This window comes from Rhinoderma darwinii, chromosome 5 (genome assembly GCF_050947455.1).
Source record: "Rhinoderma darwinii isolate aRhiDar2 chromosome 5, aRhiDar2.hap1, whole genome shotgun sequence".
Lineage (NCBI taxonomy): Eukaryota > Metazoa > Chordata > Amphibia > Anura > Rhinodermatidae > Rhinoderma > Rhinoderma darwinii.
The window spans coordinates 147,141,486-147,213,574 of record NC_134691.1 but is presented as its reverse complement, the minus strand read 5'-3'; the positions used below and the strand labels follow the sequence as shown (position 1 = coordinate 147,213,574).

The 72,089-nt window shown below is 44.1% G+C and overlaps 1 protein-coding gene across 3 annotated transcripts; it reads left to right on the top strand.

The window, feature by feature from the left end:
• Positions 1 to 21,275: 21,275 nt before the first annotated feature.
• Positions 21,276 to 54,676, top strand: SIRT5 (sirtuin 5). Of its 3 annotated transcripts, none has more exons than XM_075828421.1 (9): positions 21,276 to 21,339; positions 25,994 to 26,123; positions 27,663 to 27,796; positions 42,184 to 42,409; positions 45,375 to 45,462; positions 45,706 to 45,759; positions 52,332 to 52,455; positions 53,683 to 53,798; positions 54,160 to 54,676. In XM_075828421.1, exons 2-9 carry the CDS (start codon positions 26,012 to 26,014, stop codon positions 54,233 to 54,235), a joined length of 930 nt encoding a protein of 309 aa, XP_075684536.1. In that variant the 5' UTR covers positions 21,276 to 21,339; positions 25,994 to 26,011; the 3' UTR covers positions 54,236 to 54,676. The 3 variants fall into 3 exon arrangements, with proteins under 3 accessions (XP_075684536.1, XP_075684537.1, XP_075684538.1); XM_075828422.1 differs by lacking the exon at positions 21,276 to 21,339 and adding an exon at positions 21,345 to 21,417; XM_075828423.1 differs by lacking the exon at positions 21,276 to 21,339 and adding an exon at positions 21,499 to 21,520.
• Positions 54,677 to 72,089: the final 17,413 nt, after the last annotated feature.

Genomic DNA, 72,089 nt, shown 5'->3' with positions numbered 1-72,089 from the left:
TGTCTCGCTACTGCCTACGATTGCCTCAGATACCCTCGCTGAACTAATTGAACCGTATACTTACCTGTTTGGCCAGCTGCCATCCCGCTACGCGGTACGGCCCAGTGGGTCCACACCTCACATCGTGACAGTACGCTTTGGCCATGGACCCCGCTGGTCAATTCAAGGGCTTGGCACCCTTCCAAGCCATGCAGGCGGATCTGCTGGATCTCCGAGCTAGGCAGGATCAGCTCCTCGTGGCCGTGGACTCTATGGCGCAGCAGCTAGGGACGCTAGTTGCTTCCTCTCCTGCTTATATGCAAGTTCTTCAAGCCAACCCTCCTGTTACTCCTCCTGGCAGTTCAGGTACGGATCCTCGGTTCTCGCTGCCGTTGCCCTCTCGGTTCGATGGAGACGCCAGTGCTTGTCGGGGGTTTCTGAACCAATGCCACATTCATTTTACCCTGCACTCTCGAGCATTTCCGTCAGATGGAGCCATTCATCATCTCCCTCCTGACCAGCAAAGCCCTGGCATGGGCTAATCCTATCTGGGAACGTCAGGGACCCGAGACTTCCAGGAGTTCGCGCAAATATTCCGAACCGTTTTTGAGGAGCCTGGGCGAGTCTCATCGGCAGCCACTGCCATCTTCAACCTTCGCCAAGAGGACACCTCCGTGGGCGAGTATACTATCCAGTTCCGGACTCTGGCAGGAGAGCTATCCTGGAACAATGAGGCCTTCGTGGCATCCTATTGGCATGGCCTGTCGTCCGAGATCAAGGATGAACTGGCTGCTCGAGACCTGCCTTCTGCCTTGGACGACTTGATTCTGCTTGCCACTCGGGTAGACATAAGGCTGAGGGAAAGATGTCACGAGGTTCGTTAGGAGCGTCGGTACCCTAGACTGGCGCCCAACTTTCAGCAACTCCTCTTGCCTGCTTCTATTGCTTTGCCCGAGGTCCCGATGCAAGTAGACCGACTAAAATTATCGGTCCAGGAGACACAGCGCAGGCGCACCTCTGGACTTTGCTTATATTGCGGCCTCGATGGCCATGTCGTGCGTCTGTGCCCTCACAAGCCAAAAAACCCCAGCGCCTAGGTTTGGTTGGAGAGACAACCCTGGGCGTCAACACATTGAATCAAGAACTCTCTTCCAAACTATTCATTCCTATAACCATCCTTGCTGGCGAGAGGTCCCATCTGGTCTCCGCATATCTGGACTCCAACTCTGCAGCCAACTTCGTCTGCCAGGATCTTGTGGATCTCCTACAGTTGCCTACTATCCCACTTGAGAGGCCGCTGATCGTTGCCTCGGTGGATGGACTGCCGTTGCCGGACCCTGTTGTGTCCGTAACCAAAGTCTTGAAACCTTGAAGTGGGAGCTCTTCATGCTGAATTCATCTCCCTGTTCGTCCTGTCCAAGGCCGTCAACCCCGTGCTGCTGGGTTTTCCTTGGCTTCGTCTGCACGCCCCTGTCCTGGATTGGAACTCTGGAGAGGTTCTCCAGTGGGGCCCAAAGTGTCTTGACCGCTGTCTGGGTCATATCCAGTCGCCACAGCCTGCTCCTCTTCAGTCTCTGACAGGTTTGCCTCCCTGTTTCTCCATGTTCGGCGATGTCTTCAATAAAAAGGAGGCCGAGACCTTGCTGCCACACCGGGCATATGACTGCCCGATCGACCTGGTTCCGGAATCATCTCCTCCTCGTGGTAGAGTGTACCCTCTCTCCCTGCCAGAGACTCAGTCCATGTCGGCCTACATTAAGGAGAATCTGGAGAGGGGTTTTATTCGTAAATCCTCATCTCCGGCCGGAGCGGGGTTCTTCTTTGTTAAAAAGAAAGATGGATCGTTACGACCCTGCATTGACTACCGAGGCCTAAACCAGATCACGGTGAAGAACCCTCTGCCTTTGATTTCTGAACTGTTTCATCGCATACGGGGGACAAAATTTTTTTCTAAACTGGACCTGAGGGGGGCCTATAATCTGATTCGGATTCATCGAGGTGACGAATAGAAGACTGCCTTTAATACTCGTGATGGGCACTACGAATACTTAGTTATGCCCTTCGGCCTGTGTAACGCTCCCGCAGTATTTCAAGAATTTGTCAATTACATTTTTCATGATCTCCTTTATGTTTGTGTTGTGGTGTATCTCGATGACATTCTGATTTTTTCCCCAGATCCAGTAACTCATCAAAGTCATGTCCGCCAGGTGTTGCTCCGTCTAAGAGAGAATCGCCTTTACGCCAAGTTGGAGAAGTGTGTTTTTGAGAAGAAGTCTCTATCCTTCCTGGGCTATATTATCTCAGATCAGGGCCTCAAGATGGACCCCCAGAAGGTAAAGGCTGTCCTGGAGTGGCCACGCCCCCAAGGCTTAAGGGCCATACAACGCTTCCTAGGATTCGCCAACTTCTACCGACTCTTCATCCCCAACTTCTCATCTTTGACTGCTCCTATCTCCACCCTCACTAAGAAGGGTATGAATGCCAAGATGTGGACTCCGGAGGCTGAAGCCGCATTTGAATCCTTAAAGAAAGCCTTCACGTCTGCCTCCATTCTGCACCATCCGGATGTATCCCTACAGTTTTCGTTAGAGGTGGACGCTTCCTCGTTTGGTGCTGGTGCACTTTTTTCCCAGAAAAGATCGAAAGGCAAGGCTGTGGTATGTGGCTACTATTCCAAGCTGTTTTCTTCCGCAGAGCGCAACTACTCGATTGGGGACCGGGAGTTACTGGCCATCAAGCTGGCTCTGCAGGAGTTTAGACATCTACTGGAGGGCGCAGTTCATCCTATCCTGATCTTCACGGACCACAAGAATTTGACCTACCTACAGACGGCCCAGCGGTTGAATCCTCGTCAAGCCAGGTGGTCGTTGTTCTTTGCTCGGTTCCGGTTCGAACTCCACTACCGACCCGCCGACAAGAATGTGAGGGCCGATGCCTTGTCTAGATCTTTTGAAACCGAGGACGCCATGGAATCTCCACAGAATGTTATTGGCCCATCCTGCATCTTCTCTGTGAATCCCCTGCAAGTTAGAGACATTCCTCCGGGTAGGTCTTTTGTATGTCTGGCTGACCGAGGAAGAATTCTTCGCTGGGGTCACAGTTCTAAGCTGGCAGGTCACGCGGGTGCTCGTAAAACCCAAGATCTAATCACCCGTCAGTTCTGGTGGCCCACGCTACCCAAAGATGTTATGGACTTTGTCTCCTCTTGCACAGTATGTGCAGCAAATAAGGTTGCCCACTCCAGACCTGCTGGTCTGCTCGAACCGCTGCCTGTGCCCGTTGTCCCGTGGCAACATGTCGCTATGGACTTTGTCACGGATCGTCCTTCTTCTGCGAATTGCAGTGTGATCTGGGTGGTGGTGGATCGATTTTCCAAAATGGCTCACTTTATTCCATTGACCGCTTTGCCGTCTGCTACTCGACTGGCCGACCTCTTCATCCAACACATCTTCCGTCTGCATGGCTTGCCCCTGCATATTGTCTCGGACCGAGGTGTCCAGTTCACCTCGAAGTTTTGGAGAGCACTCTGCGGCCTCCTCGGTGTGAAATTGGACTTCTCTTCGGCCTATCATCCCCAGTCCAATGGGCAAGTCGAGAGAGTTAACCAGATTATGGAGAACTACCTACGTCACTTTGTTTCCCGGCGCCATGATGATTGGGTGCAGTTGCTTCCGTGGGCAGAGTTCTGCTATAACAACCACACCAGTGAGTCGACCACCTCCAGTCCGTTCTTCATCATCTACGGCCAACACCCTCGTATACCTCTTCCTGTTTCTACAATGTCCCAGGTGCCTGCAGCCGATTCTACCTTCAGGGACTTTCTACAGATATGGCAACAGACCCGATCTTCTATCCTGTTGGCGGTGGACCGCATGAAGAGAAAGGCAGATACAAGAAAACGGGTGCCTCCGCAGTTCCTTCCAGGGACTAAAGTCTGGCTGTCTTCTAGGAATATCCGGCTGAAGGTGCCATCGTGCAAATTTGCTCCTAGGTTCCTTGGCCTCTTCGAAATCCTGCTACAGATCAACCCGATATCCTACAAGCTGCGGCTCCCCCCTACCCTCAGGATTCCTAACTCCTTTCATGTCTCCCTGCTGAAACCCGTGGTCCTGGACCGCTACTCCAGGACTTCTAGCTCCACTGTGGCCCCTTGCGGCTCATCGGGGAACTTTCGAAGTAAAGGAGATTCTGGCTACCAAGAAAGTGGGAGGAAGGACATTTCATTTAGTGGACTGGAGGGGGTTCAGTCCAGAAGAGAGGTCTTGGGAGCCAGAGGAGAACATCGACGCTCCTGTCCTCATGAGGAAGTTTCTCTCCCGCTCTGGTCCCAAGAAGAGGGGGCGTAAGAGGGGGGATACTGTAACGTCTATGGCCACGGTCCGTCGTTCGTTCGTTCGTTCGTTCGTTCGTTCGTTAACCTCGACGGTCGTCGCCATGGACAGCTTATCGCAGTGCAGCGTCGTCCCCCTGTCAGGCGCCGGCACTCACTTCCGGATTAAAGGGCCAGTGCGCGCATTTTTTGCAGTAACTCTGCAATCTGGCCCAGGATGCCCTGGGCTATAAAAATGGCTCTGCCCCCTTGCACGTTGCCAGAGCGTTGTTCGTTACCCATTGTTTGTCGTGCTTATGGTCTCAATAAATTCACTGTAATGAACGATACATATGATTTGCGCTCCCACAAAATATGAAAAAATTGTAAATTCACTGAAGTGATATATGAGTAAAATATATAACTTTATTTCATAACTCTCTAAAAACAGGGGTACAATCACCACTGTGAAAAGCCCCCACCGTGTGTATTAAAAACGTATTAAACAATTACTCCAAGTCCTGATTCAGTTGCGAACCCTCTATGACTGGGTGTACTACAAAGATACCAATCTGGAATCAGCGTTTAAACATTGGTGTAACAGTGGTATAGACCCTCGAACACACCTGAGCCCGCGATAACCGCACCAAAAACTCCTAATGCTCAGGTACACAACAATGCCACTGTCCCCTACGCTAAAATTCCTCACTTGAAACCAACCCTTTTTACGCGTTTCTATACTTATCATCAGGGGTCTGTAGCTTGGTCACTCTGGCCAGGATGCCAGCGATATTACTTCAACAGCAGATATTCTGCTGTACACCACGGAAGCATGCTCGCATAGATATCAGCGGCATGCTTCACTACGGGACTCTGAGTTACTATAACACATAACTCCTCCCCCAGGCCTCGGCGGCGCACTCCGAACTAGCCAATCACACTCACCCACCAGATTCGTGACGCCTGACCATGTGACTCCCGGCTGTCATCTGACATACCCGGAAGCAACATAGACAACATCAGAACGAACGCGCAGGCGCAGTGGAGGCTGTAGGAACACCTCATTTCCGCACAGGAGCTCATTGTAATCGAGGATGGAGTATAACAATAATAATAAGTTTGGATAAATATTGCTGATCAGCCCAAAACCGCAACTGGACTACCATCGATAAAGCACCATCCCTGTAAATACATATTGTATGAATGATTGAGCGATACAATGTCTACCACGCTTTGGAATTTTGAATCACTTACTGAAACGAAGAACCATGCCTCTTAACATTAAATGGCATAATGCAAGCTGCTGTACAAGGACTTGGCACAACGGCCATAAATCTGCCTAGAAAACCCTCATGATATACAAACGATAAGGATGCATATTTAGATAAAACAGGCATAATTTGTCTGCTCGTTTAACCCTTCAGGCTGTACACATTCCAATCTATAAATCCATTGGGCTTCTTTACGCAGAATAAGGTTGTCCCAATCCCCTCCCCGCTTAGGAGGACGTATTAGTTCAATTGCCTGAAATTTTAAACATTCTGCTCTGCCCTGATGTTTAGCATGTACATGTTTGGATATAGGAGTATCTCTCGAGTTAACAACATCACCAACATGTTCTCTAATCCGGCGCCGAAACTGCCGCACCGTTTTACCCACATAATTCAGGGGGCATGGACATGTTATTAAGTAGACCACTCCTGCTGTTTTACAATTCACGAAGTCTCGAATATCATACTCCACCTTTGTAGTAACACTTCTGAATTTTTTCCCACTCTGGATAAAATCACAAGCTTTGCAACTGCCACATCTATGTGTGCCCGGTACCTGCCTGTCCAGCCAAGTTCCTTTTTGTGTAATGGGGTCAAAGCAACTCTGCATCACCCTGTCCCTAATGTTTTTACCTCTACGGAACGTTACTGAGGGCCATTGTGTGATCTGATCCGCCAAGTCCACATCAGCACTTAGGATCCGCCAATACCTTTTTAAAATTTGCATGATTTCAGATTGTTTGGAGTCATAAGTACCTATGAGTCTCGTGACTCTTTCCTCTTTATGTTGTCTAGGGACAAGAAGACTCTGCCTATCTGCATCCCTCGCTCCCTCATAGGCCTTTCTGATTACCCCCTTAGGGAAGCCTCTATCCTTCAATCTATTTGTGAGGTCCTGCGCCTGTATCTCAAAATCATCCATCGAGCTACAGTTCCGGCATACTCTCATAAACTGGCCTCTAGGGATCCCTCGTTTGAGGGGATAAGGGTGGCAACTATTCCATTGAAGGAAGCTGTTGGTCGCTGTTTCCTTACGATGTACTTTAGTACGTATTGTGCCTTCCTTAGTTTTGATGATCTTGAGATCTAAAAAAGATAATTCCCGATCACTGATTTCACAAGTAAACCTTAGCCCTAGATCGTTTACATTGAGGGCTGCCACAAAGGTATTGAATTCCTCCACTGTTGAATTCCAAAACAGCAACACGTCATCAATATATCTAATCCAGATCCCTATTGATGAAGTTCATTTAACAAATCTGTCCCCAAATACTACTGTCTCTTCCCACCAACCAAGAAATAAATTTGCATAGGTGGGAGCAGTCGGACTCCCCATTGCTGTACCACGTTGCTGGTGAAAAATGCGGTCTTCAAAGATAAATACATTTCTTTCTATCACAAAATGTAGCAATTGCAAAACAAGCTGGTTATGAGCCACATATTGTGTACCTCTAGATTTTAGGAAATATTCCACTGCTTCACAACCAAGTCTATGTGGAATAGAAGAATACAAAGCCTCTACGTCCAGGCTGGCCAAAAATGTATTATGTTCCAGTGTGATACCCTCAATTTGTTTTAAAACATCCATCGTATCACGTACATATGATGTAAGGCCCAATACAAACGGACGCAACACTTGGTCTATATATGTGCTCACATTCTGGGTTAGATTGTTGATGCCTGACACAATAGGTCTGCCACGTAAGGGAGGATACCCTTTGTGGATTTTGGGCAGGCTATAAAAACATGCCATGATGGGAAATTTTGGAAACAAAAAGTCAAATTCACTAGCACTGATCAGAGACCTGCTCTTTGCATCGCGCAAAATACCCAAAAGCTCCTTTTTGAACAGTGCTGTGGGATTAACTTTTAAAATGGTATAACAGTCAGGATTGAGTAAAATGTCCTCACACATTCTCTTATAGTCTTCTCTGCTCATGAACACGATGTTCCCACCCTTATCGGATGCTTTTAAAACGATATTTTGTCTTTTTTCCAAAGTGGTAAGAGCTACTCGTTCAGACCAAGACAGATTGTTGTCAATGCCCCTCATATCCTGACTCAAAGCCTTAATCTCATCTCCCACCATGTCAACAAACAAATCCACATTTGTAAAATCTCCCAATGGTGGCAACTTCCTACTTTTAGTTTTTAGATTGGTAAAAGGGCCTAGTCCTGGGGCTCTACTTGCTTCCTCAAGCAACCCTTCCAAGGCTTCTAGGCCTTCCAAATCAGATACTTCTAAACCCATTTCCATACATTTTTTGCGGTTGTGATGTTTTAAAAACTTAATCCATTTTAATTTACGAGCAAATAAATTTAAATCCTTGATCCAGGTAAATGAATCAAACTTCACTGTGGGGACAAATGAAAGCCCCTTCTCTAAAAGCATGATCTCAGATGCCCTCAGATTATATTCAGATAAATTAATAATTTGTAATTTATCCGTTCCTCTTCCCTTTCTTAATCCTTTTGTCCCCTCAGCATGTAACGGGAAATGGGGGGATTGTTGGATAAAAAATTACTGCCACTGTTGGAAGAAGCTCTAGCCCGGCCTCTACTCCTGCCTCTGGCACCACCCCTATATTTTTGTCTACCACCACCAGTCCCAAAGAAATGGCCCACTCTTTCAGAGTCTGTTGTTTCACTCTCAGATGTAGAGGGGTCAGATTCTCTTAAACCCCTATTTAACTGCTGGTGCTGTTGTTGTTGTTGTTGTTGATTAACAAAATCGTAAGCTTTTTTCTCCCTAAACTCCTGCAGATCTCTCTGGAACTGGAAGTGCTTACGCTCTTTTAGATGATTAGTAAACCTCTCCAAGGATTGTTGTAAGATTTTGTCTTTTTTATCAAAACCTGGGGTATCTACCAGAGTCTTGACCGTCTCAATTTCTTTTTTCAATTCAACACTGATATGATCAAACTGGATAATCTCTTCCTCAACCAAAATTTGCATTAATCTCAGTAAACTCCCTGTGATCTCCTGCTCCCACCTCTCTTTTATATTAGATGTCTTTAATCTGGAGGCTGGGGCAATAGGACCTCTCAGTCCTCTCGGTACTATTTTATTCTTGAGATAATTCTCCAGGCTCTGAATTTCCCACCAACTCCTTGTATAGTCCTTATGTAATCTAGTGAGGTTTTTAAAGGTGGATTTAAGGGACGCACCCTGCGTTGTATGCACAAGTTCACACTCAGAGAAGACGCTTTTAGCCTCACTCATCCATCCTTCTGTACTTAGATCAGAGAGTGCAAAGGCTGCCATACCCAGATATAATATACTATATAATGAACTGTATAAATTCGTATAAATTCACTGTAATGAACGATACATATGATTTGCGCTCCCACAAAATATGAAAAAATTGTAAATTCACTGAAGTGATATATGAGTAAAATATATAACTTTATTTCATAACTCTCTAAAAACAGGGGTACAATCACCACTGTGAAAAGCCCCCACCGTGTGTATTAAAAACGTATTAAACAATTACTCCAAGTCCTGATTCAGTTGCGAACCCTCTATGACTGGGTGTACTACAAAGATACTAATCTGGAATCAGCGTTTAAACATTGGTGTAACAGTGGTATAGACCCTCGAACACACCGGAGCCCGCGATAACCGCACCAAAAACTCCTAATGCTCAGGTACACAACGATGCCACTGTCCCCTACGCTAAAATTCCTCACTTGAAACCAACCCAACCCGTGCTTATGGTCTCCCAGTGTCTTCCAGCTTCCCAGTGTACCTTGCTCCTGTATCCCGTATCCTGTTTCCGTACTACCTAGTGCTATTGCCATGCTGTGCTATTTGCCGTACTGTGCTACAGCCTACGCTGATCTGCTACGGCTCACTTGACGACTTCCCGCCACCTGGTCCTGGACGTGCCTGCCTCGCTACTGCCTACGATTGCCTCAGGTACCATCGCTGAACGAATTGAACTGTATACTTACCTGTTTGGCCAGCTGTCATCCCGCTACGCGGTACGGCCCAGTGGGTCCAAACCTCGCATCGTGACAGTACGCTCTGGCCATGGACCCCGCTGGTCAATTCAAGGGCTTGTGGTCCGTAAAAATCAGGATGGGATGAGCTGCGCCCTCTAGTAGATGTCTCCACTCCTCCAGAGCCAATTTGATGGCCAGTAACTCCCGATCCCCAATCGAGTAGTTGCGTTCTGCGGAAGAGAAGAGCTTAGAAAAATATCCACATACCATAGACTTGCCCTTGGAGCCTCTCCTGAACAGGAGTGCACCAGCACCGACAGAGTATGCGTCCAGCTCCAACGAGAACTGTAGAGAAACATCTGGATGATGGAGGATAGAGGCTGAGGTGAAAGCACTCTTCAGGCTATTGAATGCGGACTCTGCCTCAGGAGTCCACACCTTGGCGTTCATGCCCTTCTTAGTGAGGTTATTGATAGGAGAAGTTTGGAATAAACTGTCTGTAGAAATTGGCAAATCCCAGAAAGCGCTGTATGGCCCTCAAGCCTTGAGGGCGTGGCCATTCCAGGACAGAATTTACCTTTTCAGGATCCATCTCGAGACCTCGATTCGAAATGATGCAGCCCAGGAAGTGCAGAGCATCTTTTTCAAACACGCACTTCTCCAACTTAGCGTACAGACGATTCTCCCTTAACCGCAGCAAAAGTTGAAGGAAAATGTCTCTAATGCGTCATAGGATCTGGAGAAAAAATCAAGATATCATCAAGATAGACTACTACACAAACATAGAGGAGGTCACGGAAAATGTCATCAACGAACTCCTGGAAGACCGCGGGAGCATTACACAGGCCGAAGGGCATAACTAGATATTCATAGTGTCCATCGCGGGTGTAAGGGTATGTTCACACGGCTTAGCAAAATACATCTGAAAATACGGAGCTGTTTTCAGGCGTAAACAGCTCCTGATTTTCAGACGTTTTTGTAACTACTTGCGTTTTCGCTGCGTATTTTACGGACATTATTGGAGCTGTTTTTCAATGGAGTCAATGAAAAACGGCTCCAAAAACGTCCCAAGAAGTGACATGCAATTCTTTTTCTCTGGCGTCTTCTTACGCACCATCTTTTGACAGCGACGCATAAAATAACACCTCGTGGGAACAGCACAGCGTAAAACCCATTGAAAGCAATGGGCAGATGTTTGTAGGCGTAATGGAGCCGTTTTTTCAGGCGTAATTCAAGGCGTAAAACGCCCGAATTACGTCTGAAAACAGTGCATGTGAACATACCCTTAAATGCAGTCTTCCATTTGTCACCCGAATCCGGACTAGGTTGTAAACCCCACGCAGGTCTAGTTTGGAAAAAACTTGGCACCACGTATACGATCAAACAGTTCTGAGATCAGTGGCAACGGATATTTATTTTTCACCGTGATCTGGTTGAGACCTCGGTATTCAATACAAGGACGGAGAGAACCATCCTTCTTTTTGACGAAGAAGAACCCGGCTCCTGCCGCGGAGGAAGACTTCCGTATGAAGCCCCTCTCCAAATTCTCTTTCACATAGGCGGACATGGACAGAGTCTCTGGCAAGGAGAGAGTATATACGCTACCACGGGGAAGGGATGCACCAGGAATCAGCTCGATAGGGCAGTCATACGCCCGTTGTGGAGGCAATGCCTCCGCCTCCCTCTTGCTGAAGACGTCCGAAAATGCAGCATAATGACCCGGCAATCCTGCCAATGACCGAGGCAGCGTAGGCTGAACCGAACGAATCTGCACCATGCATCGGCTTTGACACTCAGGGCCCCACTGGAGAACCTCTCCAGAATTCCAATCCAGGACTGGGGCATGTAGTCGGAGCCAAGGCAGGCCCAGCAATACAGGGTTAACAGCTTTGGATAGGACATAGAACGACAGAAGTTCGGAATGAAGAGCTCCCACTTGGAGCCTCAGCGCTTGGGTCACAACTATAACTGGCAGAGGTAGTCTATTTACAGATGCAACCGTCAATGGCCTCTCCAGGGGGGTGGTGGGTAATTGAAGAAGATCCACTAGGTCTCTACGGATGAAATTAGCAGCGGATCCAGAGTCCAGATACGCAGAGACCTGATGCGTTCTCTCGCCGGACACTATGGTCACTGGTATGGATAATTTAGACGGAAGTCCTTTCTTACCCAAGGTTGTCTCTCCTAGCAACCCTAGGCTTTGGGATTTTTGGGGACACAGATGCACAAGATGGCCACCGAGGCCGCAATATAGACAGAGTCCCGAAGTGCGTCTGCATTGTCTCTCCGGGGTAGATAGCTTACATTGATCCATCATCACAGACTGCTTAGGAGGATCGACATCTGAGGACAGCAGGGGTTGCTGCAAAGTAGGGGCCAGACTAGGAAGGCCTCCCTCCCGACGAACCTCTTGGAGGCGTTCTCGGATCCGCATATCAATCCGGACGGACAGAAGGATGAGGTCATCCAGGGTAGATCTCGAGCGGCAAGTTTGTCCTTGATTTTAGGAGAGAATCCATGCCAGAATGCAGCCACCAGGGCCTCATTTTGACATAACAGTTCTCCCGTCAGGGTGAGGAAGTGGATGGCGTACTCGCTCACGGCGTTGTCTCCTTTGCGTCGGTTAATCAAGGAATCCGCTGCAGATGAGACCCGTCCAGGCTCCTCAAACACCTTGCGAAAAGTCCGGAGGAAGCCCTGGAAGTCACGGGTCTCTGGTTCTTGTCTCTCCCAGATAGGGTCCGCCCATGCAAGGGCCTTGCCAGTGAGGAGAGAGATGATGAAAGCGACCATTGCGCCATCAGACGAAAATGTCCTAGTATACAGGCTAAAGTGGATCTGGCACTGGTTCAAAAATCCACGACAGGTACCTGCGTCTCGATCATAGCGGTCAGGAAGTGGCAAAGAAAAATGTGGGTCAACACTGCCAGGCGGTGTAGTCTGAGGATCAACACTGCCAGGAGGTGTAGTAGGAGGAACGACAGCTTGTGCCTCCTGCCGACGTGCGAGAATGTTCAACGCCTGGAGGAGTTGGTCCTGTCGAGACCGGAGGTCTAGCATATACGCCCGCATCTCCTGTGACGTCGTCATGGTCTAGAATCGACCAGTGGGGTCCATGGCCTGAGCGTACTGTCACGTTGGGTTCGTGAACCCTTTGGCTGTACTGCCTTGGTGGTATGGCAGCTGGCCCACAGGGCGCAGGTTAAAGTCTATAGTTCGTATAGGGTACCTGTGGCAGCTCGGACAGTAGCAAGGTAGGCTCGGCTGGGACTAGGCAGCAGGCAGAAGTCAGGCGCGGGGGAAGCAGGACAGGCATGGTATACAGCACAGCACGACTCTGGCTCAGCATGGCACACGACCAGGATAGCACGGGATACAGGGAACAGGAACACACTAGGAGAACATCGCATAGACAAACTTAGGGTACGACAACAACGCTCAGGCATAGAAGCAAGGGGCTGAACCCCTCTTATAGTCCAGGGCACTCATGGGCTGATACTTAATTAAAGTCTGATGCGCGAGCACGCTCGTGCCCGCTCTTAAAGGGGCAGCGCGCACCAGACCCTACGAGTTCTGGCCGAGGTGAGTGGAATTGAGCGCTGGCGTCTCCCGAGGAGGAGACTGGGACCAGCGCTCGCCGACCCATGTCTGCGGCCGTCAGGGGGAGAGTGAACCTGATGGCCCGCAGCCACGGACATGACAATATTCATAGCATTTTTCTGTTCTATTTATCATCTAGGCGGGCATCAGGCACTTTGTCACTAGTATAGTCAGGAGATATAAACTCAGAAACAGGTCAGTGATGCTACTCTGTACCAATGGCTTAAAAAGAGAGAGAAAAAGAGCGATAGTGACCAATATGAGGTATTAAACTGTGTTAGCATTATTATTATTGTGGTATTGAACTGCATTATTATTATTGTGGACGATCTTACTGCTGCAATGATATCTGTTGTGGGATGACTATGTTCAAAGATCAAATCATTGTTTCTGTTATTTCATTTAGGCCATGGGATTACTAATCATGCTTAAAATCTATTAATAAAAACAGCGAACACAGGCTGATTGATGGTATAAATTTGGCCACAGTCTTTATAAAAGTTTAACCTTATAAACTTTAACCCCTTCCCGCCACAGACATTTTTCGGATTTTCACTTTCATTTTTTCCTCCTCACCTTCCAAAAGTCATAATTTTTTTTTATTGTTTTATCAATATAGCCATATGAGGGGTTGTTTTTCATGGTACAAGTTGTAGATTTTCACTGCACCATTTAATGCAGTGGGAAACAGTAAAAAAATTATTTGTGGCGTGTAATAGGAAAAAAACAGGGATTCCTCAATCTTTTGGGGGTTTTAGTTTTTACGGCGTTCACCAATGCGGTAAAAACGGCATGTTAACTTTATTCTGTGGGTCAATACGATTAAGGCAATATCCAATGTATATAGCCTTTTTATGTTTTACTACTTTAAGGCTGCATTCACACGACAGTGAAAAAGGGCCATCTTTTTAACGGCCCGTGAATACGAGCCGTCAAATAATAAGACATGTCCTATGTTTGGCCATTAAGATGGCCTGACGGCTCCTTTAGAATTCAATGGATTCAATGGATCAGTCTTTAATGGCCGCTTGTCAGGAATCAATCCTTGTAACGGCCGATAAAAACTGCTCCTAGCCGAGGACTCCGTAGACACAGCACTACTTTAAGCGCTTAGCCCGCGGAAGCCCTTGACGTCACTGTCCACATATGGACAGTGACTTCAGGGGCTCCCTCTAGAAGCGGGGTCCCTGGCCAGAGCATCTGCAACGCTCTGGTCGGGGACTCCTCTCCTAGAGGGAGCCCCTAACGTCACTGTCCATATTTGAACAGTGATGTCAGAGGCTCCTCCTGGAGCGCAATCCCTGGCTAGAGCGTTGCCGATGCTCTGGCAGGGGATTCAGCTCTTAGATAGCATTACCACCCCCTGTAGATAGCACCCCCCTGTAGATAGCACCACCCCTGTAGATAGCACTCCCCCTGTAGATAGTGCCACCCCTCTGTAGATGGAGCCACTGTAGCTCCCTCTAGGAGCGGAATCCCCGGCCAGAGCATTGCCGACGCTCTGTCAGGGGATTCCGCTCTTAGATAGCACCACCACACCTCTGTAGATCGCACCACCACTCCCTGTAGATAGCGCAACCCCTCCCTGTAGATAGCACCACTGTATCTCCCTCTAGGAGCGGAATCCCCGTCCAGAGCGTTGCTGCCGCTCTGGCGGGGGATTTTGCTCTTAGAGGGAGCCCCTGACGTCACTGTCCATATATGGACAGTGATGTCAGAGGCTCCTCCTGGAGTGGAATCCCCTGCCAGAGCGTCAGGAACGCTCTGGCCGGGGACTCCGCTCCTAGGGGGAGTTACTGTCCATATAATCGATCACAGGGTGCCGATGCTTTTATGGGAAACTGGGGGCCTGACAAAGGCCCCCAGGTCTGCCTTTAGTGAATGCCTAGTTGTCAGGGGTTTGGACAGCACTAGGTAGTAATGGGTGCACGAGTAGGGACCCAATCCAATATGTTTAAAGAAGTACTCGGCACACCAGATTGGAGTGAAATTCTGAAGTCTTTTTTTATTATTTATATGCCAATATGCATGTGCGACGTTTCGGTCAAGTTATGACCTTCATCAAGCACTCGTTTGCAGATTGTGGCTAGAATGGGATCGTGGCGTGAAGGTATTGCGGCTGACCGCATTTAGGATGCAATTAAGAATTTCACTCCACTTTAGTGAATGCCAGGGTCATGGCCTAACAGATGCCTGTCGGTTTTACACTGACAGGCAATAATTGTGTATTATAAAATCAAAAGATCGCATAGTGAAGTCCCCTAGTGGGACTAAGGCCGGATTCAGACGAGCGTGTTCGTTTTGCGCACGCAAAAAAAGCGGCGTTTTGTGTGCGCAAAAGGCACTTAACAGCTCCGTGTGTCATCAGCGTATGATGCGCGGCTGCGTGCTTTTCGTGCAGCCGCCATCATTATGACACTCCGTTTGGATATTTGTAAATAGAAAAGCACATGGTGCTTTTCTGTTTACATTCAGAGTTTGACTGCATTGCACGAATCACGCTGTTCGCACGGAAGTGCTTCCGTGTGACATGCGTGGTTTTCACGCACCCATTGACTTCAATGGGTGCGTGATGCGCGAAAAACGCCTAAATATAGAACATGTCGTGAGTTTTACGCAGCGGACTAATGCTGCGCAAAACTCACGGACTGTCTGCACTGCCCCATAGACTTGTATAGGTCCGTGCGAGCCGCGTGAAGACCACGCGGGCTGCACGGACGCAAATCACGTTCGTCTGAATCCGGCCTAAAAAAGAAGTTAAAAAAAGTTTAAGGGCCAGTTCACACAGAGTTTTTTTTACACCTTTTTTGATGCAGAAACGGCGTCGGAAAATGCATCAAAAAACGGCCGAAAATGTCTCCCATTGATTTCAATGGGAGGCGGAAGCGTTTTTTTCCCGCGAGCGGAAAAACTGTCTCGCAGGAAGAAGACATGCCCTATCTTCGGGCGTTTACGTCTCTCACTTCTCATTGACATCAATGGGAGGCAGAGAAAGCGTATTTATCTGCCATTTTTTTGCCCGTTTTTTTTAAAGTGGTTTTGCACCACACGCGTTTTTTTACGTGTTTTTTGGCGCGTTTTTCTTACGTTTTTTCTAGCTATCTCTTTAACAGAAAGTTGGAATAACCGCAAGCGTTTTTTTGCCGGAAAACGCATTAAAAAAAAACGTTTATTTCCGTCTCCCATTGATTTCAATGGTGTTTTTGAGGCGGAAAACGCCTCAATATAGGGCATGTCGCTTCTTTTTTCTGCGAGCGTTTTTAAAAAAAAAATAATCAATGGGAGTCAATTTCAGCCATTTTTTACCACATTTTTTGCTGTAGTGTCCGTGTGAACAGGGCCTTACACAACTGTGACAAACAGAAACCATTTGCACCGGATCTGTCACCATTGAAATCAATGGTGATGCAAACGGAAATCTATGGTTTCCATTTGGATTCCGTTCATGGGTGCCCCTGACGAAGTCCGACGGAACCCATGAACGGAGTCCCGACGCAGATGTGAACGAAGCCTTACCTGGCAGTTAGGTTACTTCATACCTTATAATTTTCAGAAAAGGGCTGGACCTCAGTTGATAGAATGAAAGAGAATTATTCCAGAAAAACCTTAAATACTTGGATTTACTGTAAGGGTATGTTCAGACGCACTGTTTTCAGACGTAATTCGGGCGTTTTACGCCTCGAATTACCCCTGAAAAAACGGCTCCATTACGCCTACAAACATCTGCCCATTGCTTTCAATGGGTTTTACAGTGTTCTGTTCCCATGAGGTATTATTTTACATGCTGCTGTCAAAAGACGGTGCGTAAAAAGACGCCCGTGAAAAAGAAGTGCATGTCAATTCTTGGGACGTTTTTGGAGGCGTTTTTCATTTACTCCATTGAAAAACAGCTCCAATAACGTCCATAAAACACACCGCAAAAAACGCGAGTTGCTACAAAAACGTCTGAAAATCAGGAGCTGTTTTTAGGCGAAAACAGCGCCGTAATTTCAGTCGTATTTTGCTACTGCGTGTGAACATACCCTCATGGTATGTTCACACGCAGTGTTTTCAGGCGTATTTCATGGCGTTTACGCCTCGAAAAACGCCTGAAAAAACGGAAGCTGAACGCCAACAAACATGAAAAACATAAAAGTGGTTTTATTTTACAAAATCGTACAAAAAATGATTACACACATATGATATCACTGTGATCATAATGACCTGAACAATAAAGTTAGGCTATGTTCACACAGCGTTTTTTGCAGGTGGAAAATCTGCCTCAAATTTCCGTTTGGAATTTTTAGGCCGATTTTCTAGCCGTTTTTTGTGGCGTTTTTTGCCCACGGCCATTGAGCGCCGCAGGCATAAAATGCAGCGAAATACGCTTTATCTGCCTCCCATTGATGTCCATGGGAGGTCAGAAGCGTAAATGCCCGAAGATAGGGCATGTCCCTTCTTTTTCCCACGAGCCATTTTTTCCGCTCGCGGGAAATAAACGCCTCCGCCTCCCATTCAAATCAATGGGAGGCATTTTCGGCCATGTTTTGGCGCGGTTTTGCATCGAAAAACTCTGTGTGAACTCACCCTTAGGGTGGATTTACATATTTAGTGATATACGTCCGTGCAACGCGCGTGATTTTCACACGCCTCACACGAACCTATGTTAGTCTATGGGGCCGTTCAGACAGTTCGTGATTTTCACGCAGCGTATGTCCGCTGCATGAAACGCACGACATGTCCTATATTTGTGCGTTGTGCGCGCATCACGCACCCGTTGAAGTCAATGGGTGCGTGAAAATCACGCGCAGCACACGGAAAGCACTTCCGTGTGACGTGCGTGATTCGCACAACAGCAGTAAAAAGTATGAATGAAAACAGAAAAGCACCACGTGCTTTTCTGGTTACAAACATACAAACAGAGTCATAATGATGGCGGCTGCGCGAAAATCACGCATCGTATGGTGATGACACACGGAGCTGTTAAGTGCCTTATGCGCACGCAAAACGCACACGCTCATATAAATCCGGCCTTAGGCTATGTTCACACGGAATTAATCAATAAGTCCCATGTACCAATGAAAACGACATCTCCCCACGCAAAAAAAAAAAAGCTCTCGTATGGCTACATTGGCAGAAAAATAAGAAAGTTATGGAATGCGGTGATTCACAAACAAATTATTTTAGTTCAAACGTATTTTTATTGTGCAGTAGTCAAACATAAAAAACCTAACCACATGTGCTGTCGTCGTAATTGTGCCCACCCATAGAATAAAGGTAACGTCAAATTTAGAATTGCTGTTTTTTACTATTCTCCCCCCCCCAAAAAAAATTAATAAAAGTTCAGTAAAAAATTCTATGCACCCCAAAAATGGTGCATTTGTAAACTACAGTATCTGGAGCTACGGAAACAGCATAGTTCGCCGTGCTATGTTGTTTCCATAATTCCCATTCACTTCTATGGCAGTTACAGAAACAGCGTAGAGTTAGGGCATGTGCACACACACTAATTACGTCCGTAATTGACGGACGTATTTCGGCCGCAAGTACCGGACCGAACACAGTGCAGGGAGCCGGGCTCCTAGCATCATACTTATCTATGACGCTAGGAGTTCCTGCCTCTCCGTGGAACTACTGTCCCGTACTGAAAACATGATTACAGTACGGGACAGTTGTCCTGCAGCGAGGCAGGGACTCCTAGCATCGTACATAAGTATGATGCTAGGAGCCCGGCTCCCTGCACTGTGTTCGGTCCGGTACTTGCGGCCGAAATACGTCCGTCAATTACGGACGTAATTAGTGTGTGTGCACATACCCTTAGGGTATGTTCACACGCAGTGACCAAAAAGTCTGAAAATACGGAACTGTTTTCAGGCCAAAACAGCTCCTGATTTTCAGACATTTTTTTAACAACTCGCGTTTTTCGCGGCGTATGTTACGGACGTTTTTGGAGCTGATTTTCAATGGAGTCAATGAAAAACGCATCCAAAAACGTCCCAAAAAGTGCCCTGCACTTCTTTTGACGAGCCGTCATTTTACGCGCCGTATTTTGACAGCGACGCGTAAAATAAAGGCTCGTGGGAACAGAACATCTTAATTCCCATTGAAAGCAATGAGCAGATGTTTGTAGCCGTATTAGGAACGTTTTCTCAGGCATAATTCGAGGCGTAAAACGCCCGAATTACGTCTCAAACCACTGCGTGTGAACATACCCTTAGGGTATGTTCACACGCTTAGGGTATGTTCACACGGCCAAATTTCAGACGTATACGAGGTGTATTATGCCTCGTTTTACGTCTGAAAATAGGGCTCCAATACGTCGGCAAACATCTGCCCATTCATTTGAATGGGTTTGCCGACGTACTGTGCAGACGACCTGTTATTTACGCGTCGTCGTTTGACAGCTGTCAAACGACAACGCGTAAAAATACAGCCTCGTCAAAAGAAGTGCAGGACACTTCTTTGGACGTTTTTGGAGCTGTTTTCTCATAGACTCCAATGAAAACAGCTCCAAAAACGGACGTAAAAAACGCCGCGAAAACGGCGCAAAAAACGCCGCGAAAAATGCGAGTTGGTAAAAAAACATCTGAAAAGCAGGGTCTGTTTTCCCTTGAAAACAGCTCTGGATTTTCAGACGTTTTTGTTGACTACGTGTGAACATACCCTTAACAAAAAACATCTGAAAATACGGAGCTGTTTTCAAGAGAAAACAGCTCCTGATTTTCAGAAGTTTTTTGAGAAACTTGCGTTTTTCGCAGCGTTTTTTACAGCCGTTTTTGGAGCTGTTTTCAATAGAGTCTATGAAAAACGGCTCCAAATACGTCCCAAGAAGTGTCCTGCACTTCTTTTGACGAGCCGTCATTTTAAGCGCCGCATTTTGACAGCGACACGTAAAATTAAGCCTCGTGGGAACAGAACACAGTAAATCCCATTGCAAGCAATGGGCAGATGTTTGTAGGAGTATTAGGGGCGTTTTTTCAGGCGTAATTCGAGGCGTAAAACGCCCCAATTACGTCTGAAAACACTGCGTGTGAACATACCCTAAGGGTATGTTCACACGGCCTATTTACGGACGTAAATCGGGCGTTTTTGCCCCGAATTACGCCCGAAAATAGCGCCTCAATAGCGCTGACAAACATCTGCCCATTGAAAGCAATGGGCAGACGTTTGTCTGTTCACACGAGGCGTATATTTACGCGCCGCTGTCAAATGACGGCGCGTAAATAGACGCCCGCGTAGAAGAAGTGACCTGTCACTTCTTTGGCCGTAATTGGAGCCGCTATTCATTGACTCCAATGAATAGCAGCGCTAATTACGGCCGTAATTGACGCGGCGTTCAAGCGCCTGCACATGCCGGTACGGCTGAAATTACGGGGATGTTTTCAGGCTGAAACATCCCCGTAATTTCAGCCGTTACGGACCCCCGCCGTGTGAACATACCCTTAGGGTATGTGCACACACATTAATTACGTCCGTAATTGACGGACGTATTTCGGCCGCAAGTACCGGATCGAACACAGTGCAGGGAGCCGGGCTCCTAGCATCATACGATGCTAGGAGTCCCTGCATCGCTGCAGGACAACTGTCCCGTACTGTAATCATGTTTTCAGTACGGGACAGTTGTCCTGCAGCGAGGCAGGGACTCCTAGCATCGTACATAAGTATGATGCTAGGAGCCCGGCTCCCTGTACTGTGTTCGATCCGGGACTTGCGGCCGAAATACGTCCGTCAATTACGGACGTAATTAGTGTGTGCGCACATACCCTTACAGAAACCACCGGAAATGGCCGGGAGGCAGCTGGAGCAGAGAAGGGGAGAATGGGATTTAGGGGGCCCCGTTCTAGAGATAGGTGCGGGTGCCAGAGGTGGGACCCGCATCTATCTGACATTTATGGCATATCCTGTGGATATGCCATAAATGTCCAAGATGGAAAAAACCCTTCAAGGTCTAAAATAGCCTAGTCACTAAGGGGTTAAGGTTATTTTTCTAACCATTCCTTAGCTACTATTACTTGGCCATAGCCAACTGAGGAAAGTTTAAAAAAAGAAAAACCCTAGGGGAAACTAACGTTTTCTCTACATTTCAGCGCTGAATGACAGGCTTCCTACTGTAGGGACATTGTATATTTGTCTTCCATGATAGTTCCTGTTCCTCAGGACTATTTGGGTGCACTATTCCTACTCTACCGTAGGTGGCGCTGTGGGCTGCGTGTCACTGTTTGCTATAGAAGTTGCTGCAGGCCTGGCTGCCCGGCAGGTAATAGTGATTGTCTAGGCCGGGGCTTCCTGGTGTATGGGGCAGTATTACGGGGGAGTTGACATTGGATGTGGAAAGGTGGGGAAGAGTTCTCTGTCGTGTCCCCCTCTGTGCGCGCGAACAGCATTGAATGGAGATCCACATGTGTAGTCCGACCTTTCATGTGCGGGCATAGTGTTTTGTACGTGCTGCTCTGTACGTCCTGGCAACAGTCTCAGCACTGCTATGTTATTCCCACACTGTGGCACTTCCAGGGTTTATTCTGGCTACTGCGTCTTGTGCCTGTCCTGATTTGTATTACAATGGCACGTCTTCTCGCAGCACGATGTTTACATGTCTGTATAGGCAGCCATAAGGAAGTTTCTGCACTAAATGGGATATTTCTATCATTGAAGAGCTGTACTAATTTAAAGGGGAGTTCCATTCTTTGCTAGTAAAGGGTTCTATAATTGCTCTATGTACCTTTTTTAAAGCTTAGTGTGATTTAGCTCTCTAATCCATGCTAAGATTTTTTTTTTATGATGTAGCCACATCCCTGTCGTTTGGACTGAAAAAACACTGAATTTTAATTTTTTTGTCTCCGCATTTCAGCTGCTGTAACGTAGTTGTCTTCATTTACATGGCCTTATTTTATGCTGGAGAAATTGTGTGTGTGTGTGTGTGTGTGTATATATATATATATATATATATATATATTTTAAAAAAAATTGTTGCTGTTTGGGGGTGCTTATTACTGTGTAATTCGTATAATTTTTATTTGCATTACAGATATAGAAAATGGCAATATATTTAGTTTTTCTTTTTAATACTGTTAACTTTTCACATTAAACAACCTGTTATATTAAAGGGTTTGCCGGAATTTTTTTGTTGCTGGCCTAGCCTTATTATAGGCCATCCATAATTAGATCAATGGGGGTCCGACTACTGGCATCGCCACCGATCAGCTGACTGAAGGATTGCTGCAGCTCTGCTCCTATTCACTGGAATAGGTACAAGCTGCATGGCCGCTATACAGTGGTCCGAGCCTTTTGTGTAATCGGGACTGGCAATGTATATTGAATAATTTCCATTCCATGTCCTACCTAATGTTTATTTCTCTTTTTAAGATCATCCACACGGCATAACTGCACGCACAAACCCATTATGGTGGCACGTAGGGTCCCTACAGCCCCATGTGCATAAGGGCTTATTCACATGAATGTAGAATACGTCGGTGTGACGGCCGTTAAAACAACGGCCGTGTCAGACACATGTATTTCAATGGGGCCGTTTATGTCGCTGTTGTTTCAATGGACTGTGTGAAGGGTCGTCGTATTTTCTTCCGTTTTCATCCATAGACTTGAGGGGTCCTGCACGGGGGCACCTCGTATGTGAAAAACAAATACTCGTGTATTCCTGTTTGACATTTATGGCATATTTACGAGATATACCATAAATGTCTGATAGAAGTGGTTCCCAGATCTCGCCTGCAGAGATGGCCGCCGCTTCCAGTTGGGGACTCCATGGTAAGATAGCCTGGATTACGGAAACAACTGAGCTACGCTATTTCCGTAATTCCCATAGAAGTGATTGGGAGTTATGGAAAATTGGGCGTTGCGGAAACCGCGTAGTCACTGCCACTGAGTCTCCGTCAGCAGGCGCTTTACCAGATGGGTTTGGGGGTCTCCTGTTCTCGAGACAGAATCGCGTCCCTCAGTTGGGACCAGTGTTTATCAGGCATTTATGGCTTTTTTTTTTTTTTACTGAAATGCATGGATTTTTTTTGCTAAAAATCATTTTTGGAATTTTTTTTTTTTTCTTAAAAATGTTCAACCGTTTGGCTTCCGCAACTTCTTTGTATCACAGTACATAGCAGGTTGCGGAATGCCGTCCAGTCAAATTCCTGCCTTCCCCTGGGTGATCTATCTAAGCTCACCTTTGATCATAATTGAGCTCAGGTGATCGCTCAGGAGCTGCTGGAGACCAGTTGAAACCGCAAATTGTGTGAACACCGTTCTAGATGTTTGGTAAAAGCCTTACACGATGTTCATTCACGGAAGCTTGTCCTGCACATGGATCTAACTAGCACGGATACAGCCGACTCATAATTAGGGGTCCGCTGTATTTTTTTTGTTTGCTATTAGTCAAACGGCAGAATATTTTTTTGTGTGCCGTTTGAGCTCATAGTGCAGCGGACTTGTCCCCGCACTATACTGACCGCAGGGCAGCATAGTATGATGACAGATCCGCTTTTTTTTAATTTTTACTGTGTTTGGATATAGACATAAGTCTTGTATGCGGCCATTTTTGTATCCTTTGTTTATCCCATCATAGGTGCATAATATGAAACTTTAGCAAAATTTAGATTAGATAAAAATATAACTTCAAAGATTATTTGTAATATGAAACCTATATGGGACAAGGTGGTAACTAAATAATCAATTCTTCATACCATTCTGCTGTATGTCCCAGTATATATAGACATTCTGAGCTCCATACAGGCGGTGGAATAATTCCCCCTCCTCTTCATTCCAAGACTGTTGGTAACAGAGGGCCTGGCATTACTGAAGTTGGGTTTTTACCTGTTGAGATTAGTTTGATACCTCTTTACTACGGTAAGGGCTAGTCCACAAATTATCTGCAACGTATTTAGTTGCGTAATATCTGCTGAATAATACAGTAGCAGAGGAGTGGATGAGATTTCAAGAAATCTCATTCACGCTGCGTACGTGATATGCGGACATTCCGCGCACAAGTTTTCAAAGCCGCAGCGTGTCAATTGTGGTTGCGAAATCGCCGGTAATTTGTTGCAGGTTTTTCCCATTGAATTCAATGGGGATCTAAAACTTGCATCAAACAGTCAAGTGTCGCGACTATTGCGGCGGAATCGCAGTGCTTACACCGCAAAAATTTAAACTTAGAAAAAAAAACAAACATCTTATACTTACCTCTGACGGTCTGCAGGCCGGCCTCCTGGGATGATGTTTCATCCCATGTGACCGCTGCAGCCAATCACAGGCAGATATGCTGTGTACATCTACGCAGCGTATCCACCCTGTGTGAACATAGCCTAAGGGTGTATTCACACCCTGCAAATTTGTTGCAGAAATTTCTGCGGCTGAAAAACCGTTCCATACATCTGGATGGGGTTGTTTTTGCAGCAAGTTCATGGATTTCTGAAAGCCCCATTCAGATGCATGGGATAGTCGAAGAAATTTCTGTCATTGTCCGCAAAATGTGTAATGCCGTCCTCTGCTCTGCTCACGTAGCACTTTATAGAATGCGATGCCTGGAGTAGCGCGTCTCCTGCCTCACATCACAGATCCTCTTCAGATCAGTCCCACGTTCTTCAAGGCTCGGCTCTATACCGTGGTCTTTTATTGTATCCTGGTAAGACGCTGGGTCCATCTCCGCCGACTCTAGGAAGTCATTCTAGTTGAAAATGTGTTTTATTCACTGACCAGTGAGATTTTATGTACTTGTTTCCCATATTATTTCACGTTCTCTTTTATATATGTCGTACTACACATAAATATTTGTCACATAGTTTCATTGGATTTGTAATATTTTATATCTAAACTCACAAATATTGCATTTTTGGATTGCACATGTATGAAGACTATGGGGGAATTGTATGGATATAGATCTCATGTTATTGTAATGAGTTTGCTATGCAGATTTTGAGCGTAGACTGGGGGACGACTACTTATTGTATAATAAACGGTTATATTAATATGTCGGAGGTTCCATTATGATGCCAAATTGGCATGGCCACAGTAGGTTTAGTGTTGAGGCACAATATGCTAGGAAATTGAGAATAATTTTGATCCAATTGCTTACAAATCTGCCATTACTTATGAGCACCCAAAATCATTCCTTGTTATACGCATGTATTTGCCTGTTATACGTTTTGGCGTCAAGAAGCGTCTGCGCGTGTTTGATAGCGGGGCTCTTTCCAGGATGCTGAATGGAAGTTTATTTCCACCTGTACTAGGTCTGATCATTAGATTGCTTTATAAATGGTCCACTGCGACTGCCCCAGTACCCCCTGACAAAGCAATCTTTAAAACCGTAGACGCATACATTGTCCTCGTGTTTTTTGCGGAAACTGCTTTTGGTTTTTCAATAAGGATTTATAATATATATATATATATATATATATATATAAATTTGTACATTATGCTGTTATGAATTATGGGTTTCCTTTGGGATATTGTAGGTTGACCTTTCGTAAACTAGATCCCTGGTTAGTGTTAGGCCGGATTCACACGAGCACATTAACGTCCGTAATGGACGGAACGTATTTCGGCCGCAAGTCCCGAACCGAACACCGTGCAGGGAGCCCGGCTCCTAGCATCATAGTGATGTACGACGCTAGGAGTCCCTGCCTCTCCATGGAACTACTGTCCCGTACTGAAAACATGATTACAGTACGGGACAGGGACTCCTAGTACGGGACAGGGACTCCTAGCATCGTACATAACTATGTTGCTAGGAGCCCGGCTCCCTGCACTGTGTTCGGTCCGGGATTTGCGGCCGAAATATGTTCCATCCTTTACGGACCGAACATGCTCGTGTGAATCCAGCCTTCTAGTAATGTGGAGTATATTTGTGCTGTCTTATATTGCAATGATAACAATCTGACTGATCCATATCTTTATGCTTTGTTTTTCAGCTGTCATAGCTGCTCCTAATGATTTTTCTTCCGTTGCACGCCAAGAGGCTGGTGACCCAGGTTTATCATAGGTTGATACCTGGATCACGCCAGAAGGGTATAAATCTGGATATGGCACGTCCGAGCTCTAGTAAGTGTTGCAATGTGAGACAATTGATACCTACTTATTACCTTTTTGTCCATTTGTTTACATACTCTATTTATTTGTAATGATGTCCTATCTGTCGATCATCTATGTCCTTACCTACCTACTTATCTATCTCTCTTCTTTTAGGACTCTTTAGGATATTTTTGATTTAATTGTAGAAGCATTATACTGCACATGTGATGTCTGAACAGTGTTCTGGAGTATTTTGTGTAATGATGTATTTAGTTTTTCATAAAACTCTGTGAACCTAGACAAACCCAGACAGAATTCTCCATATTGCTGTCTGCAGCTCCCACAACAGCTTTAACAATATGACGATCGTTTTAAGAGGTGGTCTCAAGAAAACGATCGGTTTATTGTCAATTATAACCACATTCCCTACCTAAAAATAATATATTTATATATGTTAATGGAGAAGAAATAGGCAGCTATATCTCACGTGTACGGCCAGCTCATTGTCTGTGGACACTTTCCCTTAAAGGAGCACGTACGATCATCTATAAGATGAAACTGAAGCAGAATTGGGTTATGCAGAAAAACAATGAGCAAAAACATAAAAGGAAGTCTATATCTGAATGGCTAAGAAGACACAAAATAGAAGCTTTAGATTGGCTTAGCCAATAATATTAATAAATACAGTTATAATTTGCACATTACCACAACACTGAAGTCCCACCAGAACTTAACTGGTCTATCAGGGCCATTGGTGATCGGTATCGGCATTGCCCTCTATTTACCTCTTTGGTAGTCTCTATACATACTGCGTTTGCAGTGTGTTAGAAGCATGTGCCAGGAAATGTCCATATGGCCCCATTGAGCTGACCTATGCCAACGCAGTGTGAATAGAGCCTAATATATAGGTTTATTAGGGGGCACATGTAATTGATCTTTTTAAGTTCTAGGAGGAGTTTCATGATGATGGCGGCATGATATGTTTGTATTTATATGGTAATGGGAAGTTATACCTTTAGTAGGATAGCATAAGATGTCTTTGAATGCTGCTGACCTTATTACATTATTTTTACGTTATTATCATTATTTAATGCCTTTTATATGATCTAATTAGTATTTTTAGGAATGTGACTGATGCCTGTGTTTATGGGCCTGTTTTTTGCACTTACCTCGCGTCTATTTGAACCCATGTATTCACCTTTTTGTGAATTATTGTGCACTTACTATGTGTAATATTTACATTTGTCTTTGTTGCCTTGATACTATATTGATTGTACTGATTGTACTTTCTTTTATGCATGTAGCCTGAGGAAAGACCGTAATCATCCGAAATATTCTCTTTTTCTCCTGCAATGCATAAACAAATGTTTGAAATTTATAAGGATAAACCTATATTGAAAAATGAATATATGGAATATTGTGTGATGACTCCAGTGTGTCACTTGATAACTACAAGAATGGTTGTAGTATTGGTATTGTTTTAAATTGACTATATAATTGAAAGAATAATTCACTGTGTGATTGTGGCGAAGTATAAAGACATATAATATCATTTTCTCTATGTATCAGATTTGGCTGAATTTCGAGAAGCTTTCGCTAAGGCAAAACATATAGCGGTCATCACTGGAGCTGGTGTCAGTGCAGAGAGTGGAGTCCCCACTTTCAGGGGTGCGGGTGGGTACTGGAGGAAATGGCAAGCACAGGTGAGCACTCATTAAACTGCAGTATCCGCTACAGTATACATTGCTTATAGCAGTTGATATGACAAAAAAATAGATTCTAAGATCAAATCTGACATTTATGTTGGGATTGTCCATTTCTAGGACTTTACTCTTCTCCGTTTGGAGCTAAATTAAAGAATATATTTAGGAATTGCCTAAATAGCCATGGAACAGAATGTAATTATTGGAATCCCTTTCTCTAGTGAAACTTTCTAAATTTCTGTCCTGGAAACACAAGCTAATGTAAGACCACCTATTGTGTAGTGTCCTCTGCTTGTAGTCGAAGTAAATCTAGGTTTTGGTGGACTTATTAAATGTCTGTAATATTAGACTACTGACTGCCGATGGTACTTTGGATTCACCACTATTTGCACCATGTGAATAAAGTTGACCATACACGGTGCAACATTACTGCCTATTCAGGACCAATTTTCACACCTATCGTGGTCATTTATTTTTTCCCCCTAACTAACAGAATCTTTCAAGAGTAAGTAAACTTTCCAAAAACTTTTGACACGTCGTAGTGACATGTCCAGAAATTTTGATCGGTGGGAGTCCGAGCACTGAGACCCCCCCCCCCCCCCCGCCGCTGATCGCTATAAGGAAGTGGCAGAATTGCTCAGGTGAGTGCTGTGCCACACTGCTCGCTCTGCCTTTCCGAGGAAAGCCAATCACAAACTGACTCTTAGACCTACTGTTGATCCATACACCGATTGCTCGACTTTCTGCAGAAAGCCGATCAGAAACGAAGCGGCACATCGCTCACACGAGCGCTTCTGCCGCTTCATTTTAGCGATTGGTGGGGGTCTCTGTTCTCGGACCCCCACTGATCAAAACTTCTGAGATATCACAAGTTTTTTGAAAGTTAAGTTACCCTTTTAATGACACAATGAGCTTGTTAAAGAAGCCTTAAACCAGGAGTTGTCACCAGCCAGAAGCTGCTTGAGTTAGTTTTAGGCCGTTTTCACACGCGTTGTATATTCTATCATTAAGATGCGGATTTCGCACCTAAATTCAGACAGAATCTACAAACATTCTGCCTGCATTGCATGTAAATGGGGTACTTTATGGTCCAGAAAAATCTGCATTAAATAATTACAGCGCCAGGGTTTTTATAATCCACAGCATGTTCATTGTTGGCACAGCTTCTGCGCTAATGGATTAACTTCATTGAATTTATTTATTTATTTTTCTTTATCAAAGATTTTTATTTAGAAAATTTACACAACAAAACAGCATATACATTAGTTTCATGCATTTGCAAAATTCACATACAGTGCACTATAACACCTCAATATTACATAGAGTATCAAAGACACAGAGCAGCAGTAGGAGGTAGACTCCTAATCAGCAGGCAAAAATTATACAAGAATGCAATGAAAACAGTCCCATAAGTGCAGCAAAGATAGTGCATTATTTAGGGGATCCAGTCCCCACAGGTGGGTAACAATTATCGCATATAAGTGCACTTCATACGACAAACTAACACAAGACAACAAAGGGAAACGCATACGGATATAGCACGCAAAAAGTAAACTTTATGTAGATATTCAAAAGAGGCCATCCAGCCAGAAAGGTAGATCATCACCACCCCGGAATCCAGCCCACACTGCCCAGGTGCGGACAAAGAGCTCCGCTTTACCCTGATCAGCAGACATCAACTCCTCCATCCTCATAATTCCATTCACCTCTGTCACCCATTCCTTCAGGGAAGGCACAGTGCTGGACTTCCAATGACGAGGAATCATTGTTCTTGCTGCGGTCAAAAAATGCCGAAAGACACTCTTTTTGAGGTGTGAGAGTGATCCCGGAACCATGGAAAGTAAACCAATAGAGGCCGAAGTCTGAACCTCCAGTATGAAAAAGTTTATTTCCGAGATCAAAAATCTTTCCCCAAAAGGGACGAAGTTTGGGACAATCCCACCAAATGTGCAGCATGGTTCCAGGAGCCTCCCCACACCTCCAGCATTCATCAGGTACATCAGGGAATATCCTATGCAGTAAAGAAGGACAGCGATACCATCTAGTGAGAATTTAATAATTTTTTTCCTGGGCAAAGCACGAAGTCGGCAGTTTATGCGCCAGGAAGAAAGATGTGCCCCACTCCTCAGCAGAGTGTCGAGTCCCCAATTCCTCATCCCATGCAGTGGTGAATGTCAGCTGGGAGTAATCGTAATTAGGGAGGAGGATCCCGTGTAAAAAAGACAGCACATGAGAAGGGGCAGTAGTCAACAACAAGTAGTGTTCCAGAGGAGTCTTAACCTGCAGCAAAGCAAAACGGTCGCCCACTGACAAAAGATAGGAGCGCAATTGAAAATAGGACCACCAAACCGGACGTCCCCCCGGGCAGGCCCCGGAGACCACAGACTGTGACAAAATTTAACCCTCAGGTGTAAGAGTCTTAGCCAAGAAACTACCGTCCTGCCTCTCCCAACAGAGGAATGTGTCCACACCCACTGCCGGAGGAAAGGAAGGATCATCAAAAAGAGGGGTTAGAGGGCCTGGACGGTGAACAATGTCCATTGTAGCAATGATCCTCTCCCATACTGCAAGAAACTGACACGTGAGGTAAGGCAGAGAAGATGAAGGACGCTGAGAAGTGGACAACCAAGGCAGAGACTGCAATGCTAGGGGAGACATGGCCTTCTCAATGCCCACCCATTGCTTACCCACACCTGAACGGAACCAGTCTACTAATCGCATCAGTAACGCAGCTTGGTGGTAGCGTTTAAAATCTGGTAAACCTGCTCCCCCCTCTTTTTTCGGCTGACTGAGGACAGCAAAACGAACACGAGGCTTAGAGGAGCCCCAAACAAATTTAGTTATGGCCCTATGTAAAACTTGGAAGAAGCTTGTTGGAATCATGATAGGGACAGTTTGGAATATATAAAGGAATTTGGGTAGAATGTCCATTTTTACCGCATTAATACGCCCAAACCACGATATGCGATTCCCACCATACGCCATTAAATCCTTCAAGGTGCGCTGCAGAATAGGTGTGTAGTTCAGAGCGAACAGATCCGACTGGTGTGTGGGAATTTGCACCCCCAGGTATTTTAGAGATGTAGCTTGCCATTTGAACGGGAAAACCCGAGCGACATGGGTGGCTAAGGTAGAATCAAGGGAAATATTCAATGCCTCCGATTTGGAATAGTTGACTTTGAAATTGCTCACATGTCCAAAACGCTCGCATTCCCCAGTCAAAGATGGCAAGGAAACCATGGGAGTTGTAATGTACACGAGGAGATCATCGGCATATAATGCTAATTTGTGGTGCTTTGCGCCAACACAGACGCCATTAACATTAGGGTTGTTCCGCAGTGCCACGGCCAGGTGTTCCATGACCAAAACATAGAGTAAAGATGAGAGTGGGCAACCCTGTCTCGTGCCATTAGAAATAGACAGAGAGTCAGATAACAACCCATTAACTCGAACCCGGGCCGTAGGCCCTTGATGTAATGCCATAATCCTATCCACCATAACGGCGCCAAGGCCAACCTGTGTCAGGACACTGCCACAGAAACACCCAATGTACCCTGTCGAATGCTTTTTCCGCATCGACCGAGAGTAAACACATCGGTATCTTATGGGATTGGCAGTATGATGTTAAAAGGAGGGTCTTGTTAGTGTTGTCCCGTGCTTCTCTGCCGCGTACAAACCCCACCTGATCATCTGTGACCAAATCTGGTAAGAGAGGCGAGAGTCGAGAGGCCAGTAACTTCGCAAAAATCTTAACATCTACATTTATCAATGATATTGGTCGGAAGTTTGCGCACACCGTCGGATCTTTGCCCGGTTTTAGTAACAGGGTAATATGAGCCTCAAGGGACTGGGGTGCAAAGGGACACGAGGAAGACACTGAATTAAAAACTTTCGTCAAGAACGGAGCCAATTGATCCTTAAATTTTTTATAGAATTTATTATTGAACCCATCGGGGTCCTGGACTTTTGCCCAAAGAGAATTCCCCAATAGCACGCTCAACCTCCGTTTCCAAAAAATCCTCAGAGTCCCAAAGCTTCCCCGCCCCCCAAGGACGGCAACGCAGTATCATGTACATACCGGTCTATTTTATCACGTAACGCACCCGCCTGCATATCCTGAAAATGGCCTTTAAGATTGTATAATGCCGAGTAGTACTGTCTGAAGCAGTCGGTGATCCCCACCGGATCATGAACCTCACCACCCGAGGGGGAAGTAATTTTCGGGATATACGACGCCTGAGTGCGAGGATGAAGTACCTGTGCTAGAGACTTGCCACATTTATCTGCAAATTCGTACGAGTGTTTTCGCATATGGTCCCTGAATCGAGCATGTGACTGGTCTATCAGAGAACGCAAGGATTCTCTCGCTGTAGTGAGTTCCGCAAATAACTGTGAGGAAAGCACTCGTTTATGACGGGATTCAAGGTCCCGTATCTGAGTAAGGAGCCGCGTAATGGCTACCCCTTTTTCCCGCTTCAACCGAGCCCCATGTTGGATCAGGACTCCCCTGACTACACACTTTAACGCCTCCCACTGCAATGGTAATGGGGTAGTGTCCCGTGTGTGTACCTCAAAAAAACTGTTAAGCGAGTCCTTAACCCCTTAACGCTCCAGGACATACTATTATGTCATGGTAAGTGCATCGTTCGCGCTCCATGACATAATAGTATGTCATGGAGTAAACACGGCGCCGTTCGCGCGGGGCGCGTGCATGAGCTGTGATCGCTGCTGTTTCCGACAGCAGACTATCACTGCTCAATGTGCCGGGACCGATCGCGGTGGTCCCCGCAGATTTAACCCCTCAGAAGCCGCGTTCAATAGCGATCGCGGCTTCTTAGGGGTTAATCCGCCATCGCCGGCCTGCTACACGATACCGGCCGGCGATGGTGACTATGGCAACCGGACACCAAAAAATGGCGTCCGGCTATGCCATAGACGGAAGCCTAGTGGGTCCTGACAGAGTCAGGACCCACTATGCTTGCTGTCAGTGAGTAGCTGACAGTTCTAATACACTGCACTACGCATGTAGTGCAGTGTATTAGAATAGCGATCAGGACCTCCTGCCCTCAAGTCCCCTAATGGGACAAAGTAAAAAAGTAAAAAAAAAGTTAAAAAAAGTTGTGTAAAAATAAGAAAATAAAAGTTTTAAAAGTAATAAAAGTAAAAATCCCCCTTTTTCCCTTGTCAGTCTTTATTATTAAAATAAATAAATAAACAAATAAACTATACATAATTGGTATCGCCGCGTCCGTAACGGCCTGAACTACAAAATTATTTCGTTATTTATCCCGCGCGGTGAACGCCGTAAAAAAAATTAATAATAAACCGCACCACAATCACAATTGTTTGGTCACTTCACCTCCCAAAAAATGGAATAAAAAGAGATCAAAAAGTCGCATGTACCGAAAAATGGTACTGATCGAAACTACAGTTCGTTACGCAAAAAATAAGTCCTCGCACGGCTTTTTTGAAGGAAAAATAAAAACGTTCTGGCTCTTAGAATAAGGTAACACAAAAAGTGAATGATTGTTTACAAAACGTATTTTATTGTGCAAACGCCATAAGACATAAAAAAACTATAAACATCTGGTATCGCCGTAATCGTATCGCCCCGCAGAATGAAGTGAATGTGTCATTTATAGCGCACGGTGAACGCTGTGAAAAAAATAGAACAAAAAAACAATAGTAGAATTGTGGTTTTTTAGTCACCGCGCCACATAAAAATAGAATAAAGACTGATCAAAAAGTCGCATGCATGACATGAAAACTGCAATGGATTCCTCAAGGTCTCTAGTTTCCAAATTGGGGTCACTTTTGGGGGTTTTCCACTGTTTTGGCACCACAAGACCTCTTCAAACCGGACATGGTGCCTAATAAAAAAGAGGGCTCAAAATCCACTAGGTGTTCTTTTGCTTCGGAGGTCGGTGCTTCAGTCCATTACCGGCCCGAGGGCCACGTGTGGGATATTTCTCTAAACTGCAGAATCTGGGCAATACGTATTAATTTGCGTTTCTCTGATAAATCCTTTTGTGTTATAAAAAAAATGGTATAAAGAGGATTTTCTGACAAAAAAAAAAAAGTAAATTTCACCTCTACTTTGCTCTAAATTTCTGTGAAACACCTAAAGGGTTCATAAACTTTCTAAATGCTGTTGTGAATACTTTGAGGGGTCTAGTTTCTAAAATGGGGTGTTTGATAGGGGTTTCTAATATATGGGCCCCTCAAAGCAACTTCAGAACTGAACTGGAACCTAAAAAAATAAATAAATAAATGAGGCAATACTTCGCTTCTCACATTATACTGATAATGAGCCGTGCCCACCCCGAGATGACCCCATTTTGACCGTTTGTATAAACGGAGACCCCTATTAGACCGTTCCAGTGCACGGTTTTCCCTAGCATACACCCCGAGAAGTGTATTTCTATTTATGAGTCCCTGGTACATTTTAAAGGGAGGGTTCAATTCCGCCAGTACCTGCCGGGTAAGAGGGCAAGGTATGGCGTGAAGATGTATAAGCTGTGAGAGTGCATCAGGGTATACCTACAGGTTTAGGATATATGAAGGAAAGGACACCCCCAAACCAGACTGCATCCTGGACTACAATAGGTACATGGGAGGGGTAGACTTGTCAGATCAAGTCCTGAAGCCCTACAGCGCCATGCGGTGTGGTATAAGAAGCTGGCCGGGCACATCATACAGATGGCTTTGTACAATGCGTACGTGCTACGTCGATGTGCAGGCCAGAGGGGAACTTTCCTGGAATTTCAAGATCTAATCTTTAGGGACCAGGAAGGGGGGGGGGCACCCAGTACTTCTGGAAGCGAGGCCACACGCATCGTACCAGGGCAACACTTTCCAAGAGAAGTTCCCCAAACCGGTGGAAAGGGAAAGAGTCAAAAGAGGTGCAGAGTCTACTATAAGAGGGGGATAAGGAAGAACACAATATACCAATGTGACACGTGTCCCGAAAAACCAGGGCTCTGTATAAAAGATTGTTTTAAAATGTATCATACATCCCTTGATTTTTAATTTACCCTGATGCACTCCGCACAGCTTACCCCCCTCATCTTTCCCTTCTGAGCCCTGCTGTGTGCCCAGGCAGCTGATAACAGCCACATGTAGGGTATTGCCGTACCCAGGAGAACCCACATTACAATTTAAGGGGTGTATATCTCCGGTGGCGCATGCTTGGCACACTATATCGGACACTGACATGCCATATATATATATATAAAATTGCAAATCTCACTCTGCACCATCTGCTGCGCATTATCTTTTACACAGTACCTGTGGGGTCAAAATGCTCACTACACCTCTAGATGAATGTCTTAAGAGGTGTAGTTTTTAAAATGGGGTCACTTCTCGGGGGTTTCAACTGTACTGGTACCTCAGGGGCTTCTGCATACATGACTTAGCACCAGAAAAGCTCCAGTAGGCCAAATGGTGGTCCTTTCCTTCTGAGCCCTCCCATGGGCCCAAACGGCAGTTTATCACCACAAATGGGGTATTGCCGCACTAAGGACAAATTGGGCAACAAAATGGGGTATGTTGTTCCCTGTGAAAATAAGAAATTTTGATCAAAAATTACATCTTATTGGAAAAAATATCATTTTTTTCATTTCACAGCCCAATTTAAATAGGTGCTGTGAAAAAACTGTGCGGTCAAAATGATCACAAAAACCATAAATTAATTCCTTGAGGGGTGTAATTTCCAAAATGGGGTCACTTCTGGTGGGTTTCCATTGTTTTGATACCTCAACACCTCTTCAAACTTGGCATGCTGCCTAAAATATATTCTAATAAAAAAGAGGCCTTAAAATTCACTAGGTGCTTCTTTGCTTCTAGGGCTTGTGTTTTAGTCCACGAGCGCAGTAGGGCCACATGTGGGACATTTATAAAAACTGCAGAATTTGGACAATACATATTTAGTAGTATTTCTCTGGTAAAACCTTCTGTGTTACAGAAAAAAATTTAATAAATTTGAAATTCAGCAGAAAAAATGAAATTTGCAAATTTCATTTCCACTTTGCTTTAATTCCTGTGAAATGCCTGAAGGGTTAAAAAACTTTCTATATGCTGTTTTGAATACTTTGAGGGGTCTAGTTTTTAAAATGGGGTGTTTTATGGGGGTTTCTAATACATAGGCCCCTCAAATCCACTTCAGAACTGAACCGGTACCTTCAAAAAAAGGCTTTTGAAATTTTCTTAAGGATATGAGAAATTGCTGTTTATGTTCTAAGCCTTGCAACGTCCAAGAAAAATAAAATAATGTTCAAAAAACGATGCCAATCTTAAGTAGACATATGGGAAATGTGAACTAGTAACTATTTTGGGTGGTATAACCGTCTGTTTTTCAAGCAGATGCTTTTAAATTCTGAAAAATGCTATTTTTTGTAAATTTTCTCTAAATTTTGCAATTTTTCACAAATAAAGACTGAATATATCGACCAAATTTTACCACGAACATGAAGCCCAATGTGTCACGAGAAAACAATCTCAGAATCGCTTGGATAGGTTTAAGCATTCCGACGTTATTACCACATAAAGTGAAATATGTCAGATTTGAAAAATGGGCTCTGAGCCTTAAGGCCCAAACTAGGCTGCGTCCTTAAGGGGTTAAGGGCTGACACACACACTGAGTCACCCAGTAAATTATCATTAAGTTTCCAAGATTGGAAATTGGGTACTGAACTGGGAAATTTAATTGTTAGAAATACAGGGGCATGATCTGACCAGACCATAGGGCCCACCTCCGAAATGGGTTGCCAGGTAAGCAAATGGTGGCTAATAAGAAAGGCATCCAGTCTACTATACATATTGTGTAGCGGGGAGAAGTAAGTGTATTCTCTTACCTGAGGATGAAGAATCCTCCACACGTCAATCAATTGCATGGAATGCATCACCGTTTTCAAGGCTCCCAAATGAGATTTCGGTTCCCGCAGACCTGCCCGAGGAGGTGTCTAGCCTAGAATCGAACGTCAGGTTAAAATCACCACCCACAATCAAAACTCCCTCCGTGAACTCTTCCAATTTCCGCAAATACCCACAGCATACTCGCGCCTGATCCTGGTTGGGGAGGTACATATTAGCCAAGGTGAACAGCTTATTCCGAATGGACAGTTTGAGAAACACATACCGACCACCCGGGTCAACCAGAATGTCTTCCAGTTTATGAGAGAGTGACTTGTGTATACATATACTAGCGCCCTTGGACTTGGATTCCGGGTTGGTACTGTGGAACCACACTGGATAATAGCGATTTGTAAACTGTGGAGTGTGGCCCACCTGAAAATGAGTCTCCTGTAAAAACAGGATATTTACCCGTTCTTTGTGCATATTATACAATATCTGTGACTGTTTTTCGGGGACATTAAGCCCTCTAGCATTAAAGGTACAGACTTTCAGCTGCGCCATTTCCAACGCATGTATGTCTAGGAAATCAAGAAATGTGCTATAACACTGAAGAAAAGGACGGGACAGACAAGGAAGGGAGACACGACAACAAGGACAAACAAGCGGGTGAAACAAGCACCCACTCCTTGATCTAATCAAGGAGAAACAATCCAATATACACCGAATATAACCAGTGAAACCCTAAGAGGAGGAGTGTCAGGACAAGGTCTAGCCAGTGCCCCGCACCCCCCAACCCAGCAAATTTTATATAGCAAATAACGATATAACATAAAAGGAAAACCAAGGCACTTATTGCGTTACCCAAAAATAATTAATTAAGGTATTACATTGTTAATAGGGCCTTAAAGAAACCCCAGCAGCGAACACCCCTGAATACATTCATTATCAGCATAAATGTACAAACAGGTTTAGCAATAAAGAAAAATAATGAGAAAAAATACATTCGCAATTGTGGCATATTAACGGCAATCGACCGCTATTAGTGACCACCAGGACTACAACAGCAATCATCTGTGAAGCATAATGAAGACCCACTCAGTAATGACCATACGTAACTACGAATATAATTGCTTCAGCTGATAACGCAATAAACATTGTAATTAAACTCCGACATCAGGCTGCAATTTAAGAAACATTAAAAGTGCATCACAACGCCTCCGCAGGACGCCCATCATGACGCCTCATAGGAGAAGCAGGAGAACGACCTCGCCTGCGTGACCGTGGACGCGGCGGCGGGATGGGAACATAAGGCCAATCTGGGAGAGAGACTCTAGGCAAGCGGAGAGCATCACAGAAATCTGGAACGTCCCCCGGGTCCCGAACACTCAGCAGTGCCTGCCCCATTCCTGCGAACCTGCAACTGAAAGGGGTGACCCCAGGAATAGGAAATCTCATGTTCTCTCAAGACGTCCAGTAAAGGACGTAGCACCCGGCGCTTGTCCAGAGTCATTCTGGACAAATCAGACAGCAGCTGAATCTTGACTCCCTGTAATAAGACCTCGCCTTTATCTCGAACCTTCCTCATGATCTGCTCCTTTTAGAGAAAAAAAATGGACGCGGCATAGCACATCTCTAGGCCTATCAGGATCCGGGCTGCGCGGACCTAGAGTTCTGTGTGCTCTATCCAGCTCCAAGGGATCGTCAGCAGGGCGCCCAAGTAGAGAATTAAACAGAGACTGTAAAGCAGGAATGAGTTGACCCGGAGAGATATCCTCAGGAATGCCCCTCAGCCGAATATTATTACGGCGATTCCGATTCTCATGATCCTCAGCAAGATTAAATAATGTGTGGATCTGCTGAGAGTGCTGATCTAATCGGTCGGCATGAGAAACTTGTTGCTGTGTAATATTGGATACATCGCTTTCCATCCGCTGTACTTGATCGGACAATTGAGATAAATTGGTAGTAAGAGATTGTATTTCCGATTTATATGTCGTCTCCAGGCGGTTTACATAACCCTCCATGTCCTGTTTAGTGGGCAATGCCGATAGCTGTCGTCTCAGGCCCCGTAAATCATCCCCTAGGACAGCAGTAACACCAAGATGAGAGGAGGGATGGATAACCATATCTCTGGGAGAGGTAGAAGGCAGAACTGCAGGCCCCAGCACATGAGGGGAAGATAAGGGAGAAACCCGGCCGCCATTACAGGCACCACGTGGCGAACAGTCCCGCGTAGGCAGCGCCATCACAGCCCCAGAAGAGCACGGCTCAATCCCATCCAGCAAGGAGGGAAACTGCCCCTGAGAACCCGATATCGAGGGGAAGGTACTAGCGGTACCTGATGCAGCTACACCGGCTGCAGATGATAGCCCCTCTGGAAGCGAAGTCCCGGTGCCATCTCGCCTCCCTTCCAGCGGCGCCATCTTGGATGATGTTCCAGATGCAGCATCGGTCAGAAATCTCTGGATAGAGCCGGCTAAAGACATCTGCCGTGTACAGTAGGTAGTCCCCGTGGAAGCCTTGGATTTCCTGACCATCAGGGTGATAAAATATTGCTTATTAATGTGCTTATGAGCGGGTTAGGGAAGTGCAGGAACGGAGCTCTCAAGCAGCACGTCTGGTCAGCGCCATGTCCAAGCCATGCCCCCAGCTTCATTGAATTTAAACTGAGCTAATCCGTGTGCAGATCCACATGCAGGGGCGTAGTTAAAGGCTCATGGGCCCGGGTGCAAGAATTCAGCTTGGGCCCCCTACCACTCCCCAACACCACCATCATCAGAACCCTGCGCGCGCCTATGCCCAGATGCCTTGCCCAACAGCCCCCTTCGTATAATGCCCCATAACGTATAATGCCCCCCATAACAGCCCCATACCGTATAATGGTCCCCATACAGTACAATGCCCCCTATATGAGCTACCCATACAGTACAATGCCCCCCATATGAGATTCCCATACAGTATAATGCCCCCATATCCGCTCCCCATACAGTAAAATGCTCCTCCATATGAGCTCCCCATACAGTAAAATGCTCCTCCATATGAGCTCCCCATACAGTAAAATGCTCCTCCATATGAGCTCCCCATACAGTATAATGCTCTTCCATATGAGCTCCCCATACAGTATAATGCTCTTCCATATGAGCTCCCCATACAGTATAATGCTCTTCCATATGAGCTCCCCATACAGTAAAACGCCCCCATACAGTATAATTCCACCATATCAGCCCCCGTGCAATATAATGCCCCCCCCCCCCATGCAGTCTAATGCCCCCATATGTGCATAATAGAAAAATAACATAATTGCTTACCTATCCCCGTTCCCACGTCGGGTGGAGGATCCTTCTTCGCCTCCTCCGGTGTGTGCTATGAGTGACTCAGCGCAGACAGGCGTGATGATGTCGCTACATCACGCGTGCCTGCGTCAAGCCGCTCAGGGCACAGTGAATGCTGGATCAAGGAGATGTCGGCTCCTTGCTCCAGCATTGAATAGAACGGGGACCACGGTGAGTAACTCGCGACCCCCCCCCCGGAGGTCTTCACACGAACCCCCAGGGGGACGCGACCCACAGAGTGTTTAATGTATTGTGCAGTTTGCACAACCGCACAAACCGCACAATACAACACAATAAATTAGAAGGCAACAGATTACATTACATTACAGACTCTGCAGCTCACCTGGAGTCCTCCGCACCGACTCTTCCACTGCACTGGCTGGAAGACGTGTCGCGTGACAACACGGTCACATGGTACACTAAGGAAGTGCCGGCTTCATGGCACAGAAGATTTATTTAAGAAGCCTGATGTATGGCAACGGGGGCCCGTGTGCCCCCCCAGGCTTAGAGGCCCGGTCGCAACTGCGACCCCTATAGCCACGCCACTGTCTACATGCCAAACCGCAGGAGAAATTTGATTGCCTAGAGCAAATCCTGACCGTGTGAACATACCCTTAGTTTGGCAGTTTTTGTTTTTTTTTTATAGATGAAGAGGGAAATAAGAAAAACACTAAAGGTGATTGGATCACTTCATAAAACAAATGGAATAGAATGATTCTTAAACAACTTGGAAAAATCATTTTGACAGATACTATTAATGCACATAATTGTATGTCCATTCTCGGCAATAAAATAACCAATTTACAACTGTGGAACAGAAGTGCAATAATAAATTGGCAATATTGGCTGGTATAGACTGGTAAAAAAAAAAAAGACCGCTGTCAAGGATACTTGTCCCCAACCGACTGCATTAATACACTTCCAGATAAACAATCTTAGTCCTACACAACATTCAGACAGAGACAACAGATTCGACAGTCGGTACCCTGCCCACCCACCACCCTAGAAACACAGTATGTACACCATCACAGTGTTCCGCAAGTTGCAGAATTTTACACATCAACCAAAAAAGGAGTCCTTAAAGGAACATTCTCAGGCCTTGCAAGCCAGAAAGACCAGAAACTTTCCAACTTATGCGGACATTTCCTAGACGTAGAAAGGCAAATATTTATTTACCGGACCGATCCAATGAGATATGATGGTGTGGTCGTTGCGGTCCATGCCATTACGGTTACCTTTCTGGCGCAAAAGGCAAGATACGAAAAAAATATATTTTATAAGGTCCTTGAACCACCTCCTCTGTAATACCTATAGGCAGATTTGGGGGATAGGATCCTAAGAAAGCAGAACCAGAAAGCATAAATAAAGGTCCCAGTAGAGGCACCACATTGAAAACAAGCATCCCAATGCGAGACTCCAGTTTTCTGCAGTCTAAGGGTATGTTCACACGCGGAGTCAAAAACCACTGAAAATTACGGAGCTGTTGTCAGCCTCTGATTTTGAGGCGTTTTTGAAGCTGAAAATGAAGCTGCTTTTAATTTGGAGCTTCTTTTGAGGTGTTTTTCATAGTGTTCAATGGAAATTCAGCTCCAAAAAACGCCTCAAGAAGTGACATGCTACTTCTTCTTACAGAGCTTCTTTTTACGCTGCGTTTTTTAAAGCCACCCCGTATGAACTAAACGCTGTTTTTCCCCCATTGATTTCAATGGCCAGATGTTTGTAGGCGTTCAGCTTCCGTTTTTTTTCTGGCACGAACGCTTGGAAATACGCCTGAAAACACTGCGTGTGAACTGTTTCGGGCCGCCACTGGCTCACGTGACTCTCTGAAGCCTACAGCGTCTACTGTAGAAACCAGAGGTTAGTTTCTGAATGCAAGATCAAGGCTCTCATAGACCTGCATTGAGACACTGACTTTTGGTTTCTGCATTAGATGCTGTTGGATTGAGTCCGAGTGAAGATCACGTGACCCAGCTGCGGCCAGGAACAGAGGGGCTGCCCTTGAAATACAGCACCAGGTAAGTTGATACACAACGTTCCGCTACATGTCATCAAATCTTAAAATGGTGCGGGGACGGACACATTAGAGTGCTCCTTTAACCATATGTGTAGGACTGCTGTGCATTCTTTTGTTTGTCTCACAATGTAATTTTTTATATTTTAAGTATATTGTATTGAAACAATGTTTATTGTGCTTTATAATAGCATCTAGCAACACCTGAAGCTTTTTCCAGGAATCCATCTCGTGTATGGGAATTTTATCACTACCGGAGAGAAGTGATGCTGACCAAAAGCCCAAACCCAGCACACCTGGCCATCGCAGAGTGTGAATCCCGACTCCGCAAACAGGGAAGGAAAGTGGTGGTGATCACACAGAATATTGATGAGCTGCATCGCAAGGCAGGAACACGCAATCTGTATGAAATTCATGGTACGTAAGCTGATAATATTTAACACCTCTGTGCTGAAATAACCAAATTATATTTCCTAAGCCATTATATTCTAATATAGTAGAAGTAAAACTTATTACCATTGTAGCGTTTTCTCAACGGTCTCCTGAGAAAAACAAACATGGGCCAGTGCGAGGGTATGAATTTCCATATACACCCCCTGCTTAATCAGCATCCCGATGGAAAACATTATTGGAACAGAAGAAGCGGAGGAGGAGGTTTGTGCCCATGACAAACGTACAAATTTGAATAACCAATATCCATCCAGCGTACTGTGACTTTATGCCGATAACATGAAATGCTGGAAAGTCTTAGTTTGCAGGCACTCGGCTAAAGTATTTCTAATTTATTTATGTAGAGATAATACTCGTGTGTGTGTGTGTGTGTGTGTGTGTGTGTGTGTGTGTGTGTGTGTATATATATATATATATATATGTGTGTGTGTGTGTGTGTGTTTTCTCATCGATGGTTATATGTTCCATCCCAGTATGTTGAAGTCAAACTAATGTCACGCAATTGGAAAAATGTTTACTATGCAGTTATCGCATGAATACCATTCTGTCTTGTTAGCAACTTCAAGGCTTTGGCTACATTGTTACTTAACGGGGTTGTCTTTATGAGAGCTGGCAGATTGGGGCATATGAGGTTAATAGAGGGGGGGTGCCTCTATGAGCCAGAACAGTGAGCCGCTCCTTGGCCCTGTTCACACTGAGTTTTTTTTGCAGCGGTCTTTGAAGCGGAAACCACACCAAAAACCGTGGCAAAACCCGAAATCTCCTCCCATTGATTTCAATAGGAGGCAGAGGCGTTTTTTCCCACTCGCGTGGGGAAAAAACGCTCGCGGGGAAAAAAGCGACATCGCCTATCTTGAGGCGTTTCTGCCTCAAAAACCTAATTGAAATCAATGGGAGATGGAAAAAACGCAGCGAACGACCGCAGAGTTTTTTTGACGTTCTATGGCAAAAAACGCTTGTGGCTTTTTTCTTTGCCTGTTGAAGAAAGAGGTAAAAAAAGCCTCCAAAAAATGCGCCAAAGAAAAAGTCGGTGCAAAATTACTTTAAAAAAAAAAGCCGGAGCTTTTCCAGGCAGAATTGTTTTTTGCGTGCAAAAAACTATGTGTGAACAAGGCCTTGAGGGCTCGTGCCGTTTGTGTATTACATGGACAGGCATTCTTCTGAACGGCCACCCTGTAATATTCAGTTTAGGTTATGGGTTCCCGTGACGGACAGGTCCTGACGCAGATGACGAAGCCTTAGGCCCCATTCACATCGAGTTTGTGCTATCCGCCGGGCGTATACATTTATAAGCACTAAAAAAAAGTATTGAAATGCATAGCTCAGTGTATACATAGACTATAATGGGTCAAACGTTGACCAAAATAGCATCCGTTTGGCCTAAGTTTGTCATGGTTTACTTCGGGATAGTTTTTTTTGAAAGTATTGAAAAGCGTAGTCTGCTTCACTATTCTGTACTTCAAAAAAACTTATACGCGACGTTAAATTTTATTTTAGCATTGATCTCAATGGATGACGTATGCAAACCTAATGCTATACGTTTGTATCCGTTTACATACAGTAAATCTATAGTTTTTTTTTTTTTGTTTTTTTTCCATCCGTGTTCACTTTAAAAAAAAAAAAAAAAGGAAACATCTTTTTAGGTAAAAAAACGGACAAACTTATACCGATGTATGAGTATACACTAAACGTACACGCTATAAATAACACAGATGTAAACAGAAAATCATTCACGTTTGTATACGTTTTCAATGGTCCACGTTTTAATCCAAAAAAGTAAACGCTTGCCGGATAGCACAAACGCGATGTGAATGGGGCCTAAGGCCTCGTGCCCACTTTGTTTTTTTTTCTTCAGGGTGCTATCCGTTTTTTTTTAACTTCTAGCACCCTGACACATTTATTTCAATGGGGCCTTGCACACGTCCTACTCCTGTCTGTTTTTGACTGAACAGTCTCGGCCTTTTCATTCATTTTTTCCGTGAAACAACGGACTGCACACTGAAGCCATCCGCGTGCGGTCTGTGTTTTGCGTATCCGTCATTAGCGGCCGTACAACGGCCAACAGAAGTGTGCATGAGGTCTGACACTGACAACTTTGGTGCAACTTTATTATTAAAAATTTTTGGTTCTTATTTTTTTTCAAGTAATGTTTTATGCAAGAAGTAGTGATGATTTCCTAATTTCCGTCTCGGTCATCTGCCATTTTGGTGTGATCAGTTGTCACTGTCACATTAAAGGGGTTATCCGGAGATGTAACATTATTTACCTTTCATCTGATTATAAGAAAACAAGTCTCACATCAAAATACTTTGATTTTAAAAAGTTTCCCTAAACGCCCAGCCAGAACCTGGTCACGTGGTGTTGGAACTACTGTAGTTTTCTCCTATCTGATGACACAGCGCCACATGACCGAGAACTGCCTTCCCCTTCTGTTCATGTTGGCTCGTCATCAAGCAAAAGGGCTGGCGCTGTCACTGCTTCTTTCTTTAGCCAGCCCCCTTACTTGCTCCCTGCTCTCTCGGCAGTGGGGAAAATTCGTTACAAAGGAGACGGGTGGGCGGGGAATCAAGCTTAGGGGAGAGAAGTGGATCATGGGATTTGTAGTTTTTCAGAGCTAACTGAAAACTGAAGTCCAGCCTCAGTGGAAATGGGAAGACTGTGTGTGTGTCGCAATCTCGGGGGTTCGGTGAAAAACATAATTTAAGGTGAGGGAATTTTTTTTTTAGTTTTTGACCCACCGGATATCCCCTTTAAGTCGCACAAATACCTTCCTTTGGGTGCTTTCGTTCTGGTACTAGTAAAGGTTCTGCGTGGGCCTATTCTTACATTTGTCCAGACTCCGTTGCCAACACTCAATTATAATAAAAGCTCTGTCGCCCCCATGTCACTATAATTTATTACATTTCATGAAGATTGATTTGGTTTCTTTCAGGTAGCTTGTTTAAGACCCGATGCACCACTTGCGGCAGTCTAAAAGAAAACTACAAGAGCCCTGTGTGCCCTGCCCTTGAAGGAAAGGGGTAACGCTTCTTACATATTTATATTGGCTATGTCTGCAATGTACCTTGTTGGCTAACTCGGGGCAATTTGTTATTTCAAGTTCTATTTTTTTGATAGCATTGTGTAATAGTATGATGCTCTTCTTGCTGCGTCTGGTTGTGTATGGTGTAAAACATAAATGCATTGACTAGCTGGACTGTCCTGTGTGTGGCCAGTGTTCCTTATCGCACTTCTTAATAAAGTTCTTCTTCTCTTTTACATAGAGCCCCTGATCCCGAGGTACAAGATGCCGTTATTCCAGTAGAGGATCTACCACGGTGAGGACTTCTGTGGAGACATTTTTCCGTATTGTTTGACCACGTGCCGTTTCCTGCACATTTTTCTCACATAGAATAAGTCAAGTAGAATCCCATACATAGTTATACATCTGAGTATTTGGAGATGTGAACATTTTAGACACCTTTGTTGTGATCTCCTCTAAAGAATGTACGTGCATGTTATTAGTATAAGGGAATTATCTACCTTTTTATTTCTCTTTTATTAATTTACGAGCTGGAGCGTAGACGCACATGTATTCAGTGTGTGGTTAAAGTACTATTCAAGAGTAAGGCGTCCAAGCTTTTGACCTATATGTGTTTAAAATATTGTATATATAATACAGTAACAGCCCTTTAATCCGGCACCTTTTAATGTCTGCAAGTCTTGATAATCCTGATTGAATTTACCTGATAAACCGACACTTGGTGGGTCCATTTTGCATATTATCCATTTTATTGCAATAGTCTTTTTTTTTTTTTTTTTTTTTCCTGGGCAAAAAACCAAAACACAGCTCAACTGTATGGCAAAACGTGATGTGAATGAACCCTAAATCTGCCTCAATCTTCTTTGAGAAATGAAAGGGATTCCAGATGGGGGAATAATTTTAGTTTGGTTTAAACAACCAAATGTGGTGTGGAAGAGGCATTATACTGGTGTACCTGAGAGCAGTTATGGCAGTCACCTAAGGAAGGGGCCCATATTGTGTAACCGATGCGCTTATTTGGCGATATTTGCAGGAAAAAAAGTCGCAAAATCTGCTCGTATGAATACACTGAAATTCGAATAATTTTGAATATAATGACTTTGTACTTTTATGAGTAATAAAGGAAATTTAACACAAAAGGAGGTATTAAAAGGGTATGAGTTTAGGATTAAGGTTTGATCTGCAATACTAGACATAGTGCATTGACAAGACTGGTGCTGGGGGAAAACGCAGTTTGTCATACGGTTTGTGTTCGTACTTTTTCTTGTAAGTTTATATACATATGTAAGTGAACCCTTGGAATTACCTGGATTTCTGCATTGATTATTTATAAAATGTGGTCTGATTGTCTATAATTGTGACTTTGTGTTATTATTTTAGTTAGATTGTGTTTGTTAACAAACAGCTGTATTGTTCATCTCTTTTATGGAGCACATTGAGTAAACGTCTACAGTGCAAGTAGAATAAGTAATTGAACCTCCGTATCACAGAGGACTTTTCACCTGCCCATACATGTACAGCTGAGTGCAGCATGTAATAGGAAGGGCTTCACAAACACTTCTCATGTGAAATTATTTTCCTATCTTCCTCCGTTATTTACATATTGATATGTTTGGCTCCCGATATGTAAATAAGCCCCTGAACTGTCAATCGGCCGCTTCTAACTAAATGGCAAGGGGGCATGATCTCTTCACTCTGACACTGTCCAAGTTGCCCAGTGTAAACCCCACTATAGTGCCTCTCATAGAGCCGCCTGTAGATAGTGCTCCCCATAGTGCCCTCTGTAGATAGTAGCATTCCCTGTAGATAGGGCCCCCTGTGGCATTATTATTATTTCCTGTAGATGGTGCCCCCTGTGGCGTCCCCTGTAGATGGTGCCCCCTGTGGCGTCCCCTGTAGATGGTGCCCCCTGTGGCGTCCCCTGTAGATGGTGCCCCCTGTGGCGTCCCCTGTAGATGGTGCCCCCTGTGGCGTCCCCTGTAGATGGTGCCCCCTGTGGCGTCCCTTGTAGATGGTGCCCCCTGTGGCGTCCCCTGTAGATGGTGCCCCCTGTGGCGTCCCCTGTAGATGGTGCCCCCTGTGGCGTCCCCTGTAGATGGTGCCCCCTGTGGCGTCCCCTGTAGATGGTGCCCCCTGTGGCGTCCCCTGTAGATGGTGCCCCCTGTGGCGTCCCCTGTAGATGGTGCCCCCTGTGGCGTCCCCTGTAGGTAGGTGCCCCCAGTGGCGTCCCCTGTAGGTAGGTGCTCCCAGTGGCGTCCCCTGTAGGTAGGTGCTCCCTGTGGCGTCCCCTGTAGGTAGGTGCTCCCTGTGGCGTCCCCTGTAGGTAGGGCCCCCCTGTGGCGTCCCCCGTAGGTAGGGCCCCCCGTGGTGTCTCCTGGTCGTTTTATACACCATTTTTTTTCTTCGGAAAATAAAGTCTGGTCTGACGCTAAGGCTATGTTCACACAGAGTATTTTGCAGGCAGAATTTCTGCCTCAAAATTCCGTTTGGAAGTTTGAGGCAGATTTTCCTCTCCCTGCACGCCGATTTTCGCTGCGTTTTTTGCCCGCGGCCATTGGGCGCTGCGTGCATAAAACGCCGCGAAATACGCTTTCTCTGCCTCCCATTGAAGTCAAAGGGAGGTCAGAGGCGGAAACGCCCGAAGATAGGGCATGTCGCTTCTTTCTCCCGCGAGCCGGTTTTACTGCACGCGGGAGAAAACCGCCCCCGCCTCCCATTGAAATCGACGGGAGGCATTTTCGGGCCGTTTTTGACGAGTTTTTGGGCGCGGTTTTCACTTTTTATTTCATTTTCTTTTAGCACCAAGACGACCAAAAAACAACGATTTTGATGTGTTAAAAAAAATGATTACGCCTTTCGCTGTGCGAGTTAAATAATGGTATATTGTAATAGTTCTGACTTTTCCGGAGGCAGCGATACCTATATATATATATATGTGTGTGTGTGTGTATGTGTGTGTGTGTGTATATATATATATATATATATATATATATATATATATATATATATATATATATTTTATTTTTTTTTTACATTGTGCTTGTGGGAAAAGGTGTTCTGTTGTTTTTTTGTTGTATTTTTTTTTTTTACTTTTTTAATATTTTTATTTATTTTTGTACACTCCTGAAAATGTATCTAACTTTTTTTTTTTAATTTTTTTATTTACACATTTCATTAGTTTCCCTAGGGGGACTTGAACCAGCGATCGTTAGGTCACTGGTACAATACACTGCAATACAAATTTATTGCAGTATATTGTAATTTTTACAGGCTTCTGCTAAGCCCTGCCGGAAGCAAGGCCCAGCAGAGGCAGACAGAAGGCAGACCTGGGGGCCTTCATTAGGCCCGCAGGCTGCCATGACCACTATCTGCGCCCCCCGATCGTGTTGCGGGGGGGGGGCGTTGGGCTGTTGATGGGGGCCGGCCTCCTCCTAACGGTTTAAATATCGCAGTCACTATTGATCGTGGCATTTAACTAGTTAAATGGCTAGGCACAGCGCGATCGCTGTTCCTGGCCGTTAGAGCAGCGTGATAGCTGTGTTTTACAGTTTTTGGGTTGGGGAGGGTTCTGGCGCAGGCGGGCCCCTTGATTACCGACTATAAGACACAGGGACTTTTTAGCAAGATTTATTCTTGTTAAAAAGTGTATCTTATAGTCTGAAAAATACGGTATATAAATTTGGTATCGCCGCAATTGTATTGACCCACATAATACAGTTAACATGTCGTTTTTACCACAGCCGTAAAAACAAAACCCAAAAAGCAATGGGGTGTTTTTTCCCTTTCCAGCCCACAAAATAATTTTTCAAAGTTTCCCGGTACATTATATGGTACATTGAATGTTGCCATTAAACACTACAATTCATCTCGCAAATAAATAAATTTAAAAAAAAACCTCATATGGCTATGTCAATGGAAAAATACAGAAGTTATGGCTCTTGGGAGGCGAGCAAGGAAAAACTAAAATAAGTTAATAGTAATATCTGTACCTTGAGGAAATTTCTGGATAGAATCCAATATAATGCGACTAGAACACGGCATATACAAAAAAAACAATGTCCTATTGAAGAAAATATGGGGATTGTGAAGAGCCCCAAGGAAATTCCCCCTTCTTCTTCTTTGCTACCTCATAACTTTTCTTGAGAAATCTAGACCGGTATTTCGGCCCTAACTGTATTATTCGGGTGTATGGACATATGTGTTCTTGGTAAATGCTCTCATGACATACAAATGATAGTAACTGTCATCCAAAGACTTGCATAAGTAATATTGTTGTATTTTTGTCAGCATATTGGCCCATGGAGGAATGAAGGGTTCTTTTTGTATTTTAGGTTTTTTGTTTTCTATTTTTCTGATGTTATTGGTTGTAAATTAAAAATGTCATCTGATTGAAAGGAAAAAAAAAATCTTTCAGCAGAAGTGTTAGGCGCATCTTTCTAGACGCTTGTCTCTTCCTTATACCAACTATTGGTTACCTTAGTTTACGCCCACATTTTGGCACACTTTTGGTGCATGCCAAAGCCACGCCTCCTTTCCATGAGACCATGACCATTTCCCTTTTTCAAGCGTGTCGCAAAAAGTGTCTAAAACAATTAATAAATGTGCGCACATCATGTACGCCAGAATTCTGGGCATTTTGAATAGTAAATCTGCCCCATTGTCTACAAATGGAGAAAATTCAGGACTGTTGCTACTCTCCATAAGGGCTTGTCCACACGCTCCGGAATTGCCACGTTTTTTCCGGCCAAAATTTTGGGCGTAAAAAACGCTGCAGAATACAGTAGCAGCATAGTACATGATGCGTAAAATTTCAGAGCCGAAATTGACCTGCGGTGCGTTTTTTTCGGATCACAGCATGTCAATCACTGCTGTGAAAAGTGTGCAGAATAGTTGCGTTTTTCTGAGGAGTTGTCTCCATCTCCTAACATTGGGAAAAATACAGGAATGGTGCGTTTTTGCCGCAGCTGAAAGCCTTTGACTTTCAACGGTATTGCTGCACAAATTTTCTGCAGCATTTCCAGTGTGTGTGGAAAAGCCCTTAGAGTTGGCATCCTGTTAAGATGATTTTAAAGGGGTTGTCCAAGATAAAATGACTGTGTGTTAATGCTTGTAATTTATAAATGTAAATACATTTGTAATATACTTACATTTTCCAAAGTGGCCCCGTTTCCAGATCCTGCCGTGGGGTACTTGACGGGTGACTGGTGACGTCACTCTCTGCTCTGGCCGCTTGTTGATCTTCATTTTTATGGGAGAAATTGTACTTTCTGATGATACTGTTTAATATTAATATTATGTGTGATGTACTGAGAAGCTGTAAAAAAAAATTCACTGTACGGTGAAAATTACATCGCTATATTGTGACCCCGGAACTTTTTTAGATTTCTGTGTATAGATGCTGTGTAAGGCGTCTTTTTGTAGGTGGATAGATGTAGTCTTGGAGAATGTCGGGCGTTTAGATCACTTTTTATTCAATGTTTTTTTGGGGTCAAAGTGGCAAAAAACAGATTCGCCCATTTTGACCTTTTTTCCCACTACGGCGTTCACTGTATTGGAAAAATATTTTTTAGATTTTTATAGTTCGGGCATTTTCTGACACGAGGATACCTAGTATGTTTATTTTTTTAAAATTTACGTGTGATTTGAATTTTGAGATTTTTTATTTTATTATACTTTTCTTTTTAGCCCCCCCCCCCCTAGGGGGCTTGATCCTGCGTTTATTAGATCGCTTATGCCATAGACTGCAATATCACAATATTGCAGTCTATGGCAAATGCAGTGCATTGCTATTGAGACCTGTCACAGGCATTTCTCAATAGCAATCTTCCTCTAGCAGGGCTGAGAGCGTTCACAAGGCTTCCAGCTGCTAGAGGAACCCTTTCCTGTTGTAAATAGGCATATTAGCGACAGCAAAGGGTTAAACCTGACTTTTGAATAAGCCCTAAGAGTACAACAGGCAATCCCAAAGGTAACAACAAAAGCCCTACTGGAGACTCTACAAATTGCAAAATCCTCTGTTCATGTGTTTACTATTAGAAAAGTACTGAACCAAAATGGTGGTCATTTTTAGCACAAATTCACAACGATATGTTTGGATAAAAACAAAACATCGCACACCAAATCTAAATTCTCATCCTAAATGTGAAGTATGGTGGAGGGAGCATCATGGTTTAGGGCTGCTTTGCTGCCTCAGGGCCTGGACATCTTGGGATCATTGAGGGAACAATGAATTTAGGTGTATCAAAATATTTTGTAATGGCCGCAGTCCATAATCTCAACCTGAAGAGACGTTGGGTGATGCAACAAGACGTTGACCCAAAGCACAGGAGTATATCAACTAAAGAATGATTGGAAAAGCAGATTTGTGTTTTGGAATAGCCAAGTCCGGGGTTGTGACACAATATGAAGAGGGCTGTGTGAACAGGACATCCCGGAAATATTGATGAACTGAAACACATTTGCAGGGAGGAATGGTCCAAAATTCTTCCTCAACGTTGGGGAATCTTCTTTGCAGCCATGGGAACGGTTTGGTGGAGCGGATTGCTGCTAAAGAGGATCTACAGGTTACTAAATTTAAAGGTTCACTTACTTTTCTTTTTTTTGCACTGTGGATGGATGTTCAATGTTCTCAATAAAACACATGAACTGTTTGTGTTACTAGTTTAGTTATATTGTGTTTGTCTATAATTGTGACTCATCATGTGATAACAATCCGACCACATTTTATTAATCAATGCAGAAATCAAATGAACTCCAAAGGGTTCACATACTTTTTCTTGAACTGTACAGCGTAAACGGTTTTAATTTCCAGTTCACTTTCATTCATACATGTACTGTAATCTAATATAGACTTTCATTTGTTTGCAGATGTGAAGAAAATGACTGCAATGGCCTCTTACGACCTAATGTGGTATGGTTTGGGGAGACCTTGGACTCCAATCTTCTAGGAGAGGTGGAAAAAGAGCTGGATATATGTGACTTATGCTTGGTGGTAAGTATGACCGCAACTAAATAAAAGCGCTATATTCTCCTTTTAAAAGCATGTGTTTCTATGTCTAAATATGTGTCAGAAGCGGATGGATATTTGTACATACTTGCAGTTATATCCGTGATCATCTGCTGTCTATTGACTATTACCATCACTTTAATGGAAGCTAGAGGACACTTGAATCAGACATTAGGTACAATCCGACTCTTCCAGGGGACTACATATACCAGTATTGGGTGTCCGCCATATTGATTGTCATTTAATAATAATAATCTTTACATAGCGCCAACATATTTCGCAGCCCTTTACAATTTACAGGGAACTAATTTACTATTTAAACAAGAGGATTGAGGACCCTGCTCGCAAGAGCTTACCATCTATGAGGAAATAAGGGAGACACAAAATGTAAAAGTTCTTGTTCAGTAAAATGGCCCAGCCATCTTTTATACACATGGGGTAGTACACATAAAGCTGCATGAGCCGGTCACCAGCCAGTATCTGTGTATGACAGACATGAAGTGCATTAGGGTGCAAGGACTGTGGGGGACACTGCTGAATGAGGTGGTCAAGTACTCAAGAGTAATGTAAAAGGAGGGCAAAGGAAAGGAGTCAGATTAGGGAATGTTATTGGCCTGTCAAAAAGATGTGTTTTCAGCGCACGCTTAAAACTGTGGATATTGGGAATTGATCTGATTGTCTGGGGTAGCACGAAAAAAATCTTGGAGACAGGAGGTTCAGATTATGGAGGATTTTAATCGAAGGTCGTTGGCAGAACATAGAACACGGGTAGGGTGGTAGACAGAGATGAGGGAGGAGATGTAAGGAGGTGCAGCACTGTGGAGAGTTTTGTGGTTGAGAGTAATAAGTTTGAATTTTATTCTGAAGGGGATGGGCAACCAGTGTAGTGATTGGCACAGGGTAGAGGCGTTGGTGTAGCGGTTGGTCAGGAAGATGAGCCTGGCTGCTGCATTAAGGATTGGAGAGGGGAGAGTTTAGTGAGGACTGAATAGTAATGAGTTACAGTAGTCAAGACGAGAGTGAATCCGAGCGACAATGAGAGATTTGACCTTGAGTTTCCACCGTAAGAAAAGGGCGGATTCTGGAGAGGTTTTCGAGGTGAAAGTGACAGAAGCGTGAAAGTGATTATATGTGTAAAAGAAAGATCTGAGTCAAAAGTAACCCCAAGACAGCGGGCGTGCTCCGTTATACATTAAATGTTTTCTTGTGCAGGTTGGAACTTCTTCTGCTGTTTATCCTGCTGCCATGTTTGCACCACAAGTGGCTGCAAGAGGGGTGCCTGTAGCGGAGTTTAACATGGAAAGCACCGCAGCAACATTGGGCTTCACGTAAGTAATATTTGTGTATTATTTCAAAGCAAAAGTTGTTATAGTTTATCTGTCATCAATAGCTATCCCTTTACAACGTGAAAACTTTGAAGCATAGCTTCCCCTTTTAACGGTTTATAAATGGATATATTTGCAAGGTTATGTAGATTATATCTATTTATATAGATTATATTGCTTATTTTGTCATCCTGAGTTACGGCCCAGAGCTGTAGTCACAATTCTGCTTTAGATTGTAACCTGTGAAATGGTGTTGAAAGGGGAGACTATTCTTACAATGACACTTTACATGGAGGCTGCTAAGCAGCTATAGACACCTATGCCAAATCTCATAAAATTTCATTTTTCATTTTTGTCTGCTTAGGTTTCACTTCCAGGGACCTTGTGGAACAACTTTGCCTCCCGCACTTGCTCGCCATGAAACCGAGCTCATCTCTTGAAAATTTGTTACACAGAAGAGCAAAATATTAAAGTGGTTTTCTAGTGAGAAGTTATTGATGGCCTATCCTTTGGATAAGCCATCAATATCTGATCGGTGGGGATCTGACTCTCGGCACCCTCCGCTGATCAACTATTTTGAAGGATCTGCGGCGCTTACTCGTCTGCAATCCAGAGTATAGGCCATCAAGTTCTCACTGGAGAAACCCTTTAACGTTTGGTATCTGAACACATGAGGACTGTAAGGTGGCAGAATAATCTAGGTTACATTTCTCTGGCGGGTCCTGTTCATTTTTCAGGGTAATGTCCAGTACTATGGACATTATTATGTACCAAAAAACAGATCTCCTGATTGAGAGTACAAAAAATAGTGACGATTGGATGTAAATGCAATGTTGGATCCAATTTTCTTTTTTTATAATAAAATGTTGCCTGTCTATTGATACTTTTGCCATTTTATCATGTTTTCTGCAACATCTTGGTATATTCTTATGTTACAGATTTAGTGGTGGATTTGTCACATTTACTTACTGTTTCTTGGGGCACATCATGCAGCATTCATTATTAGGATTGGTATATTTCCATATATGAATTTTTTTGTGTGTGTGCCATTTTGCTTCTGCTGTGTTACCATTTAACCACCATGTCATTTAACTGTTACACTGGAAATAGAAAGCAGCAATTACATTTAAAACGTGATTTGTAAGAAAATTGTGCTTTATTTTATTACAATTACAGCTGAAAAATGATTTCTGACGCTAATAAACGTTTAAAAAAAAAAAAAAAAAGCATCATGTTTACTCTAATTTTAGATTGTGATAATGATCTTTATGTCTACTAGCTTTTATACCCGGTGTTGCTCGGGAGGTTGACTTAAGGTATAGATAAAGTAAGAGCTCACTATTTAAATACCCAATTATGTGTTGTAAGGCCCCATGCAAACGATAGTAGAATTTGTCTGTAATTACGGACCCATTGACTTCTATTTCCCTTGGACACCTTCCTGTATATTTACAGGAAGGTGTCCGTGCCGTAGAAAGGCTCCGCAAAAGATAAGACATGTCTATAGTACTTTAAATGGGAGCACGACCCGCATAATTCTAGAGTATTAAAAGTTAACTTACCTGCTTCTTCCTCCTGTCCGGCCTCTCGGGATGACGTTTCATCCCATGTGACCCTGCAGCCAATCACAGGCTGCAGCGGTCACATGGACTGCCGTGTCATCCAGGGAGGTTGGACTGGATGTCAAGAGGGACGCGTCACCAAGACAACGGTACGTATGTACTTCTTTTATTTACTCATTGCTTCTACATGCATTTTAGTCCCTCAATTATACGAGACAGGACAACTGTCCTGCCTCTGTGTAAACCCGCTGTGGCCAACATCGCAGTACTGCAGTGTTAGGCAATTCAGCGAGGAATGATGTACTTTGCAGCCAATTATGGGCTTCCACGTCATCAATAGGGGGTGGAGCCTATTCCCTGATTTTTAAACCAATGAAAAATCGGGCTTCAAACAAACTTTCGAAAATATATATGATATCAATTTATTTTCTCTATCGGGCTTCAAATGTTGAATTCCTTGAAATTTTACAAATACAATAAATTGGACAAAAAAAATATTTACCTTTTACCCTACAGTTATACTCTTGTAAGTTCAAAACTAGGACACACAGTAGAGACCATGTTGTCACTACTTTTGGCCCATACCTTATATACAAGCGTATACTGTCAGTATGTTTTGATGATATTTTTTTGCTGTTTAGGATAGAAAGCAAAGAAAAGGTGTATAAGACAGTACTTGTAAGAAAATGTATGCCATATATTATATTTGCTCTGATATGTGTTTGGATCAATTAAAAAAATCTACATACGTTTTATGATGCCGTGTTCGAGGGGGCGCCTCCTGATTCTAACAATTTAAATGCCGCAGTTGCGATAGACCGCAGCATATAAGATGTTAAACGGGCAGAATCTAAGTGAATTTTTATTCCGCCCGTTGCAGTGAGGTGTCGGCTGTATAACACAGCCGTCACCCGCTGAGTATGGAGCGAGCACAGCCTGTGAGCCGCTCTATACTTCCCCTTAACGGCTACCACGTACTAGTAAGTGGTATGTCGTTAAGGGGTTAAGATGTGCAGAGTTCCAACATGCCACTTATGCTGATGTCTACATACATATATCTTCACAAAATCATCAAAACAAAAATCACTGCGATGCAGATGCCAGTAAACCTCTGAGGCGGCTGTTTCTGTCATCCTATAGACTTTGAAACTCCTCACCGTAATTGTGTGGTGAGAAGGAACGGGGCACTGGGAACCTCTGTTTTAGTGATCAGCGGGGTTCCTAGCAATCATACATGTATCACCTATCCAGTGGAAAGCTGATAATGGAGCTTTGTGGCAAAACCCCTTTAGGCTGTATTCAATGTGTGTTTTTGTGTGTTTATCGTGGCGTTTTAACCCCTTAACGACATCCAACTTACTAGTTGCTGTCATTTAACGCAACACAACGTACTGATACGCTGTGTTGCTGATGCAGGCCCAGAAGCTGAGCCCGTACCATTGCCAGCGGGTGTCAGGTGTTTATTACAGCTAACACCCTGCTGCATGGCCAGAACCAGAGCTAGCCTCCGATCCGGATGATTAACTCAGATGCAGTGCTCAAAAGCAAGCGCTGCATCTAGGGTGGTCCCTAGCAGACCGGAACCCCGCAATGCAAATCGCGGGGTTCCGATGGCTGTTCTGGCAGACCGGAGGCCTAACAATGGCCTCCTGTCTGCCAGGTACGGAAACCTGCTAGGTCCTGCCCGGAGGCGGGGCCTAAAAGGCTTCTGGCCGCAAAACAAAGATGGCTCAGAAGCTGAGCCTGCGACATCAGCCGCCAGTCTCTGCTGCATGTTACAGCTGACACCGTGCTATAACGGCAGGGAACGGAGCTAGCTTCGATCCCTGCCATTAACACCTTAGTTGCCACGATCAAAAGTGATCGCGGAATCTTAGTGGTTTGTAGCGATCGGCAGAGACACGATGTGATCGTGAGGATACCGATCGTTACCATGGCAATCGTAAGCCACGCACGATAGCCTATTAGGCCCCGTCCAGAACGGGACCTAATGGGCTTGCTGTCAGTGAATGACTGGCAGCTCTAATGCATTGCACTACGTGGGTAGTGCAATCTATTAGAGTAAAGATCAGAGGTGCAGGCCCTCAAGTCCCCTAGTGGGACACAAAAAAAAAAAGGTGAATAAAGGATAAAAAGTCAAGTAAATAAAAACACACTGCTTTTTTTTTCCTATAATAAGGCCCCATGCACACTAACGTATTTCTGCAACCGCAATTCCCCCTCAAATCTGCGTGTCAATTGCGGCCCCATTCTTTTTAATGGGCCCATTCACACGACCGTGGTTTCCATGGTCCGTGTGTGGCCCAGGAGCCTGGACCGCAAAAAGAACTAACATGTCTTATTACGGTGTTTTGCGGTCCAGGCTAATAGAAATTAATGCACACGGCCCGCGATTTGCAGGCGGCTCGCGGGTGAAACTCCGTGGACGTCCGAGCTGCAAATCACGGCCGTGCACACCACTAGAGTCGTGTGCATTAGGCCTAAGTCTTTTATCAATAAAAAAAATGTAAACGTTAAAATAAGTACACTTATTTGGTATCGCCACGTCCGTAACGACCCAAACTATAAAACGGTTATTTTTCCGGCAGGGTGAACACCGCAAAAAAAAAAAGAGCGATTCTGGCATTGATTTTTATTTATTACCACCCCTCCCAAAATATGGAATAAAAAGTGATCAAAAAGTCGCATGTGCCCCAAAACAGTACCAATAAAAACTACGACCGGTTCTGCAAAAAACAAGCCCTTACACAGCCTTTTTGACTGAACAAAAAGTTCTGCCTCTCAGAATATGGTGACAGAAAAAGCAATTATTTTTTTTATTTTATTGTGCAAACGCCGCAAAATTTTAAAAAAACGATATACATATGGTATCGCCATAATTGTATCGACCCGCAGAATAAAGTTAAAGGGAAGGTGTCGTGATTTTTATTATTATATTGCTTTTAATATAATATTAACAAAATTATTTAATTGTGTTCTGATTTTTTACTTTTAATGTATTTTTATTTTTACTTCTCTATGGGGGCTGCCATTTTTTTTTTCATCTCTGTATGTGTCGATTTAACGACATACAGAGATGGAATACGGCACATACAACCCCATAGAGAATGCGAATGGGAGCCGTTCCATTTTCAGAAGTGTACGCCGTCTGTGTGGGAAAGGCGCATGTGCCACTCCCACACAGACCAAAACTAAACTCGTTCGTAGAGCTAAATCTGGCGCCATTTTCATGTGGACCGGAAGCCACTGCCGGACAGTAAAATGAGGACTTCCAGCTGCGGCTTCTGGGCATAGGGTCAACGAAGCGAAGGCGCAAGGAAAAGGAGCGTAGACCAGCGAAGGCGGCGGCAGGAGCAGGTCATATATGTTCGTGTATGTGATGTGTGTATTATGTTCGTGTATGTTCGTGTTGTACTGTCTGCTGAGCCCTGTATCTAATCCTCCTACACTGTGCAGTCACTCAGAAAATGGCGGCACACCGTGTAGGAGGTTTGAAGACATTCAAACCCTTCCTTCTCCTGGCACTAGCCAGAAGAAGGGAGGGGGGGTTGTGTGAGGATACTAGAGGAGTGTGTCCACCCCAAATTTGCAGCATAACTCAATGAGGTTGCTTTACCACAGTGACCATGCTGCAATTTTGGGAACCGCTCCCTCTAGTGGCCAGCATATGGAAATGTTATAAATTAGAATCTACTTTATAATATTTCCTGACTTGTGAAAAAAATTACTAATTGTTTAACTGAAAAAAATAAAAATAATTCTAGCGACACATTCCCTTTAAAGTGTCATTTATAGCCCACTGTGAACACTAAAAATATAAAACATTGTCAGAATTGCTGGTTTTTCGTCACCTTGCTTGCCAAAAAATGGAATAAAAAGTGATCAAAAAATGCCATGTACCCCAAAATGGTACCAATAAAAACTACAGATTGTCCCGCAACAAATAAGCCCTCACACCGCTCCGGTGGAGAAAAACTAAAGTTCTGGGTCTCAGAATATGACAACACAAAATGTGCAGTGTGTCCAAAAACGGATAAGATTGGGCACCATTTATCAGTGCGACACTGGCCACATATCTATTAATTATTTTATTTACCGCATTATTATACCCTCTTATTATGCCGTGATGTACCCCATTCAGCTTACATATGACCCCCACATTATAAACTGAAATACCAGCAAAACCCCAAACAGAACTACTCCCAAGCAAAATCTGCTCTCCAAAAGCCAAATCGCGCTCCCTCCCTTCTGAACCCTGCAGTGTGCCCAAACAGTTTACGTCCACATATATGGCATCGGCATACTCTGGAGAACCCGCTAAACATTTTATGAGGTATTTGTATACGGTGGCAATAACTGGGCACAACATATTGTGCACTAAAATGGCATATCAGTGGAAAATTAAAATTTTCACTTTGCATCATCCGCTGCGCATTCATTTCTAATGAAAAAACACCTGTAGGGTCAAAATGCTCACAACACCCCTTAAAATGCCTTAAGGGGTGTAGTTTCCAAAATAGGGGTCACTACTTGGGGGTTTGTTTTACTACTTGACCTCAGAGCCCTGCAATTGTGGGCCAATGCTGGGAAAATTACCAAAATATACTGCAAATGTGCATGGTGCTCTTCAATTCTGAGCCCTGTCATATGTCCAGGAAAATGATAAATGCCTTGTGGGGTGTAGTTTCTAAAATGGGGTCACTTCTTGGGGGCTTTCACTGTACTCTGGTACCTCAGGGTTTTTCAAAATCTGCATGCCAAATAGCGCTCCTGCCTTTCTGAGCTCTGCTTTGTGTCCGAACAGCAGTTTATGACCCCATATGGGGTATTGCCGTAATTGGGAGAAATTGCTTTTCAAGTGTCTGGGTGCTTTTTCTCCTTTTATTCCTTGTAAAAATTGTACATTTCCACATTTTGTCAGAAAAAATTTACATTTCACAGTATAATTCCACTAAATTCAGCAAAAAGCCTGTAGGATCAAAATGCTCACTATACCCCTTGATAAATTCCTTCAGGCGTTTAGTTTCTCAAATGGGGTAAGTTTTGGGGGGGTTTGCACTGATTTGGTCGGCAAGGGTTTTGCAAATGCGACACAGCACCCAAAAAGCATTCCAGGAAAATCTGCATGTCAAGTACCACTCCTGCCTGTCTGAGCCCTGCTGTGTATCCAAACAGCTGTTTATGACCACATGTGGTATATTGCCGTACTCGGGAGAGATTGGCTTACAAATTTTGTGGTGCTTTTTCATCTTTCAAACATTGTAGAAATAAAAAACCAACATTTTAGTGGAAAAAATTTTGATATTCATTTTCACTGCCTATTTTGACTAAATTCCACAAAAAAACCTGTGGTGCCTGAATGCTCAGTATACCCCTCGATAAATTCCTTGAGGGCTTTAGTTTCCCAAATGAGGTCACTTTTGGGGCTTTCCACGGTTTTGGTCCGTCAGGGGCTTTGCAAATGCGACATGGCAACTGAAAACCATTCCAGCAAAACTTGAGCTCTGAAAGCCATACGGTGCTTCTTCATTTTCATTTTTACATCCTCATTCCACTAAATTCAACAAAAAACCCTGTGGGGCTCAAATGCTCACTATACCCCTTGATAAATGTATTAAACTATACCGCTCAAGAAATTTATTTTGGGGGGTGTTCCCACTGTTTTGGCACCACAAAACCTCTAGGTGCTCCTTAGCTTCTGAGGCCTGTGCTTCAGTCCAGTAGCACACTAGGGCCACATGTGGGACATTTCTAAAATCTGCAGAATCTGGTCGATAAATAAAAAGTTGCGTTTCTGTGGTAAAACCTTCCGTGTTACAGAAAAAAATGAATTAAAAACGATTTTCTGCAAAAAAATATAAATACATTTTTTAATTTCACCTCCACTTTTCTTTAATTCCTGTGAAACACCAAAAGGGTTAAGAAACTTTATAAATGCTGTTCTGAATACTTTGAGGTGTGCAGCTTTTAAAATGGGATGTTTTTATAGGGGGGTTTCTAATATATAAGGCGCTCAAAGCCACTTCAGAACTGAACTGGTCCCTGAAAAAAATAGCCTTTTGAAATTTTCTGGAAAATGTGAGAAATTGCTGCTAAAGTTCTAAGCCGTGTAACGTCCTAGAAAAATAAAAGGACGTAAAAAAAAAAACGATGCAAACATAAAGTAGACATATGGGAAATGTAAACTAGTAACTCTTTTGTGTGGTATTACTATCTGTTTTACAAGTAGATACGTTTAAATTTAGAAAAATGCTAGCATTGTTTGCAGTGTTGTGTTTTTTTTTTGTTTTTTTTTAGTGCAGCCAGATGTTACATTAAAGCCTATATCAAATGCACTACAACTGCGGTTTTTGGTTTTGTCTTGATTTTGCAGCAATTTTGTGGTCAGTGGTGTTTTTTGTTTTTTTTCAAACACAGCGTGCTTTGGGTATGGCGTTTTTTCAGGTGGTTTTCCCATAGGCTTCTCTATAGGACTTTAAAATCACCATAAAGAAAACAAGTACGAAATTACACCAGACAAAAACACCACCAAAAAGGCAACGCTTTAAAAAAACGCATGTTACATTTTAAAATGTGTTTTTAGCAGCGTTTTTTGATGCACTTTAAATTGCCAGAAAAATTCTGTGTGTGAAGGTGGTCTAAAGGAGGAGAGGACTTACTTTTTTGAGCGAAAGCCAGAAGGGAATTTAAAAGGAAGGAATGGTATAATGAAAAGACTGATGCATCTCTGGTTTGTTTTTTTCTCACTTACCCTCCATGACCGCACCACAGGAGGTAAGGGCCCTGCCTCTAATTGGGACAGGAAACAATGCAAGAGGTTAAATAGCCCCTCCCTCCTCCAGTGTTTTTTCCTGTCCCTATTGGGCATGAAGAGGTTGCTGCTGCTGCTGCTGGCTGGGCTGGTGTAAGTTGGTTAGCCTACGTTGAAAAGAAATCACCAGGCAGTGAGTGGTTGTGTCCCACCTCCACTTTAAAACACTGCTCCTATCTTCCTGGAACTTGGGACTCCATTCACCTCTCCTGCGCCTTCGGGTAAAGCTGAGGTGAAAACAATGTGCCGGGTTCGGTCCTCTCTGAGCTCCCCAGCCGGCCGCTTCACCTGTCTAACTGGAATCCCTATGCTGTCTTAGCGTGCGTTCAACGGTGGAATGCACGCGTACGTCACTTCCGGAGTGACTTCCGGTTGTGGACGCCGGAAGTCCGATGGCGGCGCTGTGTTACCGGCATACGCATGGAAAGGGCTGCAGTTGCGGAGCTTCCAACAGGAGCAGAGGAGGCGCTTGCTACCGATTGGTAGTCATCATCACACTAGTCCCGGTCATGCAGGTTAAAGGTCATCCAGACATGAGGCCTCATTCTCTCAAGTAGGACTGTTTAGCACTCCTATCTTGCCTGCACCATGTCTGAGAAACCTACTTCCAAACCCGGTGTGGTAGAGCCTAGCGTGTTTCCCAACCCAGTAAGGGCTTGTTCACACGGCTTGGCAAAATATGTCTGAAAATACGGAGCTGTTTTCAAGCGTTTTTGTAACTACTTGCATTTTTTGCGGCGTATTTTACGGACGTTATTGGAGCTGCTTTTCAATGGAGTCAATGAAAAACTGCTCCAAAAACGTCCCAAGAAGTGACATGCACTAATTTGACGCGGGTGTCTTTTACACGTCATCTTTTGACAGTGATGTGTAAAATTACACCTCGTGGAAACAGAACACCGTAAAACCCATTGAAAACAATGGGCAGATGTTTGTAGGAGTAATGGAGCCGTTTTTTCAGGCGTAATTCGAGGCGTAAAACGCCCGAATTACGTCTGAAAACTGCGTGTGAACATACCCTAAGTATTCTGGTTATGGGAATATTTGTATGGGGATTAGTTACTTAACTATTTCCCTCCTTATTCTTGTTTTCAGTGTGAGACATCTAGGAAGCCTAAGGGTATGTTCACACTAGGTCATTGACGGACATATTTCGGCCGCAAGTACCGGACCGAACACAGTGCAGGGAGCCGGGCTCCTAGCATCATAGTTATGTACGACGCTAAGAGTCCCTGCCTCACTGCTGGACAACTGTCCCGTACTGTAATCATGTTTTCAGTACGAGACTGCGCTATTGATTCCGTCATTAAAACGGAAACCTGCCGGAATGGTGACGAACGGAAACCATTAGCAATGTTTCCGCCACCATTGATCTCAATGTTTCCGCCACCATTGATCTCAATGGTGTGCAGCCCCAGTTACAGTAGAAAAGTATACTGTAAAGAAAATAAAACAAAATAATAAAGGCTTCCAAAGGTCTTTTCTGACCTTTGAGGGGCAAGCCATAATAATAAAAAAAATAAATTAAATAAAAGTTATACATAAAATACCCCCACAAAAAAACGCTCCCTCCCGCCAATCACTGTCGTAACGCTATCTCTAAACCAATTACCCTAAAATAGACATGTGATATAAATAAAATGTATGGTAGACAATGACTATCACAAATAAAAGGTCTATTTTAGGGTAAAACGATATTACCAGAAAACAAAAATTAGCTGAAAAGTAAAAAATAACCATTATTTTACTATTTATTTTGAAACTATAAGTCTAAAAATAGTTTTTTAAAAAAGCAAAAATAATGTGTATAAAAATGATAAGAAAAGAAACCTGCATTGATCACGAAAAAAACATAGCAAAAATCACGTAGCTAGACTAAGGGAATGTTCACATGCAAAATCAAAAATTTCATAAAATGACAGTGCTGTTTTCAAGGGAAAACAGCCTCTGATTTTCAGCTGTTTTTGTAGCCAAAACTTATTTTTGTAGCTGTTTTTCTATTGACACAATGAAAAAACGCTCCAAAAACAGCTCATGAAGTGACATGCTCCTTATTTTTACGGGGTGTTTTTTTATGCGCCGTTTTTAAAGCAACGGCGTAAAAAAAAAAAAAAAATGCCCCTTCTGAACTAAATGGGGTTTTCCCATTGAATTCAATAACCAGATGTTTGGACTTCCGGTTCCGGCGCTGCCATGTGAGGAGGGAGAAAAAAGCTCTCCAGACCTACGCTTCAAAATAGCACCGACTAATATATCCAGCAATCCCTCAAACCACACCGGGAGTGTCGATAAAGACACTACACCGAGCAGCAGGCAAACAAACGAAATTCCGGCATCAACAGACGACTCCCCGCGTTTACCGGAGGTTATAGTTGCCGAGGGACCCGAGAAGCCTCAGACCGGACTACGGTGATGTCGAGGAGTACTGCCCTCACGTCACCGGGTGGAGGCAAGACAAGGCAGCCGACTGCACAGGTATAGTGCAACTATTATATACGGCCATATATTAAAATGGGGTGCACATTTTGGCGCCAAACACCGGAGCAGCACATCTTCCTCTGCACTCAGCAATAGTCCCGTGCTGGATCAGTCTCGGCCCCTTGCAACACACATATCCTGACAAAAATAGGACTTACACCTAAAGAAAGCAACCACAAACTTGAAAAAAGACACGATGCCACCGGTCACCTGGAAAGAGAAACAGGAGATGAGCCGCCCATCCTCAGATCAGGAGGATATAATGTCAGATGAAGAAGGGGGGGAGGGGACCTCGGCAAAGATAAATTACAAGAAGCTGGCCATTGAAGTAGCCAAACGTATTACACCTGACATCCAAGACACCCTGGCTAATACTGTATCAGCCTCATTGAGGCTGGGTTCACACGACCTATTTTCAGGCGTAAACGAGGCGTATTATGCCTCGTTTTACGCCTGAAAATAGGGCTACAATACGTCGGCAAACATCTGCCCATTCATTTGAATGGGTTTGCCGACGTACTGTGCAGACAGCCTGTAATTTACGCGTCGTCGTTTGACAGCTGTCAAACGATGACGCGTAAATTGACTGCCTCGGCAAAGAAGTGCAGGGCACTTCTTTGCAATGTAATTTGAGCCGTTCTTCATTGAACTCAATGAAGAGCAGCTCAAGATTTACGAGCGTCACAGACGCCTCGTATATTACGAGGAGGAGCATTTACGTGTGAAACGAGGCAGCTGTTTTCTCTTGAAAACAGTCTGTCTTTTCACACGTAAATGCCTGCTATCGTGGAAACATACCCTGAAGGCACTGCAAAACGAAGTGTCACAACATGGCACACGTTTAGATGAAATCGAACAAAGAATATCTCTGCTAGAAGATGACGCAGCAGACGCACATGGCATACTGCAGGAACTATTGGCTGAGAAGCAAAAGATGCTATCCAAGATTGATGACCTAGAAAACAGGTAGAGACGAAACAATATTCGGATAGTGGGAATACCGGAAACAATACCGGCCACGCACCTAAAACGCCTCTGTGAATACGACCTACCGAGAACGCTAAACATGGAGGGACCGTGCAAAGTCGAAAGAGCACATAGAGTGGGCCCCGACAGACAAAATTTACCACAACACCTCGGCCCGACGAAGAGAGCGCGACAAGTTATAGTGCGCTATTTAGATTACTCCGATAAAGAAACGCTGCTACGCTTGTACAAATCCAGACAAGGACCGACGAAAATAAATGGTGTCACGGTCATGCTGTTTGGCGACTATTCCGCGGAAGTCTCAAAAAAAAGGAAATTATTCAGCAAAATCTGCACAGCATTCCATAACCAGGGAATGAAGTTCCAGCTACAATACCCGGCAACATTAAAAGTCACAACTCCAAGCGGTACCATGCAAATATACACGGATCACCAGGAGGCGGAAGCGGTGTATAAAGATTTACTTAAGGACCCTGAAACGTCGACAGCGGAAAACAACGTTCCCAGAGGACGCTCGCAGCAGAGAGCACCGCACTCGCAGGGACCACCGCCAAAAGAAAAAAGACCGCCGCAGACCCCAAGACACGGGTAGCAGACCCCCAGAACTACAAGCGAGTCGGCTCCTAGGTTGACGGGAGTCGTGAGTACCAAAGACGACTGAATTTGGAAATAATTTGTCTGTTATTAGATATATGATATATATAACACTAGTCGATGCTAAATGATATGGGAAAATAATGGTACAAAGTTAAATCAGAAAAATGCGTAACCATATTGATTACAGATGTATTGTAAATTGTGGATTGCTGACTAGGCCACAACTAGATGTAGGTTAGAGAACATCACATGTCAGAAAAAAGAGAAGTCCTGAGAAAAAAATGAGGGGGGGAGTTGGGAATCTCCGATGAATATGCAGAAAGTTGAATTGTTACCTAATAGTTGGGTTCTATGGTTAAATGGTGGTCACATTAACTCAATTGAGTTATACTACACAAAATTCAAAACTCTCAGCCACTCCTTATTAGCATGTAACACTCACTATATGTCACAGACGCAGGGTCAGACAACGAAATCACTTAATAGAAATACCCTTTATGAAAGTAGTGACATGGAATGTTAAGGGGCTCTTATCCCCACACAAAAGATCGATGATATTAAGCCATCTTTGTAAAATGAAAGCTGACTTAGCCATGCTCCAGGAAACACACCTGGAAGAAAAATATTTTTTTAGAATGCGTAAATTTTGGGTGGGAACGGTATATGGTTCCCCAGCAATTCAAAAAAAAAAATGGGGGGGTGATCTTAATACACAAAAACTTTGCTGCCACTTTAAGATCGAAAAATGTAGACACCGAAGGGCGAGTACTGCAAATACTGCTAGACACACCACTGGGAGAAATTAGCGTGTACAATATATATGCACCTAACACAAACAATCGCGCCTACTTTCAGAACCTCCAAACATCAATTATAGCTGACACTTGTACGATGAATTTGATAGGGGGGGACTTTAATTCAGTACAATGCGCAGATGAAGATAGGAAACAAAATACCCATGCATCGACGCTAGCCACAGATGGCATATTGCCTGAATTTACACACGCTACACAACTAACTGATAGCTGGAGATATAGCCATCCTGACGACAGGGAATACACCTACTTCTCTCCATACCACAAATCCTGGTCTAGAATAGATTACATTTTTTTAAGCCATCAGCTACTACAACGTGTAGAACAGATAGACATCACTGACATGATCATATCAGACCACGCACCAATACGGCTAGTGCTGGCAGATGCACATCCCAGGGGGGATTTCATCCCATGGAGATTCCCTTCAAATCTAACAGAAGATGGAGACTTTCAACAGCGGATAAGGGGATGGTGGTTGGAATATGCCAGTGATAATGCGGAACATGCTACTGACCAGACGCTATTTTGGGAGACGGCTAAAGCTGTCTTGCGAGGGAGGCTCATATCAAAGGTCACATTCAGGAAAAAACAGACCCAACAGAATACAGAGAAAGTAGTGACAGTCTTAGAGCGGCATATTCCTCCTTCCTAGCTGATCCTACCCCTGATAAAAAGCATAAATGGATAGATGCTAGAAGGCAATTTGAAATATGGCTAGATAAAAAGGAGAAGTTTGGGAGGTCAATCTACGAAGCCCAGCTTTTTCGATTTGGCAACAAGGCAGGTAAGATGCTGGCGGGATTGTCTAGAGGGTTCCGTCCACACACACATATTACTAAACTGAGAGATAGTGAAGGCCATATTCGAGCTAACCCCAGAGAAATGAACGGCATATTCCATGCCTTTTATCAACAGCTTTACGCGACCTCTGGCGGGCCTGGAGATACACGGGGTAGTCAGTTCTTATCCAAGCTAACCCTGCCTACTCTGGACCAAGGACAGTTGGATGACCTGAATGCACCAATAACAGTAGAAGAATTACAGCTAACTATAAAATCATTACCAAATGGGAAAGCCCCGGGACCTGATGGGTACCCGGCTGAATTCTATAAAATCCTTCAGGAACAAATCACTCCGGCGTTACTGTCCTACTTTAATTCCCTGATGAGGGGTGGATCCATCCCGGCTGCAGCGAACACGGCCCACATCAAGGTCCTACCCAAACCGGGAAAAGACTTGCTACTACCGAGCTCATACAGGCCCATATCATTAATAAACCAAGATCTCAAGCTGATATCCAAGATTATGGCAGCCAGGCTAGCCCACTTAATGCCTCTCTTGGTAGGCCCATCGCAAGTGGGATTTATTAAGCGTAGATCAGCAGTCACTAACATCAGGAAAGTGTTGGGAGTCATGGACGGGGCGATGGCTTGGCCAACGTCGCACAACCAATCGGCGCTTGTGTTACTAGATGCTGAGAAGGCATTCGATAATGTTGAGTGGCGGTGGCTGGACATGGTCCTAGACAAATTTAACATACAAGGGGAATTTAGAGTCTATTTAAAAGCACTATATAATAATCCCACGGCGGCTGTTTGTACACCAGGATTCAGGTCGACAACGTTTAGGTTACACAAAGGAACGCGGCAGGGCTGTCCCCTATCGCCGCTTTTATTTGACCTGGTATTGGAACCATTGATACATGTCTTAGAACATGGGCAGATACAGTGAAGTAATGAATGATGATGAAAGATAAAGTCCACCATCCAGACTTCTTTTTAATGAATTCTCCGTAATATAAATAGAAAAGAAAAGTAGATCCGGAGTTTTTTGTATATAAAATATAGATTTTACTTGTTTCTCTTAAAAAATTACTTTAGAAAAAAACACAATTGTACAGACAATATATAAAAAATGTACTGAAGTTTTGATGCTCATTCAAAGCCTGTATCCAGTATCATAGTTACATAGTTAGTTACATAGTTACATAGTTTATACGGTTGAAAAAAGACACATGTCCATCAAGTTCAACCAAGGGATGGGAAAGGGGAAGTGGGATAGGAAAGGGGAAGTAAAAAATTTCTACACATAGGAGCTAATATTTTTTTGTTCTAGGAAATTATCTAAGCCTTTTTTAAAGCCATCTACTGTCCCTGCTGTGACCAGCTCCTGCGGTAGGCTATTCCATAGATTCACAGTTCTCACAGTAAAGAAGGCTTGTCGCCTCTGCAGGTTGAACCTTTTTTTCTCCAGACGGAGGGAGTGCCCCCTTGTTTTTTGAGGGGGTTTTACATGGAACAGGATTTCACCATATTTTTTGTATGCGCCATTCATATATTTATATAAGTTAATCATGTCCCCCCTTAGTCGTCTTTTCTCAAGGCTGCTCAGTGCCCCCCTACCCGTATGGATGTCATCCGTTTTCTCTGACAACCTTTACAGCTTGCTGTCCGATGGATCAGGAAAAAGCTCTCCTTATCTGTATAAAGGATCTCCTCTGTGAACTCTCCTAATGTGGTTAAAATCTCCCAACGCGTTTCCTCACGGCCACATGATTCTTCAGGGGAGAGGGGCCGTTTCCAGCTAGATCCAAATTCTCAGGAGTGCTGGAGCAAAATAAACAGGCTGTATGTCTGCAGGCGTGCTTGCAGTGGCAAGAAATCGCTCAGGTACGTCTGTAGTTCCTTATCTGGCGCCTGTTTCCTGGCGTCTGACATTTTTTATATATTGTCTGTACAATTGTGTTTTTTCTAAAGTTATTTTTTTAACAGAAACAAGTAAAAGCTATATTTTATATACAAAAAACTCCGGATCTACTTTTCTTTTCCAGATACAGTGAAGGAAATAAGTATTTGATCCCTTGCTGATTTTGTAAGTTTGCCCACTGTCAAAGTCATGAACAGTCTAGAATTTTTAGGCTAGGTTAATTTTACCGTGAGAGATAGATTATATTTTAAAAAAAACAGAAAATCACATAGTCAAAATTATATATATTTATTTGCATTGTGCACAGAGAAATAAGTATTTGATCCCCTACCAACCATTAAGAGTTCAGCCTCCTCCAGACCAGTTACACGCTCCAAATCAACTTGGAAGCCTGCATTAAAGACAGCTGTCTTACGTGGTCACCTGTATAAAAGACTCCTGTCCACAGATACAATTAATCAGTCTGACTCTAACCTCTACAACATGGGCAAGACCAAAGAGCTTTCTAAGGATGTCAGGGACAAGATCATAGACCTGCACAAGGCTGGAATGGGCTACAAAACCATAAGCAAGACGCTGGGTGAGAAGGAGACAACTGTTGGTGCAATAGTAAGAAAATGGAAGACATACAAAATGACTGTCAATCGACATCGATCTGGGGCTCCATGCAAAATCTCACCTCGTGGGGTATCCTTGATCCTGAGGAAGGTGAGAGCTCAGCCGAAAACTACACTGGGAAACTTGTTAATGATCAAGGCAGCTGGGACCACAGTCACCAAGAAAACCATTGGTAACACATTACGCTGTAATGGATTAAAATCCTGCAGTGCCCGCAAGGTCCCCCTGCTCAAGAAGGCACATGTACAGGCCCGTCTGAAGTTTGCAAATGTACATCTGGATGATTCTGAGAGTGATTGGGAGAAGGTGCTGTGGTCAGATGAGACTAAAATTGAGCTCTTTGGCATTAGCTCAACTCGCCGTGTTTGGAAACATTATGTTTTGGGGGTGTTTCTCTGCTAAGGGCACAGGACTACTTCACCGCATCAATGGGAGAATGGATGGAGCCATGTACCGTCAAATCCTGAGTGACAACCTCCTTCCCTCCACCAGGACATTAAAAATGGCTCGTGGCTGGGTCTTCCAGCACGACAATGACCCGAAACATACAGCCAAGGCAACAAAGGAGTGGCTCAAAAAGAAGCACATTAAGGTCATGGAGTGGCCTAGCCAGTCTCCAGACCTTAATCCCATCGAAAATTTATGGAGGGAGCTGAAGATCCGAGTTGCCAAGCGACAGCCTCGAAATCTTAATGATTTACAGATGATCTGCAAAGAGGAGTGGGCCAAAATTAAAATCTAACATGTGTGCAAACCTCATCATCAACTACAAAAAATGTCTGACTGCTGTGCTTGCCAATAAGGGTTTTGCCACCAAGTATTAAGTCTTGTTTGCCAAAGGGATCAAATACTTATTTCTCTGTGCACAATGCAAATAAATATATATAATTTTGACTATGTGATTTTCTGTTTTTTTTTTAATATAATCTATCTCTCACTGGTAAAATCAACCTAGCCTAAAAATTCTAGACTGTTCATGTCTTTGACAGTGGGCAAACTTACAAAATCAGCAAGGGATCAAATACTTATTTCCTTCACTGTATATTCTGGCATACATGTGGGCAAGGTAGAAGTTAAATCTGCAGTTTTTGCAGATGATGTTCTGCTGTTTCTCTCTCAACCATCTAAGAATCTGCAAAAAATTTTTGAGGTGATACGGGAATACGGGTCATTTGCAGGCCTCAAAATTAACCCAACCAAAAGCGAGCTTTTGGGATTAACATCACACAATCATACAACAGATACCAGCCTCCAACATCTGGGGATTAAGATTGCGAAAACGCAGATAACATATTTGGGGATCCGGATTGGGCGAACCCCGGGAACCTTATACCACCTGAATTATGAACCCATCTTCCGCAAAATAAAGCTAGAACTGCAAAGGTGGAACGCATTACCGCTCTCCATGTTTGGCAGATGTCATCTGGTCAAGATGATATCATTTGCTAGACTATTGTACCCACTAGAAACATTACCTATTCTACTGAAACATAAAGATGTTAAAGACTTTAACTACGCTATAACAAAATTTATATGGTCAAATAAGCGACCCAGAATAGCGCTAGTTAAATTACAAGGATATCATTGGCAGGGGGGAGTTAACATTCCACATTTGAGAGGTTATAATATTGCTAGCCTTTTCCGACATGTTCTAGACTGGATACACAAAACGAACCACTATTCCAACCAGGGACTGGAGTCAGCACTAGCGGGAGAA

Excerpts from the sequence above, each read along its gene's own strand:
- SIRT5 (XM_075828421.1), top strand. The coding sequence starts at position 26,012 with ATGATTTTTCTTCCGTTGCACGCCAAGAGGCTGGTGACCCAGGTTTAT. Across the intron at positions 45,760-52,331 it reads CCAGTAGAGGATCTACCACG|ATGTGAAGAAAATGACTGCA; the intron begins GTGAGGACTTCT and ends ATTTGTTTGCAG. Across the intron at positions 53,799-54,159 it reads GCAGCAACATTGGGCTTCAC|GTTTCACTTCCAGGGACCTT; the intron begins GTAAGTAATATT and ends TTGTCTGCTTAG.